Source organism: Haemaphysalis longicornis, unplaced genomic scaffold (genome assembly GCF_048455015.1).
Source record: "Haemaphysalis longicornis isolate Haplotype H1 unplaced genomic scaffold, Haemaphysalis longicornis Haplotype H1 scaffold_220, whole genome shotgun sequence".
Lineage (NCBI taxonomy): Eukaryota > Metazoa > Arthropoda > Arachnida > Ixodida > Ixodidae > Haemaphysalis > Haemaphysalis longicornis.
Window position 1 is genome coordinate 289,358 of NW_027526302.1, and position 72,089 is coordinate 361,446.

General features: G+C 45.9%; 1 protein-coding gene across 1 annotated transcript; it reads right to left on the minus strand.

Annotated features, from left to right (window-relative positions):
- Positions 1 to 387: 387 nt before the first annotated feature.
- On the minus strand, positions 388 to 35,345 carry LOC144172474 (uncharacterized). The gene is made up of 4 exons (XM_077701172.1): positions 35,170 to 35,345; positions 11,858 to 12,033; positions 1,393 to 1,419; positions 388 to 1,237 (listed from the first exon to the last, which is right to left on the minus strand). Exons 1-4 carry the CDS (start codon positions 35,287 to 35,289, stop codon positions 1,075 to 1,077), a joined length of 486 nt encoding a protein of 161 aa, XP_077557298.1. The 5' UTR covers positions 35,290 to 35,345; the 3' UTR covers positions 388 to 1,074.
- Positions 35,346 to 72,089: the final 36,744 nt, after the last annotated feature.

Below are 72,089 nucleotides of genomic sequence, written 5' to 3' on the forward strand. Positions count from 1 at the left end.
CATCATGCCGCGTTGCGCCATTGCCGGGGGTGAAAGAGTCTGGCGGCATGTCCTGCCACCGGCGGTTGCGAGTTGAGCGTCCACCATGGCTGTGGAAGGCACCATGTGCATTCGTGTGCCTTGGTGGCGCCGGGCACCTACCGGTAAAATAGGTACAAGCGACTCGCCGTCCTGTCAGTCGGCCCTTGTGTGGGACTACAACGCTTGGGAAGTTCACCCGGCTTGCACGGGAAATCGCCCTTATGGAAAGGGGTAGCTGCAAAAATGCAGCACCTTTTTTTTCACGAAAAACAGCAAAATCGACGTAGGGTTAAACTAACGAAATACCATTTAGGGCCACTAATCTTCTAGATCTACCCGCACACTGGGCGCCACCTAAGCATCTGCCTGCCTATAGGGCGTCCGGTAACTTCTGCCAAATTTCATCCCCAGGTCTAGATTAGGAAACAGTGTCAACACATTGCGGTGGGGGTGACATTTTATAACTTGAAAGTGCGCACAGAAAACTCATGCACCATTGTCTAGACCTACGCGGCTACGCAAGGGGCGATGCATGCCGTCCCGCTTAGCCTAGCGCCGCATTTGTTTCTTGGGGGAGGCCTGGGCAAATAAGAGGGCTCCGCGGCCATATTATATACGCAGACTCATAACTCAGCCCTTCAGCAGCAAGGTGGTTAGATCACAAGTGTGCGCTTTTCCCATAAGAGGATGTTCGTCAACAATGCCATCAGACCTTTACTTCTAACAAGATGCTCACTATCGATTCCACCAAACTGCGGCAGCTTCCCCGTGTACAATTGACACACGTCAACCCATTTTTAATAGTTTTGAAGGCGGCGGTGGCTCAATTCCCCGTTACGGAATGGCTGATACTTTTACTTAGAGGGGATGAATGGCTCAGTTATTTCCCTGAGAAATTTAGTGCATCTGCTAAAGAGGCCATCACTCTTCTAGGCAGACCAACTATACAATCTCATACCAAAACGTAGGAGTACGATATCTCTGCACATGTGACTCATGAGAAAATTTATCTGTTGAATACACAAAATTTAGTAAGGCATGCACGATTTCGTCTTAATAACCCTGACCTTGGTAGTTGTATTCGCGGCACCCTATTGACGTATGCATTTTAGAACACAAAACTATTCTCTTGCCTTTTGTATCGTTTAGAACTGTGGTGTTAACTTCGGTAAACTTTTCCACCTGCCGAAATACTTCATACTTCAACAGGAAGCGCCTGAAAATGTTCGCAATGTTAAAAGAAGCCATACATTAAAAAGAGTAGCAGAAAGGACTTCTAAACAAAGCTCCAGAAAAACAGACTTGGCACGTCAGGCCAAACGATTGTACATAGGGAATTGGTAGAACTTCAGGAATGTTTGTCACATATACCCGAGTTGTCTCGCTCGATGGTCTTCTCTGAAGGCAAAAAGAAAAGAACGAATATTAAAATATACCAATGATATTGCTTCACTGTAAACTGTTACAACCAACGCGGAGTTCGGAATACATTTATTTTAACCATTCAGGCCATGCAATGGTGTCGCGTAACAAAAACACTGAGGCAATGCAAGAATTGTAAATTAAGACAGAGAAATGTGGATGAAATTTAGTTTTTACTGATAGACCCCAACAGCCAATTTTCTCTTGCGCTGAAAAAAAAAAAGAATTCGTCGTTTTCATTTAAACAAAATATTACCAATGCGGCCAGCTCGCTCACTTAAATCTTACCTAATGTTTTGCCGCGCCAAAACAACTTCATAAATTGCGCGCACTATCCCCATGCGTTGCCTCCACAGTGTCTGAAAGGCAATATACCCGAGTCCAGCCTTCTAAGGTATGAAAGTAGGCAGTTTCCATCCCATTGCTCCAGGTCGCTGGTGGCTGCTGTTGTGGGGAACGCTCGCTTTGCGATATCTTTGGTTGAACTCGGGATGCATATGCCTTGGGATAGGGCGACTTTGTTGGTGGCCCAAATGGGGGTGGTACTGGTTGTAACGCTTAATACGTGTCTGCTAACGACATAATTCTTCAGGAGCGCTGCCTGCAGGGGTGCCGCCTGCTTCTTTGAGCTTCTATGAGTTCGGAGAGCGAATTAAGCAAACCGATTTGAGGAAGTTAAATGGGGGGAGTAAACGCCGGTAGTCCTGGGGCTATCCTGTAGGCCTGAGGATGAGAGCATCTAATTTTGAGTGTTCTTACGGTGGGAGTTAAACGTAAGGAGCACCATACGTTAGACTGCTGTGTAGTGCTGCTACTGTACTTCGATACTTCGATACGTTTCCTGTTCTTTAGGAGGATGTTTGGGTACGCAGATACGGCGGATGCGGTGAGCAATTTCGATATGCTGGAGTGTATTTGGGCAGGATTTCTTTGACTGATTGACTGTGGGGTTTAACGCGCCGACGCAACGAAGGCGATGAGGCGCGCCGTAGTGGAGGGCTCCGGATTAATTTTGGCCACCTGGGGATCTTTAACGTGCGCCGAAATCTCGTACACACGGGCGTTTTTGCTTTTTGCCTCCATCAGAAAAGCGGCCGCCGCGGCCGGGAATCGAACCCGCGACCTCGTGCTCAGCAGCGCAACGCCTTAGCCACTGAGCCACCGCGGCGGGTGGGCAGGATTTCTGCTCCAGATCTTTCTGTGTAGAATGTAACTCCCAGGATTCGCGGGATCTTCACTTCTGCAATGAGTTTCTACACACAGAACATAGAACAGAAATAAGCCTAAATGGGAGTAAATGGCTTGTCGTAAAACTCAATCCCAAGTCGAAGTACACTATACTCCTTCCAGTGGGTCTAGCACCTTAGTCCCAGTATTACCAGAGTTTATTTAGCCTGATATAGGAGTAAAGGTTTACTCCCACTAAAATGGCAGTTGTTAAGGGGAGCACGGGGAGTATATTTTCGCCCAGTAGGAGTTTTCAGGAGGAGCGTTCGGAATACTGTTGAGCTTCATTGGGAGTATTTTGGTGTTTTTATGTATTTGATAAAAGAGCTGTAGAAGAATTTATGACTGTATTTGGGCTTAGCTATTCTGCTCGTAGCCCGTATTTTCTTTTAGTAGTGCCGAGGAACTGCATTGGGCACAATTTCTAGTGTTTTCCGAACATTTCAATAAAATACGTGAAAGGTTTGTTTCATGCACACAGACAATTTGTGGTATAGCGATTCCATTCGTACAAAATTAATTCTGATCCCGCAAATACCAACAGAATATAAAAATACGCTTAATTTACAAAACACGTACATTGAGAATGCAAGGTATCTTGGTAAGAACTTTATCTACAACAAATCTCTTCAACCAAAAGTGTAGTCCTAGACAGTTACCCTCAGTAAATATGGACAAAAGAAGAAATTAAGGGAAAAGCCAGACGAAGTTCTCTGTTCAGCTAAAGACCCAGTTTATTGCATTGATTTTTTGCGCTATTCGCATAGACTGCCAAAAGTTCCCCCTTGCTAGCCCATCGCGGCGTGGCACGCTGGCTACTGGCATGTCTAGGAGCTCACATGGTGATTTGGCCAGGTGAGCGGTAAGTGCATGACCCTGTGTCCTGCTACAGAGGTTTCAAGAAGAGCGGGAGGTACAACTTTCCGAGCTTGCCGCTACGTTGCACACTGCATTCCCGCGGAAGCCTCTCCCCAAAAAAGAACAGAAAGCAAATGAAGCGATGAAAGAGCCTCGCATATAATGTAGAAATAACGAATTCGTTGATAAGTATAGCCAGGCTTCCAGCTGCAAAACATATAAGCATTCTTTATAGTGCCCCGAGAAACATTTGAACTTAATGCGGGTTGCAACCGAAATGCATGACGCTTCCTTGCACGGCCTACCGGCCTCATGAACACCCTAAACTCGCATTCCGTGCTCCTTCGCTTACCGCTGTCGGAATTATGAGGTTTCTGGCTTTGTGTTTTCCGTTAATTTGCTCCCAGTTTTCAGTTATTTTTTTCTGGTGTGGCTTGTTCTTTCACGTGCTATATTCCCCCTGATAAAGACTGCTATTTTGATACCTACCGCTTTTTGTTTCGTCGGAGTTATTGCGATTGTCGCCGATGGTCTATACATTTTTTCTTTTCCTTTTATGTCTCTTTTCGGTAATTGCTTACCGTGTAGATAAAGCTCGCCTACATGTAAGTTTGTATGTTTATTGCCGTGACCCATTTCTTGTTCGGTACTTGTTCTAGTGGTTGTTATCAGCATGCATTTACTCGAACGCAACTGGTGTCCGCGACGCCTGTTTCTAACTGACGAGTTAACGATGGAAGCACAACCGATTAGTCGAAAAGAGTGGCATAGCAGGGCTTGAAAATATGACACTGTTGAGATTGAACTACAGTTGTCTGGTACTTCGTCATAAATGTAGCACGGGCATGCAATTGGTATTAGCACTAATACCTGCCAAATAAGGTGATAATGGAAGCACTAGAGAATACGCATGCTGAACTCAGGGACGAATAACCAGATTCACAGCTGAGATAACCAGAAGGAAGAACGCATGGGGCGTTCTCTATTCAAGACAGCTAAGCGGGCAACAACACCAACAAGGGCGAAGAATCTGTTGAACACCATTCACTGTTTTGCTCCCCTGTGATGGGGGCACGGGGATACTCAATACAACAAGCAACAGCATGAGCCGGATAATGGCTAATCCAAATAAAGCTAGCCAGAAAGAACGTTGCCGAAGGCACGGTGGTCCGTAATAGAACTGTGCATCGTTCTAAAGTGAAAATACAGCCTGCATAGGTGCGAACGAAATGAGGGTTACTTGCCAGCTTCTTTTAAGCGTTTTTTCTGAAAAGGACAATGACGTTCATTTTTTTCTAGATATCCGCAGACTACGACGAGTGGTGCTAGCAAAGCCTGCCTTGAACACTCGCAAAGCGAGGAGGTTGTTTTCAAACACCGGTTATGTTTTCGAGCTAAGGTGGTTATCACAAGAATGGGATTCTATAGCCTCGAAATCTAAATCGAGACTCCTCGAACATAAGCCCCGATCCTTACAGCTCTATGGTCCGGATAGGTAATTTCTTATGCGCCCTTTCAAGGAATGCCTACGAGAACGGAGTTAACCCTCGCAGATAAACATGGCAGTACACAACCATATCGGGAACATTGCGAAAAGAAAGCAAGAAGATTTCCTGTACCAATCCGTGCGTGCACAAACTCAACGTGTGAGCGACAATTCTGTAGGCTATTGGTCCATAAAGGATATGTCTTGAGCGCAAATTCGTCAAATTGGGGTTTAACTCACCGGTACTTTCAGTCAAAACGCCTCAAGGCTGAAACATGCCCTTTCTTGGTCTCTTTATGTCAAATAGGTGTTCAGAACGCTAGGAACATGCGACCGATAAGGCGACCTGCTGAGTAGAGCATCCTTGCCACCAATTGCCTGTTCCTATCTGGCAACCCCATTACTGGGGTTGTCACATAAGAACATAGGAACAAAAATTACTGGGAAATGCTTTCGAAGTTGCTGAGCAATTGCGCAAAGCCCGATGTATGCGTTTTCAACGCAATTAAAGTGTAATGAAGTCACGTGATGACCTGCTACTGGTTGAGCGTTGTTTATAAGGGCGTCGTATCAATTTCAACTTGATATGCAGAAGAGAAAGAATTTCGGCTTTATGCTGCAGGTTTTTATCTCGCTCCCTTATGTTTTAATGTTAATTTCTATTTTTATGAAATTACAACTTTATTGTTAAGACTAGTGATAGCTCCTTGTTCTTCGGACCATAACTAGGAGGGGTGGTTGTGTATGCTCGTGTATATATGTGTGTGTACTTTTAGATGCAAAGCATCTCTTAGTCGACCCTCCGTCGTCCGGCGTCCGCACCTCTCCTCCTCGTCCTCCTCTCCACGCCAGCTGTGATAACGCCGCTCTCCTCCTCGCCGCTCGGATCGTCTCGTGCCGGCTCAGGAAGACACCGGCAACACTGTTGCTCCAGGATCCCTAACCAGCTGTGATAACGCCGCTCTTCTCCTCGCCGCTCCTCCTCGCCGCTAGGCTCGTCTCGTGCCTCCGAAGACAACGCTGCACAGAGGAGAGCTCGCGACGCCGAACGTAAACGGCAGCGTCGAGCAGCGGATTCCTCGCTTCAAGAACGAGAAGCCGCTTTGATACGCCAGCGGCGAGTAGCTGATCCAGATGGCGTTCGGCAACGTGACAACGCTTCGAAACGCCAGCGTCGAACAGCGGATTCCTCGCTTGGAGAACGAGAAGCCGCAAAACGTTCTTCACTACTCGAGAAATAAAGAAGACATTTAATACGCTACTACACGTGTCTTTACTCTAACAACCAATTAACAGGCTACTACTCCACGGCTTTGCATCGCCTCAGGGTTCCCACGTGGGAAGATGCTGTAATTTTTTCTCATGGAGTAATTCTTGTTAGTGTGTTCAACATTCCCTAAGTTTCCCTACTGGGGAGAGTTGTGATTAGGTAGCAGGAAAGTAGACTTAGAATGGAGGTGACGATGAAGTAGAAGAATTAAATGCACAGTTTTGGCTGTTTTTTCCTAAGCAGCTACTCGCGACAGGCAAAATGGGAAACAGTGTGAAGATATTTGGTTGCCTGTGCATCCAGTTCATGCAATTGGTTGTCTGCAGCAGTCGCCTAAACGTCAACATGAACCACTGGGCTAGCCCGACGGCCCGTCAATTGGTGCACGTTGGCTTCTACTGTATTGGGGATATTTGGTCAGGTGGGAAACATATCCACAGCCCATCGTCCCTCTTCGGTGGTCATTAGGAAATCTGCAGAAACAACCTCACAGACCCGATGCTACGTTGCCCAGTACAAAGCGGCGGACGCATGGGCGCATGCAATAGAGTCTGTGGCCGGTCGATATGTCCTGCGTGGCCCTGGTTCTTCGTAGGTCAATAGGCTGCCAGGGGAGCGACCTAGCTCAACGCATTCCCCGAATAATATTGCAATAATCATGTACGCTCAATGAAGAAGCCTCCAAATGGAATCTAGCAGGAATCTGTTCAGTCAGCACGCTGGGTGAGCCTCCAAGAACTCGTTTGGGCCACACGTCCTGCTAGTTCGCACTGAATTCTTGAGACTACGTTCCCTGGCTACAGCTAGTTGACTTTCTCTTTTGACCTTTTTATTTTGTGCTCATGCAGTATTTGATATCCGACCTGCTATTCTTCTGGTGATATTGGGCCTGCTATTCTGCAAGGTATTAATTACTTTCTTTTCGTTAAGTTCGTGCTTTACTTCATACCCTTTTAATGGATTTTTTTGTTTTCTTATGTCTCTTCAAATATTTCTTATTGTATTCATCAAGACTGCCAAATTATCAGTTTTTTATGCTTTGTTGGCACGGCTAACCTTTTCGTTCCCTTTTTGCTCGTAGTCATTCTCAACCTGAATTTACTGCATCATGCTTGATTTATTCTTAGCAGAAACCTAGAAGAAAGCGCCAGTTGACCCTGACCAAGCCCTGTTTGTGAGACCGACCCAGATGTATTCTCGCAACTGCAACCAATTTCTTCAAATAAACATACTACTGAAATTTTGTACCCCTCAACATATATCTATATAGACAACAATAGATTTGTAGAAACCAAAACCGGAATTGCGGCAATCCTTTCATGGGCGCAGTTTGATTCGATTTAGTAACCGCCGCGGCGTCTTAGTGGCTATGGAGTTGTGCTGCTGAGCCCAATGACGCACGCAGGTTTCGATTCCCGGCCGCGGCGGCCGCTTTTCTGGTGGAGGCAAAAGGCAAAAACGCCCATATGTTCGAGATTTCGGTGGTAAAATTTAATCCGGAGCTCTCCACTACAGAACGCTTCACTGCCTCTGTAGCGTCTGCGCGTTAAAGCTCCACAATCAATCAAATGAATCCTGCGTTTAGTGCACGAGCTTGAGTAGAGGATGGTAAGACCCTCCTTCATGAAAAGTACGGGTTTTGCATAGTATTGCCGCGCACAATCGCTTCGGGAAACAAGCACAGTGGCATAACGAGGCTTTCTGTCTGTTTCAATACTTGCAATTAGACAGTTGATTGTATCTACATATTTGGTACATCAACGCCAATGTGTGCCTTTTCTCCGCAAACAATGAACAATAAATTAGAACAATCCTGTAACGTTTTGCTTCCTCTCATGCCTGCGGAGACAACCTGGTAATGCGGGATCTATAATTAGCAAGGCAACGTCATACTTCCTGGAAAGGAAAATGCACCAAAATAAAGACTGAGAAGAACCATAAAATCATGGGATTGGGACGTCTATTGAGTCGGAATTCGTTATTATGCGTAAAATTTTTGTCTTAGGCTTGTCCGCCGTGCAATCGTAACCTGCTGGAAGCAGTGCTCTCACGGCTCCAACGTTATATTCGCCACTTAGGAATACAACAATAATAAATGTGACCATGCTTTTTTTAAAGTAAAGCTTTCTAGCTCTACCAGCCAACGGTTCTTTCATGTCGTGCGGGACAACAAACTCCCAACGCGGCGGAGGCGGCGGCGGGAAGGAGTGGGGTCGGAGGGTTTCAGTCACGGAGCACACTGTAGATGGCGCGGCGACTTTACCCAGTGTTCGCCGCGCAGAAGTGCCCCTCGCCGGCGGTGGCGTCGGCGGTACGGCTTCGTCGTCTGCTTTAGCGGCGGTTGTTTTGGGCCTGTTTTGGTGCAGCATCGCATCCATTGCGCGCTGCTTTCGCACGGCTTGATTAATTTGTTCTACCGCATCTCTAGCGTAACCCGCATCCGACGGAATTAGGTGGTCGTACCGCAAACGTACGTTAATGATTAATTTGCAGGGCGGCAAAACAAAATGTACAAACCACATGCAGACATTTGGGCGCTAGAGAAACGCTACCTTTTGCACACTGCTTGCCAGGAATGATACTCCGTGGTCTAAATTGAATACCAATTCGTTTGAGTTTTAAGAGGTATACAAAAGGCGCAAGTACCAACTGGTTCTCATTAACAGCGATTGTAAAGGTTCCCTCAGCTTTCTCGCAATTCTCAAACTTACGAAACTATTTTAAATCGGTATAAAGGGGAATCACTAAGCTCACATGCCGAGTTGTTTCGGTGTCTGCGCTTGTGTCGCGCGGTGGTGTAGCCCCAAGCTAGCACATCAGGATGGCTAGGTTCCGCTGTCTCACCCTTGGAAAGTCGCTCCCCTCTGCTTCCGTTCTCCCGACGTATTGCCGGGCTACAGCGGCGGCGTCCGCCGCTCCAGCCAAGCCGTAGCCGACGCTGCTGCGGCGTTCGGGACGCCGCCCCCGCGAATTCCAGGTAACAGCTGGATGAATCTTTGGTTTCACTCTTTCTAGAGCAAAGTCTGTGCATTCAAGTGACGTCGCGTGGGGAGTTGTTGCGCGTGTTGCTTAACGCTTTGCTTTCCAACCACCTTCACAGCGTGGATAGGAGCCAATTTTCTTAATATATGCTTGGAGATGGCGGTTGAAAAGTATATTCTCCCATCCCAGCGGCAGTGCTGAAAATGATTCAGCTGAGGCTCCAATGCACTATATTTAAAACATATCCCTAAATGTTTAGGGAGTCAGAAAACGTACGAAGTGTTTGTTTTGTGCACTATAGGTGCGCGGCCATGGCTTTTTTTCCCGTGAAATTCGAACAGCGCGTTTCTACGTATGTGCTTACCGCATGCAGCTGCCTTTTTCACAGCACCTATTGGACAAGGGGAGGCTGTACACTGAAGTGACGCGGGGCGGAAGAATACATATTTATTTATTTTATTTTATTTATTTAGTACCTAAGGGGCCGTGATGGGCATTACATAGGGGGGGGGGGGGGGGGCGTTAACAACAAACGCAATACTATGCCACAGTTGAACGAGTAGTAGCACATAAAGTACATCGATTATTTATCCTTCCTCCTCGTGTCTTTGTTGTTTAACAGGGCATGTATCAACGCAAAAAGTTAGTACATTAGGGTTACGTATAAGGTGCTAACAAAAACAACAGGTAGCGTCAAACACATCCGTAGGCACATTGCAAAGCACACATACAATAAAACAAAACAATTGCAAACTTTGTGCACACTACAAGATTACACTGGAAAAGTGAAACTGCAAACAAAAATGCACATTTTGCAACACTTTCTTCAAAAAAGCACTTACTAAGGCTTACTGCTCAGTATTTTGGGTAATAAATGAGTGCAACGCTGTCGGAAAGGAAGCTGATTCTGTTAGATGGACGATATTTGCCGGGAGCAAGTTCAATTCCTGCATCGATAAAGCAAATTCTGATACTTTCTGATTCTAGCAAAAATCCGTCGTACTTTGTGCGCATGATCAGTTCGGGAGGAAATGTGATGAGCCGGCAAAATATTGGATGACTTGAAAGATGACGCAGAGTAGTAAAGGGAGGGAAAAAACGACATGCGAGAAAATTTCCTTCGAGTATCCAGATTAGGCAGAACAACAGAACGTTTCAGAGCAGATACGCTTTATCAGAAGAGTATGAGCGCAACATAAATCGTGCAGCTTTAATCTGCACAGCTTCGAGGGAGTTAATAAAGGTCGTTTGGTGTGGATGCCAGATAACAGAAGCATATTCTAATGCGGATCTTACTAAGGAAATGTACCCATGCAGTTTGGAATGGCTGTTAACTTGAAAGAGGCGGCGTTTAAGAAATCCAAGTTTTTAGATGCGAAGCATCTCATGCTCGGGGCTGTGTCCCTCCCTCTCTTGTTGTTGTCTGCCGTCCGTACTCTACTGCACATGCGCGTCTCTTCAGCCCCGTCAGCGTTTGTGGTGACATCAGCGCAGTCCACTATAAAAAGAAATAGGCGGCGCCCGGATTCGATCCCACGACTTTCTGGCCGCAACACGTGGCACTCTTCCCACCGCGCTACAAACCGAGACGGGAGCATGGGCTACGAATGCGCATTATGTCCTTGTTTTTTTTTCTTTATTGCGCGCCTTATGTCCTTGACTTATTCAAACTAAATCAAGAAGCTACTGATACGAAAACTTTAGAGGAGGGTGTTGAATTTCCTGCGGGAAAGCTGTGGCGGGAAGCGCCACGTGCCTTGCAGCTCAACCAGAGAAGAGGACGAAGGTGGCGGGCAGCGGGGTAGGAGCGTGAGCACGCAATAAAGAAAGACGAGAACCAGGAGGTGTTCGATTAGGTAACGCGGGTGACGGTCTCTTCCTGTCTCTACATTTTTCTGTGTCTACATGAGAGTTCACACTAGGTTCCCATTCGTGCTCCGATAAGTGAAACAACATAACGGCAAGGCAATGGAACCTACACCAAACCCCCATGGTGCTTCGCATCCTCCTCATGGTTCCCCACGGGAAGATGGTGTAATTTTTTGAGGGCCTTGTTTGTAATGTATTCAATGTGAAGGCTCCAACTGAGATCGGAAATAAAGAATACACCCAAAATAAGCCCAAGTTGCCGCGTGGGATCCTGGTGCCAGAGGACAGTGTTTGAATGCTCGGTGAAAACCGGATATCTGGCTGTTTTTGCGCGTGCTGGACGGGTAGATAGCTAGTTTCAAACATGTTGAATTTAAGAAGGAGGATCAGTACCAGCGTTTTCTTTCCCGGTATTGCGCACAAAGTTCCGTGAGTCGAGGCGCGGCGCTAAGAGTGACGGCTGCACGCCTGCTGTAATGCCAGTGAAAGAGACGGCATTCACCATTTGTTGCCGTGTGTGTTTTTGGTTCCTTCAGACTACCTTTGACTTGTGTAGGCTTAGCGAGACACCCACGGAAACCAGGTGAAAGATAGTCTGTCCTTCTAATGTGTCCTTGGCTCACGCAGCCGGAAAGCAGCCCAGGCAACCTGCTCGTGTAGTTTCGTTACCACTAAATGTAGACAACGCACAAGCAAATTTTGTCTGAATGGCGTGAACTCACCTGCTCTCAGGAGCTTCTTTTTTATTTCGAGGCACAGAGTACTCAAGAGACCTATAATATGTACCATTGCTTACGCCGCTGCCAATAAACTTAGACACCAAGCACTCCCAGTAGTCCTCCCTCCAGGTGTGTTGTGATACCCTTAGCAGAACAAGGTCCGTTGCACCACCAAGTAGCTGGAATGGCAAAGAAGGGAGATCAAAAGCAGCAAGGGCGACATCTGGTCTCAGAAAAACTTACAATAGGTTACCTAAAACTGAGCAGGGCATCAGGATTTGCCACTTAAAATAACCCTTCTAATGCTTAGCATAAATGCTAAAGCCCAAAATGATACAATTCTTCCGAGTATCCAGCTTTTCGAGATAACACGCGTGGCCTTCAAAATTAAACTGCTGCAGACCTCTCTTCAAGCATAAAAATAACCAACCGTTTCTTGTCAGTTTTGGCGCAAACTGTGTGACAACTTCAATGATTGTTTTGCAGAAATAAAGTGCATAGACTACCTCGGTGCAATAGTTAATAAACGTGAATAGCATACATAGTTTAAATTTTCCCATATAAACTGGCTGAACCCAGTCTTTACTGGATTGAAGGCGACTACATTGGAGTGACCAACGGCTATCCCCGTCCTCTGTTACACCTGCTGGTCTATTATCTGAGCGCTTTTCCTAGAGTATCCTGTCAATAATGTTGCCTTCTTTGACTCCGACGTCGGTCTTCGTAGGGCCGGAGCTCTTCAGGAGTTCTAGCTATACGTAGCCTTCCCATAGCGTCAGTAGAACACAAATAGAATACCCTGCATGCCTGAAACTTCATGGCGTCAGTAGTTTGCAAACACAAGGCCCTCGGGTCGTGGTTGTTTTTTTTTCAGACACAACAAATACTGCCATACCCCGTATACACAGCTTCGCGGTAAAACCATTAGTCCTTTCCTGGGAAGAGGATCAGGACACCAACTGAACGTATTTTTATGCCTTAATAGACACTGAAGTGATTTGTAAACACTGCGGGAGTAGTAGCGCAAATTGTAGTCCGGAGTCCATAGGACATGTTTCGGTCACTCTGAGTGTGTGAACGCATTTATTTAGCAGAAAAATTAATTCTAAAATGCTGTCCTCCTCTCTGCATCCTCGCCCATTTTCTGTGGCGTTTTTGTGTGACGTCAGGAGGAAATGGATTGGCTTGACTGCGCTACTGCATGGCTCGCCCATGTTCCGACAGAGCCGGTTCCTTCCGTGGCCGCGTGGTCTGGAGCGCTAGGTATGTTATTCTGCAAGTCGCAAGTTCGAGACCTCGAGGGTACATTCTTTTTTTCTTTTTTTGTAAGTTGATTGTTTCGTTTTCGGCCCAGCGGTTAGTCCGCCGGCCGACGGGTCGTCGCAATGCGTTCGCTCAGTTGGAACTAAGCCACGACACGTTTGTGAATGGAACAATGTACCTTTCGTTATTTTGTTAGTCTGTACACTGTATCAAGCTCCAAGTCCAAGTCGCTCCACACATGCGCTGCACAAGTGCATATGCGACCCTTCCCTGACTGGTACGCTCGTAGGAAAATCTGAGGCCACTTGAACGCAGGAGAAGAGTCAGCGGAGTCAATATAAGTACTAAGAAATAAAATCAACTGAAACGTTTACCGTACATCGTAAAACTCGGGAGCGGAACGCACTTTTTTGCGCTGAGTGAAGAAGCACAGCGGTCAGCAGCACTACCACACATCTACGAACGCTTTTCCGTCTGAGAAATGCAATAGCTAGACGTGAGATATTGTGGAAATTTGGTGGACACTTACTGCACGAGCGCCATACAACAAATAGTCACCTGAGCTGCTTGAAATGCTAAAACTAAATAAAATCGTAAACTTGTTATACATTATATACCTTATAGCCGGCAGTGGCTGGTCCGTGGCCGACTGGTCTGGAGCGCTAGGTATGTTATTCTGCAAGTCGCAAGTTAGAATTCTGGAGGGTACATTCTTTTCGTAAGTTGACTTTTTCGTTTTCGGCCGATATTTTCTATACTGAGTTCAATGTTTTTGGGCCAAAACGTTCATTGCTCCACGAGCGAGTTCACAGAACGCGCGCAGACTGACACTGACGCGCTAGCAAGTTCTCATTGGCGTGCTGCTGCCATAAGCACGGACTGCTTCAGGGCAGTGGGCACAGGCCAGAATCAGCAGGCCCTTGGCCTGGTGTGAACAAGCTTTTTACGATACAGGTATCAGTGAGGCAAGCTCCAAATATGGGGGAAAACTGCATGGCATTTGAGCGTCTGCGATGACGCGGGGGGAGTTCATCCAGAGCGTAGGCCTCGGCTAGTGAGTGCTACGATTCTAAGCCGTCCTGGGAGGCTTACCTTAGGCATTTTACAGAAGAAAACATGGCAGAAGAGCGGTACGGCGATTATTGATATATCGAGAATGCCCATCCAACGATAACGTCAGATGTCAAGCATGTAGTTTTATAGAACCGAAACCGAAACTTGTTTGAATGTTAATCTTGGACATCGTCCACTCATGGTGCACATCCTGGCCACGTCACAGACTTTAGTTGGTGCGGCCGCCGTAGACCGCGCATGGTATTTTTTCTTCTTTCAGGCTTTATAAAATAACTACTGGCTTATCAGCCGAAAAAAGGATGAAAAGTGTGTTCATTTGGGCCTGTCTGCGCAATGCGAGCAAAAACGGGAGCTTTGACAAATTCCCTTCAGTGTCCCTTTAAAAATAAGGATGGCATTGTGATATCAAGGGCGGATATATCTGCATGGCACAACCCCTGTAATCAATGTTGGAGGCTCCAATGTGACCAATTCTAAACCTTGCAAGAAATGGTTCAATTTAGTTGTGCGGCAATAGTTTGTTTTGAATTACCTTACTAATTAAAGTGTCTGAGCTAGCCTTACAACAGTCGCGTATTCATATGTCTTCGGCTAAGAATTTCAAAGTGTAAGCAAACAATAGGGTGTATATAAGAGTGTTCACGAATATACCATCGCTGATATTACAATATTATTAAAATAAATACATGTACCCTTGTGTAGCCCTGTGATACGTAGTATAATAACAGTGTTTGTTATTCACTTTCAGAAGGGAGAACGTTTCCTGCATTCCCTATAATGACGCCGTATATAGTTAGAATGACTGACGTTTTTCTTGCGAACAAATTGGCGCAGTTTTGACTTGAGGTGCAAGGTTTGAGATACAGAATAGCTGGCGGCACTCTCCCTTTGTCCGAAACCCGGCTGTTGCATCATCACCATCAGCAGCAGCAGCCCACTAGGTCGAATGCAGGACGAAGGCCTCTCCCACTGATCTCCAACCGGTCCTGTCCCACGCCGCTCGAGTCCATTCTTTGCCTCTGAATTTCCTTATTTTCTCCCTGCAGCGAATAATTGGCCTTCCTCTCTCGGTGTCCCGGCTCTCAGGGTCCCCTCTGTCACCATTGTTGTCCATCGATTGTCATTTCCCCTAATTACGTAGCCAGCACATGTCTATTTCTTTTTCTTTATGTCAACTACTATATCTTCTACTCTAGGTTGTTATCTTATCCAGGAAGCTTGTTTCCTGCCTCTAAGTGCTACTGCGACCATAATTCTTTCCATGGCTCCCTCGATGAGGCGACTTAAGTTCGCTATCAAGTTGTAGAGTAAAGCGCCAAGTTTCTCCTTCATATATCATCCCCTCAAATTTATTTCTCAACTTGCCGCAGAAAGTTCGCCATAACTGGCAGGCCCGGATATTATTTTCCGCAGGCTTTCACATCTCTCCCAGGGTGGATTGCGTTATCACGCTCTAGAACCATCGGCCAAATCCAAAACCAACGCGCGCTCTACGGATCCACAGTATATACTGTGCACCCAGAATGCCATATAAACACCTCAAATCTTTGATGTCTCCTGTTCTTGTCGCCGTGTACAATCAAGCCTACAAAATTGAAGCGCTTCGTCTATTTTTTTCTACCTCTCGTACAATATTAATCCCAAAAGCTGACGACAAGCAAAAATTACGGGATGTTAAAGCATACCGACCACTATCGCTAACAAACGTTGATTACAAACTTTTATGATGGTTCTGGGAAAAAGGTTACAAATAGTAATCCAGCAAATTGTTGGTCCACATCACACGTGGGACATCAGGGGTCGTGATATATTTACGAATATCCACAAGGCGAGGTGCGTGCGGGAATGTTGCGATGCAGTGCAGTCAAGCATGGCGATTCTCGAGCTTGACCTGGAGAAAGCCTTAGTCTGCGTCTTTCACAAGATCCTGTTTTATATTTTAGAGCACATAAACCTTGGTTCTGTCATTAAACGGGGAGTGGCTTCTGGCGTACCGGAACTGCACTACACGATTGATAGTAAATAAAAAATTGGGGCTGTTCATCGAGGTGCAGCGTTCCGTGTGCCAGGGCTTCCCCCGCAGCCCCTTATTGTTTTGTATACATTGAAGCTTTCTCCCTGAGCATCATTCTTAATAGTAAAAAAATAAGGGAAATAAGGGTATTTAAACTGCAGGAGACAAAGGTCAAACTACTCGCGTATGCCGACGACAGTGCCGTTGTTTGTTCGAACAAAGAAAGTGTGATGTTCGCCGTAGAAACAGTGAGCTGTTTGGTGAAGTCACGGGGAGTCTGGTGAATCGGGAAAAATGCCTGAAGTTTTGGTACGGTGAATGGCTGTCAACTAGGGTCACCACCACAGTTGAGTACTTGTGAACCCCACTGGAATACTGTCGCGGAAGCGAGTCCTACCGGCGGGGACAGGTGCAAACACTGAGAGAGAAGGTGGAAAAAGAGAAAGCAACTGAGCTGTCAATGTTCGGGAGAGCCACGACTTTTTTTTCTTTGTGGCAAAGTTCTGGTTTGTGATGCAAGTACTGCATTTTTCACGTTTGAATGTCCGGAAGCCACATCGCGTATCTGCTGTTTTGGTAGGGGGGTCCACATGGAATGGGAGCAGTAGGACGAATTTGTTTCGGCGAATCCGTGACGGCGGTTTTGGGCTGACGCACCTGTTTGTACGCCAACGCGTTAGCCGACTTTTTTTGCGGAATGTACAGGAGCCTTTTCTGAGAACTGCAATTCAAGTTCAGTTAAAGGGTTCTTTTCCAGAATTTCTGCTTTCTTCAAGTTGCATACCAAGCGGTGTTTATGGATATTTTAAAGAAATTGTTTTGTCGTTTCCGGCAACCCGTTAGTCAATGCAATATCTGGCCAATGTTACCAGGAAAGAAAGTATATAAGGGTCATCACCATTTATTTAACCTTGCAGGCGGTGTCTAGCGCATTACATAAGGGGGGTAGAAACGAGGGTAACTGAGTGGAATACAGTGGAATAATGATAACTGAGAGAAAACATGACAGCAATAACGAAAATACATAAACATGACAACATCAACAACAAGATTACATTTATATGACAACTACAATAACAAAAAGATTGCACAAACGGAGGAAAGCGAAAAACATGACAGCGTATAAATATTCCCTGAAACAAAAGAATAACAAGACAGGAGAAAAAAACAAATGGAACTCCAAAGAGAAAAAAATCCGCCAACATGTAAAGCAGAAAAATGCGTTTTTGGGAGCGACAAGAAAGGACTCACCCCAGCACACGTTTGACCGCATGGGGTAACAAGGGCTTAAAAAGCGGAAGGATACATTACGGCAACTGATTATACATCATCAATAAACAGGTGAACCAGCAGTATGGAGGGTACACAAGCAATGTTGATGCACAGAATGGTTGTTGTGATCCCTGAAATAGTTTGAATGTATGTAATCACAAGAAAAAACCTGGAGGAAACATCACATGGGGCGGCAACAGGAGGTGGATGTGTCAACAAGTATACGATTAGCGCACGTGGTAAAAGCGAATAAAAAAAAGGCAAGGAGAACAAGAGATAAGATACATAGAAACTATACGGCAACATCTGGGTTTGGTTGTACTACACGCTGTTAGGTCATGGGGTCTGGTTGTACACGTTTACTGTTAATGACATGCTGAATTTATAATGGTCGCGTTCAGTTGCTATTTGTTCAGGCAAGTTATGCCACTCTTCGGTGGCAACAGGAAGAAGAGAGTTGTTGAATGCATTTGTGGAGCCATGCAGACGCTGCTTGCTCATTGAGTTATGTAGGCAGCGTGAGGTGCGGAATGGCGGTAGCAATAATCAGGTGTTTATGAAGGGAAATGTATAATATATTTTATGAAAAAGACAGAACCTTCCAATTTTCCGCCTATAAACAAGGGTGGGGAGACCGACGGACGATTTTATAGCTGCAATGCTGGAAGGTAAGCCGTATTTCCAAGAAAGAAAACGGGCAGCGCGATTTTGGATTGACTCAAGAGAAGTTATCAAATAAGTTTGATGGGTGTTCCAAATTGCTGAAGCGTAATCAAGCTTAGCGCATACAAAGGTTGTGTATACCAACTGGCGGACTCTAGCAGGTAAGCATGATAGTGATCTTATGAAGTACCCGAGGATTTTAGAGGCATTGGCTGCAAGATATTCGATGTGGTCAGACCAGATTAATTTGCTGTTTATAAGGACACCAAGGTACCGGTAACTCCACCCGTCATAAGTCGGTTGAGGTAACAGAGTGTGTAAAGCTAACGTGAGAGTGTTTCCGGGCAACGTACAGACATTTAAATTTCGAAACGTTTAGTTTCATCATCCATTGCGAGCACCAATTTTCTAAGTGGGTTAGAACATCTTGGAGTAGGAGCTGATCATTTTTACTAGAACTTTTTCTGTGGAGAACACAGTCGTATGTGAAAAGCCGAATGGAGAAGGAGATACCAGACGGTCGGTCAAAAACAAAAGAAGGCCAAGAACTGAGCTCTGCGCTACCCCTGACGTTACCGTTTTTGTGCGTGACTGAAGTCCGGCAATGGTGGTGAACTGGGAGCGAACTGTTAAAAAGCATCTAATGCACGATAATATCAGGGGTGCCGGCAAAGGCACGAGAGTTTACTAATCAGTCCTTTGTGAAGCACACGGTTGAATGCTTTGGAAAAGTCAATAAAGATGACATCCCTATGTGACAAAGTCTTCGCCGAGCAACTGTACAGAACTCTTTACAGTAATAATTCAGGACAACATGTGTTGAAACGAGTAAAGTGAATGGAAGTGTCTCCCGGGGAAAAGTCTTTTTTCTTTAAATTGCACACTGGCACATTTTCAGTCGCAACCTGGACGAAGGAAAGGGGTCTCTCAGTGTCATGGGGAACCGACTGTCCTATTTGTAAACAACCCTAAACTTCATTTTTGGGCCGCACTGTTCCTTTGGGATGTCCTCCAATGGAGACTTCCGAATGATTTTCAACTTAGCCCACACGCCATACGTTTTTTGTGCATTGATAGAGACGACGGTGTGCCATTTGACAGTGTCATGCTGTTTGGCCTGCACAGCATTTGGCATTCGCGCATGGCTTGGCTTCATTGTAATGTAGACGCGGGAACAGCGCGTCAGCATTTTCTGGAAAGTGTCTCACAGTTAGTTGAAGTTGGCAGAGCGAAGAACTCTCGACCAGAGTGGTTGTCAAAAATTGAAACCCTAACTGCAGTTAGGGAAATTTAAATGACAGCCCGGCCTTGTGTGTGTGTGTGTGTGGGGGGGGGGGAGGGGGGGGGGGGCGGGCATAGTGGCATTACTGTGATTTTTCCTTGTCATTTTACTGGGGGCTTATGTCACTTTCAGAGATTGGCAATACAGAAAAAGAAAGCGGTGATAGGTGAATCAGATAGACGCTCTTTTCCTGTTGTGCGGGGCCCAGGTTCGATTCCGGACACGGGAAGTTTTTTGTTTTAATTGGCTACACACGTTATTGTTCCCCACCGCGGCTAGCCCGTACCCTCGCAGCTTTGGGGTGGCCCATTTGTGATTTTGCCGGTTTCACAGCCTAAAGGTCCCGGGTGCGATTCTCAGGACCTCCCTGACCATATTTTTATCTTTGAGGCTTCGGGGGTTTTGGGTACGAAAGACGGATTTGCGTCGGCCTAAACGGCTTTGCTGTTAGAAATCTTGTGTTGGCACGCAGTGCGCCACAAACCTATAACAAAAGGTGCCAGATAGGAATTTTCGCAAGTATTATGGCCAAATGAATTAATTTGGAAGTGTAAAAAATTAATAAATCTAACAATCAATTTAGGCGCCCATGGTGTGAAAAAGCCATTCCATCTCGCCTTCCCAGGCCGCCTAAATACGAGATGGGAAGGCGAATGCTCACATAGGTTTGGGTATTCGAAAATAAGTGATGAAAGAACGCAAAAGGCGATACCCTAACCCATGACCCCGCCCCTCCCCATATTAAACCCAACAGAAACCAATTAAAGGACCGCCGCTTCATGAAACAAAAAGAGACGAACCAGGGTAAAAAACGCTTCCAGTGGTCGGAATCTAACCTCTATGCGATTGCGTTTGTGGTGTGATTTCTCGCGTGCTGTTCTCCTCATCAGTTCACGTGCGTTCACGGCGGAAGTGGGGAGCACAGACGCCGAGATCGCGCTCCGACGTGGAGTTGGCGAAGCAGCTTTCTGCAGTTTCTAGCGCGTGCTAACGCGGTCCACTTTGGGAGAGATGTGATAGCCTGTGGACAGAACTAATGGGACCTCCCAGTCATGGAGAACTTCCTTCAGCACGTTCGGAAATCCATGTGAGGTGCACCAGCCGGGTCAACAGCCGGGTCTTCGACGAAGGGAGAGGGGCCGCCAGCTCTGCTGCTTCTCCATCCTTCCACCAACTAGTGCAAGCTGCGCCAATTTTTATTGGCGATTTAAGTGCCAGCGAACGGGAAGCACATCAAGGGCAGCCCGAGCAAGATAGAAAGCCGCTCCTCGAGCAGTTCGAAAAGGCGTAAGGCCACCCCCAACCAATCTCCACCGAAAGAGGACCAATTCCCCGCGCTACCTGGCTCAGAGCAACAATTTGCGAAGTCGGTGGGTTCCAAAACTGATTATGCGATATTCGCATCCGCAGAGAACGCTCCCTCAAGCATGGACATCTTTAAAGGGGTCATGCGGACAAAACGCGTTTGGTTCATTTGAACGATTGCCTCGTTGAAATACACTGCCCCCACTTTTAACGTAAACTTCGCTCAAATAAGCCACATAATAATAAAAAAAGGGAATGGCCATCCCACCCACTCGCTCATTTCCCGCAACAGAACGTATGATGTTATATGTGCCAGCTCTGCGACTGGCTGAAACCAGCAAAAGCAAGCGCTAATTAGCAGAGCTAGCTTGCCGAACGAGATCTTTGCGCTTACATTTAGGGCACATTCTTTTTATAGTAAGAATGGTGGAGTAAACAGCGGCAATTACGAAAGTACACGCAAACACCTATGTAAGCAGAACAGAACGGAACGCGTAAAAGTACCCATAAGTACTGCTGTTGGTACTGCGCAAACTATGCTGTTTAAGCTGCACAGCATGGCGGTGCTTTGGGGTTGCCTCAGCCGGCACTTGCCGATCGGTGAAAGCGAGGTGTCTTACGCGACCATAGTTGTCGAGCGAACACTATGTTTCACGAAACGATTATTTTCTACCTTAAGAAAACCAAGACAGGTACAAATGCGATAAAAAACAAAGCAAAGGCAGAAAATGGCCCACCGTAGTATTATGGCACTATCTAGGTTGACTAACGGTAAACAAGGCTCCGCAGCACATATGCTGTCACAAAAACACACGATTTAAGGGCATAATCAATTATTCTAACTTAAATTGATTGATTGGTCAGTGAATAAAGCACGATTTGCTTCCGGAGAATCACTGGGGGTACTACAAAACGCGAAGTCTTTAGAATAAAACAAAGCTGTATGTTGTCTGCATGGCCTCTCTAATAACGGTCATGCGCCGTGTTAATATAGACAGTACAACAGAACACCTCGAGGTGCTTCTAAAACAGCACGCACTGTCATTGAAACAGCAGCAACTGGAAGACCAGAAGCATCAATTGGAAAGCCCGCTTCGGGACACTCAGGTGGAGAAAAAGCAACTGGCTACTAAAGACACCCAAGCGCAAGCAACCGAACGTCCAATGCAAAAGGCTCAACGCAAGAACCTCGTGCAAGAACAAAAGCAGCGTCCATTGCGAAGGCTTCATTCTACACCACCCACGATAGCACACCACAGCCAGAGACCAAACGAAACTGGACAGTCTGAACCTATGAGCGACAACACCGGCGCCAAATCCTCGAACACTACAGAAACTCTAAATGGTGCCGAAGCTGTCAATGCTGCTGTTTGCAATGCTCAAGCGCAGAAAAAGTAAATCGACATCTATAACGACCGACTCATCACATTAGAACGCATCCTCACCGAAGTGGTCGAACAGATAGATGATTTTGACAGCGTAATTCGTAAAAAGGAAAGAAGGAAGTTCTCAGCGTGAACACCACGATGAAATCGCCCCATAATAACCTTGTCCTACGGGCGCTTTCAATCCGTATTAGAGCGAAGCGCGATTGACTTTTTGAGCGCTCTCCACACAACGCCGCTGCTACACCGCACTTTTTAATCCCGACTGAGAAGTCGCACCGGTTTCTCTTATGTACGCCAGATGACGCCGAACATATATTTTGTGCAGCGTGTTGGGCTAGTCGGTAGTGCATTTCAGTGGTAGAAAAACTGCGCGTGAGAGACAAGACAAAAAGGAATGGACAGGACGGCCACACACTCACAACTAGCTTTATTGAAAAAACTAGCATGAATATATACCATCTATTGCACATGCGCACAAAGCAGCCGATGTTTTCCCTTTCCCTTTTCTTAATCAATGCACCATCCTGTTCAACAATTGAAACTCACTTCCGCAAAACATACCAGAAGGATCGCTCACACGATTTCTATGGTTTTTACGGATAAAAAAGGTTGCTATCAACTCGGGGCCCACTCGCTCCCGGCTTCTGCTCAGCACTGTCGTTTCGTTCAACAGTGGCTGACGTGGCTTGTCTTCACAGCCAATACAATGGTGTGGAAGATGAGAGCCTGTTTTGTTTTTCATTGGTAGCTGGGGTACCCTCAGACGGTCATTGACACAACGGCCAGTCTGGCCCACATAAATCTTCCCGCATGCGAGCGATATGGAGTACACAACCTCAGTAGCGCACTGCACAAACTGTGTATCATGCTTCTTTAGGCATGGTGTAACGTTGTTTGATCCTTTGAGGATCTTTGGGCACAATCTAGCCAACTTGCGAGGGGCAGAAAACACTACCGGCACTCCGTGCCGGTTGGCTACATTAGTCATGTTGTGCGCCACTCTGTGGACATATGGTGATACTGTTGGGTGTTTGCGCTTCGGGGCGTCACACTCACGGGTTCCGCTGCACTGGACCCTTTGCAACAACGACTAGGCCACCGCTATCAAGACCATCAAAGGAAGCCAGCCGACAACAGCCTCGACAACTGGGCGACGACACATTCATGAGCCTTGTGGTCGCAGTACTTCATAAGCGCTCCTTGAAGACAGGCCATGGCAACCGCTCTTTTGACAGTCTTTGTGTGCAAAGTCCTAGAGCAACAAACCTTTGCGTACCCTTGGCATGTAAAACCAAAAATGTCGTCTGATAAAAACGCAAGCTTAATATCTAAAAAATGCAGGCAATCATCGCTTGGCATATAATGGTTAAAGGAGACGCTTTTCCCCACTCGTCGAACACATCTAAAATCTCGTTAACAGTGACAATATGGTTTGAAACAACAGAAAAAAATAACAACGCTGAAGCTTTTAAAAAATGAAGAGGTCGTCCACATATTTAAAAACGTTCAGTACTTTCCCTTCCAGATCATGCTCCAAATATCGATCGATACGGGCCAAACATATTCCGTAGAGAACTGGTGCCATGCATGATCCGATACACACACCCCTGCGTTGGACATAGTGCAGGTAAACGTCTGGATCCCTTTGCGACAAAAAATTTGTTAGACGTGATTTTATATTTTAAAGGAGGGCCGCCTGTTGGTTTCACTTTTTCCGTTGATATTATTTATTGTATTCTATTCCGCACTACGACCTGTTCATTGCGGTTAAACAGTGTGTTGATAAAGGCGATGTTATATCGTTCGAGAACTCGTCCGGCATGACCTTAGATAACTTCATGATCCTGCTGGAATTTTATCTTGAGTCTACGTTTGTTTTGTTTTGTGATAAAGCGTATGTGCAACGTAGGGGTGTGTGTAGTGGATCATGCGTGCCACCAGTTCTTTGCGAAATGTTTTTGGCCCGCACCAATCGATATCGGGAGCATTATCTGGAAGGGAAAGTTTGATTGATTTTAGGGTTTAACGCGCCGACGCAACGCAGGCGATGAGGCGCGCCGTAGTGGAGGGTTCCGAATTAATTTTCACCACCTGGGGATCTTTAACGTGCGCCGACATCTCGTACACACGGGCGTTTTTGCTTTTCGCCTCCATCAGAAAAGCGGCCGCCGCGCCCGGGAATCGAACCCGCGACCTCGTGCTCAGCAGCGCAACGTCTTAGCCACTGAGCCACCGCGGCGGGTTCGAAGGGAAAGTGCTGAAAGCTTTTCGATATGTTGACGACTCCTTGATTTTTTTAAAAGCTCCATCGTTGTTACCTTCACCAGTTGTTTCTAACCCCATTGTCATTGTTAACGAGATTCTAGATGTGGTCAGGCGAATGGGGAAAGACCTCTCTTTTACCCGTGAAATCCCAAGCGATGATTGCCTGCAGTTTTTAGATATTATGCTTACGTTTTTACCAGGCCATGTTTGCTGGTTTTACATGCCAAGGGTACTCAAAGGTTTGTTCCTTTATGAGTCTGTACACTCAAAGATTTCAAAAGAGCGGTTGCAATGGCCTGTCTTCAAGGAGCGCTAATGAAGTCCTGCCACCACAATGTTTATAAAAGGTTTGTCGCCCAGTTGTCATGGTTAATGGCGGCTGCCTTCCATCTCATGGCCTTGATATTGGCGGCCGAGTTGTTGCAAAGGGTCACGTGCAGCGGAACCCGTGAGGGTGACGCCCCTAAGAGCAAAAACGCAGTGGTAATACTATATGTTCACAGGGTGGCGTACAACATGAAAATTGTAGCCAACAGGCCCGGAGTTCCGGTAGTGTTTTCTGCCCCTCACAAGTTGGCTAGCTTGTGCCCCAAGACCCTTAAAAGATCAAACAAAGCCACAGTATGCCTAAAGAAGCATGATACATAGTTTGTGCAATTCACCCGCCGCGTTGGCTCAGTGGCTAAGGCGTTGCGCTGCTGAGCACGAGGTCGCGGGTTCGATTCTCGGCCGCGGCGGCCGCTTTTCTGATGGAGGCGAAAAGCAAAAACGCCCGTGCGTACGAGATTTCGGCGTACGATAAAAATCCCCAGGTGCTCAAAATTAATCCGGAGCCCTCCACTACGCCGCGCCTCATCGCCTGCGTTGCGTCGGCGCGTTAAACCCTACAATCAATCAGTTTGTGCAATTCGCTGCTGAGGATTTATACTCTATACCACTCACATTCGGAAGGTATATGTGGGCCAGACTGGCCGTTGTGTCAATGACCGTTTGAGGGAACACCAGCAATCAATAAAAAACAAAACACGCTCTCATCTTGCACACCAGTGTATTACCTGTGAAGACAACCATGTCAGCCCCTGTTGAACGAAACGAGAAGCCGCGAAGGAGTCGGCCGGGAGTTGATAGAAACCTGTTTTATCTATAAAACGAATGAAATTGTGTGAGCGAACCTTCAGTTATGTTGTACGAAAGTGAGTTTGAATTTTTCAACAGGGTGATGCATTGATAAAGAAAAGCGAAAGGGAAAAAAATTGGCGCCAATCCACCCTGTGAATGGGGTTGGAAAGCAAAGGTGTAAAATGCACCCACAACGATTACCCATGCGACGTCACTTAAATGCCCTCACGTCGTTGACAAATAGTCAAACCAGGGAGAAGTGCAGTGCACTTTAACAGACCCTCTATTACTTCAAAGAGATATTCTTGGTAAGGTTAAATTATTGCATGATGCATGAACGGTGGTTGATTGAGTTGTATTGGTGTAGCACATGAGTGGAAACTCTTTAAATAAAGCTCGAACACGGTGTCAGAACATCTCACTTCTCCTTCTCTGCCGTCGTGTTTGGAGGCGATGAGATCGGAAGCAGATATGGAGGAAGAGCAGCAGGAGGAGAAGGAGGAAATAGAGACGGAGGAAATACTTCTATTCAGATTTCTCAACTGCCCAGAATGTGGCCCAGGGGAGTGGTTCCTTCTTTATTGTAGCCCATATTCAGTCCGAGCCACCTGTGGTCTGTCCACCAGCTGAAGCTGGGTAGGCAGAGAGGGGCTGTACAGCAGCATCTCCCATTGCTCTTGTTTGGTAGTTGACGGAAAGAGAGGAGGCTGCTCAGGGCTAAAGTCGCACACCCCGATTATGTGGCAGAGTGTTCCCACTTCTGCGTCGCTGTCCTCGTGCAGCTCCATAGCACGGGGGGAGGAATGTGCAGGCTTGGTGAGCGTATTCGTTGCCCTCCATGGAAGCGTGAGCGGGTTTCCAGATGAGCTGAATGGAACCATTTGGGGAGTGGTTCTTTAGCACACGCAGTGCAGGTCGGGACACCAAACGCGACTGGTAATTGCGGTAGGCTTGTTGGGAATCCGTGAGTACCTTACGAACCCCTGCTTGAGTGAGAGCCAAGGCGATGGCTGCCTCTTCTTCTGCCGTTATGTGTTCGGTCTTGAGTGAGGCACAAGCAAGGAGGTTGGTTCTGGAGGTATCCACGATGATGGCGTACTGCTGCCCTCGATGTTGGGAGGCGTCTGTGTAGATAACTGCATGGTCCCCACCTAGGGTGGTGTTGAGCGCTTGAGCCAGTGCTTGTCGGCGACTCTCGTCGTGTGAGGGGTTCATATTTCTAAGCAAAGGGAGCATCTTTAGTTCTTGTCACCAAAAGTCCAGGAATACATCAAGCGGAGTGACATTCTGTGCTGCCCTGCTAATCTGGTGAAGGATGCAGCGACCCTCCGCAGTTCTGCTCATTCGTAGTTTCTGGATAGAAAGATGGCCCTATATCAGCTGTTCCACCGTGTTGTAGTGCCCCGTGCTAAGCAGCCTCTCTGTGGACGCACTCATGGGAAAATTAATGGCTTGCTCAACCGCCTTTCTAATCATTACATACAGCAGCTTTATGTCCTCCTTGCCGAGAAGGAGACAGGGGGTTGACGTAAGTGACTCTCTTGTGGACAAAAGCTTCAACTAATTGAAAGGTATCGGATTCCTGGAGGCCTCGCTTTGGTGGCAACTCGCCTAATTATGTTCAGGATTTTATTTTTGCTTTGTTTTTTTTTTTATTTATTTTATTATTTTTGCTTTGTAGGCGCAGGATCTTGATGCTCGGGCTTCGACTGGTGGCCTGGTCATGAAGGAGTATTTGAATGTGTTCCTTGAGGTGTCGTTTGGCGTGAGGGCAGATGACAAGCAGCTGTGATTTTTTGCGTGAACACTGGAAGCCACAGGCTTTAGCAGATCGGGGTACTAGAAGTGAGATCTATGGGTTAGTGTGAGCTTCCTTTAATCACTATCGCGTGGCATTCAGCGAGAATTCATAGGTTAAACCCGTAGCTGTGCTTGGTGAGTGCACCACTTGTCTTCTGGGTCTCTGCGTGGGCTCGTAGCTAAATCGTAAGACAAAGGTCTCTGGCTTTTTTACCCTATTAGTTCCAGGTTCGAATCTTGGCGGTGCCAGTAAATTATTTTGTTTGTTCGCGGGAGTTTTCTGTTGAAACCAACTTTCGCAAAATAACCCTTGGGGTGTAGAGGTAAAAAGCTTTGCTTTAAAACTGGCTGCCTTGTGCGTGTGTGCAATACATGGTATTTATTCATGTTCGTTTTTTTTCAATAAAGCTAGTTGTGAGTCTGCACATGTCCTGTCCCTTCCTTTTTCTCCTATCTCTCACGCGCAGTTTTTCCAACATTGAAATATATTTCGCGGCCGGTGCCTGTTAACATTGCACGGTCGTAGTTATAGGTCACTATATAAATGTTAGGCCATGCCTGTTTGAGTGAAGGTATTTGATAAAATTTGTGGCGTTAGTGGACGTTGTCACTTTCTGTGCCATTAATCAGCGGGGGCGAGGGTATCACCTGTTTCGTCCAATCGCCCTTGGAAACCTCGATCCCGCTTGGAGAACCATGGTTCAGGTCTAGCGCGATCGGGATTGGTCGCGATTGAAGTGCCGCGTAGCAGCGCAGATTGAGTTCGATCCGGATCCGCTCAATCACTATTGAAAGCGCTCGTGTTACAGGGATATAAGGTCCTAAAGCGGAATTCCCGCAGCCTGCGCACCAATGCAGAGGAACTGGGAGAGCGACTTCGAATAATGAAAACCACGGCAGATGCCCTGTTTCTTCAAGAGAACCGATGAACAGCACCGGGAATTCCTGGATATAAAGTTGCTTTCAACCTACCATTCTTCATGGTAGAAACTATAAACCAATCGCTCAGACTGGCGTTTTCGTCCGGGAAAATATATGCCACTGTCTATTAGACACCAGGGCCTACTGTACCGAAACACAAGAAATTGTGGCTTTGCGGCTGGACTAGAACATTCCCCAGAAAGCGATCGCAGTGTTTGTATACTTACGGCCCTAAACAGGGCGTGCGCGAATGGAGATTTTACGTGGATACCGCAACTTCCCTCCCTCTTGCCAACTGACGGAATATTGATCACAGGTGACTTCAATGCAGCAAACACCCTTTGCGGTTACCGTCGCAACACGGCAAGAGGTACTGAACTAGAACGTCAAATAACTAGAAACGCACTACACGCCTCGTCCAAAGAATTTGAGCTGCTCGAAGAATTCCCAGCTCGCACAAACATTTTCTCGACTTGTTGCATATGCGCACCCGATTGCAGCAGCAGTTTTTGAGCAATGACAGCGCTTAGAAGGACCTGCCTAAGGTGCAACACAAGACGGCTAGTATAAGATGCCACGCAAAAGTGCTGATGCGCGAAATATGGAGAGAGCACTGTGCGTCCTTGAATCGTAAGAGTGCTTTGAACACTCTGTGGTACACCTTCAAGGCACTCCAAGGCAAGGTCAATACACCTCACTTAGTCCAACCGCTGTCCCTTACACAAAATATATCAATTGATGACATTGAAATATCAGCAGCAGCACAATGTTTTCCTCGCAGCCCACTGGAGCTCCACATGAATCGCTGTACTTGCCCCAACGAGACATTGACGAAGGGGATTCTACGGAAAGCCTCTTCAATTTAGCGGAACTAATCACAGCCTTTGACCAAATTTGAATCAAGAGTGCACTTCGTAAGTACGGCATTACGTTGACGGCCCTCCTAAACCTCCGCGAAAGTGGAAGGGGAGCTCTTCTTAGGACCATCAACGACGTTTGAGTCAGCGGCCTACATCCCTTCCAACTCAGGCAGGCCGAAGTAGCTCCGATACCGAAGCCTGACAAGCCCCCCGCTGACATGTCCAACCTACGATCCGTATCCTTAACGCCCACAATCAACAAGCTCAAGAAACGTATCTGCTTCAATCCACGCCATCATCATCATTATTATCACCAGCCTATCTACGGCCACTGCAGGGCAAAGCCCTCTCCCATTGATCTCCAATTATCCCGGTCCTGTGCTAACTGCGATAAATTTATCCCCACAAACTTCTTGATCTCATCTGCCCAACTAACTTTCTGCTGGCCCCTGCTACGCTTGCTTCTCTAGGGATCGACTCTGTTACCCTTAACGACAAACAGTTATCTTGCCTTCGCATTACATGCCCTGCCCACGTCCATTTCTTCTTAATTTGTACCAATATGGCCTTTACACGCGTTTGTTCCCTGACCCACTTTTTCTTCTTGTACCTTAAGGTTACACCTATTATCTTCCGCTCCATTTACCGCTGAGTCGTTCTCAATTTATGTTGAACCCTCTTAGTGAGCCTCCAAGTTTCTGCCCGGTAGGTGAGTACCGGTAAGATTCAGCTATCATACACTTTCGTCTTCAGGGACAATGGTAGGCTGCGAATCATTATCTGAGAATGTCTGCCGTATGCACTCCACCCCATCCTTATCCTTCTCATTACCTCTGCCTTGTGGTTTGGATCCGGGGTCACAACGTGGCCTAAGTAGATATATTCGCTTACCACTTCCACTGCCTCGCCGCCTATCTCAAACCGCTCTGCTGTCCCGAGGTTATTGATGATTACTTTAGTCTTCTGCATATTGATTTTGAGGCCCACTGTTATACTCTGTTTGTCCAGTGCGGTAGGCATGCATTACAATTTCTCCCCCGAGTTACTTAGCAAGGCGACGTCGTGAGCAAATATGAGCTTACTGAGGTATTCTCCATTAACCCTTACTCCCACCTGTGCCCAATCCAATGTTTCTAATACTTCTTGTAAAGATGCTGTGATTAACATTGGATAGATTTGTTTCATTGTCTGACGCCCTTCCTTGTAGGTATTTTAGTGCTCTCTCTGTGGATGATGATGGTAGCTGTGGACCCATTGTAAATGTTCTCTAGTATTCTTATATAAGGCTCGTCTACACTCTGGTTCCGTAATCGACGTAACCACTAGTTAAAATAATGCACCTCCTTTTTCCGTCCAGCCTAAACTGGACTCCGCCTAAGATGAGCACGCAGAACAGCCTCTTCCTGCTTACAAGGGTACTCAGCAAGCACAGGAAGGCACAACCTCACACCATGGTGGCGGCGGACCTAGAAAACGCTTTTCACTCGGCATCACACGAGGCTCTCATCAGCAGCATGAAAGACGTTGACCCTGGTAAAAGGACGGTCAACTTCATCGACACCTTCCTCCACCTTCGCACTTTCGAAGTGAGAACAGGCAGGTCTAATCCTCAAACCTACATAAACAATACAGGAGTACCCCATGGCTCGGCCATTTTGCCAGTACTATTTAACGTTCTCGTGCGTTCAGTAGTCACCGCGTTGGAGGAAGAGTCAATGGTCCACTTTACTTTTTCCGCAGATGACATTGCGATGTCGACCAAAGCAAATGCTTACGAAAGCACAGAAAGAGCTCTCAAGGAACGACATATGCGGTACTCCTTATTGAACGAAATATTGCCCATACGGGAATGCAAGTATCCGTCGAAAAGACGCACGTTTTTAAGAGTAGGTGGGTCCTCAATAGCTGCGGGCCTCCATGCATCCACACTAGCACCGACATTGCACCACCTTGAGGAACGTGCTGCCGGTTGGAAAATAATACTCGCTATTCCGATCAGCTCCAAAGGCGGCATGGATGTGTGGTTTCAGCAGTTGACGCCGACGTGGAAGACAACTCTCCTCCTTATAAAAAGAATCTCCAACGAATTCGGAGGAGCGATGCACGTGCGCATTTTGGTACAAACAAAACTGATTTCTGGAGCATGCTACGGGGGCACAAATTTGTACCTAACAGAGGCTCAAACTCAGAAGATGGAAAGCCTATACCTGCAAGCTTTTCGTGTAAGTTCCGGACTTTACAGATACAGCCCACTTCCTCGCTTAAATGACATCATTGAACAGAGAGCTCGCAACGAGAACGGCACGACGTCTTTTCACCGCACAAGGCCACCGTCTCCTTCAACACGACGACAGCACATTCAGACCGGCTCACTTCGAGATGACAATACGTCCGAGGGAAGACACGATCGCCACATCCCACCGGCATTTTCCGACAAAGGTAATCACCAAACCCCACGCGCTAGCAGCTACCCCGCTCCACACTTAAGGGCAAACCATCTTCGTGGATGGCTCCATGAGGGAGGATCGACGGTTAATAGAATGTCCGCCCCTGGCAAGCAGCGAACTGTATGCATTGAACGCTTCGCCACGACCGAGGCGATGTCTACAATCGAGCTTGAATTGCAAGCAAGCTTCCTTGGGATGAAGACGTCGATATCTCCAAAGACATCGAAGGCGCTAATACATTCAGAAAGCTTGGAAGCTCTAAAGACACTAAAATGCCGCCTTAAGAAAAACCAACACCTCATCATACAAAAAAGTGGAGCAAAACAATTCGCCACAGCCGCAATATTGAAGTTCAGAAAACGTGGGTTGCACAGTGGCAACACGGGTCATGAGGAGGCCCGAAGCTTCGCGAGGGAAGCCCTGTTCTCTCATCCTTCGCAGTCAGCGGCTCCTTGCCTTCAATACGAGCCACAGCCGGAACAAAAAACGAGTGACACTGAAACAAATCGGCAAGGAGGAGCTGAAAACTACCATTCCCAAATTTGAGCATACCGTAACGCGCAACATTCCGAGGGCGGCCCAAGCGCTCGTTACCAAAGCACGGACTGGCTACGCCATCACTGACGATATAGTGGCACGTAGGATGCAGTACAGGCAACACAAAAACTTCAAAATTCAGCCTGACAAGCTCCTTTGCCATCAATGTCACAGAGAACCGCCGACGATTAGCCATCTAATCTGGTCTTGCCTGGAACTGAAAAATATCAGATGCAAACATAAGCCTTCGGGAGTACGACGCCTCAACGAATGGCTCTACCCAAAGTACCAAGTGGAATCCACGCTGGTCACAATGTGAGCCTTCGCCAAAGAGGCACACCTCGTAAGAAAGACCAAAAAGTGTGAACTATCCTTCTTTTCTTCCACCACCCTTCTCCGTCTTTGGCGATGGCACCATCTTTGTGAAATAACTTTATTCAGTCATTCATTGCTGGTCTTCCACACCCATCTACCACATAAAAATATCCAACCCAGCATGTGGTACCGCCCACACCAACATAAAGCTACACGCCGTCACTCTGGCTTGGCTTTGTTATTTGACGATCACTTTAGTGTTGCCACGGCTCTACGAAATCCAACCACTATGATACTGGCTGCTGGACTCTCCCCCACAACGAACTGCGTTACACTTTTCCGAAGAAACTGACGCGCCGGTCGGGCATACACGTCGCCATGAAGCCACGCCATGCCCGCCCACCATATGCTGTGAATGCCCAGGAGAATTATTAAATCGTAGGGGACTCCCTCGTTATTGTCTGTGGATAAATAAATTATACCATGTAGGTTAAATAGAAAGTCTCTGTGTAGTGCTCGCCGCATAACACCCCACCGCTGAACCACCAGCCAACAGTGCATGAAAACGTATTGTATGTTCGCTGGTTGTTTACAAAGTGAGCATTCAGTGCCACACGGTATATACAACCCTTTTTCTTTTAACCAAGTTCACCCAGTAAATGTCCCCGATGGAAGTTTCAAGAAAAAAAAACTTCACCCTCGGTTGTACAGGCATACTCTTGAGTTTTTCTGTACGTCCTGCCCTAGGCCTCCACCGCACAGTTTTCTGTATCGCGGTACCGGGAACAGACTGCCACACACATCTTTAGATAATATTCTACGTGACACTGTATTCGAATAGTTCAGAGAAGCGACTTCACAGAAACCTGAATGACACGACACTTCTTCAAAATACCCCAAAATTTTAACCTGCATGTGCAAACTGAAACAACAAATTCCGGTAGTGTTTGAGACAGCCGCACCCGGCAAACTATTCGCAAAAAAGAATGGCTTGGATCCCGAAGAAAAGGGTACTTCTTCACCACTACCCGACAAAGAGGTCTGCCAGTCTAAGACCACCCTCTTTGACGGGTCAAAAAAGGTTATCTCTACTGCACCTTCCCCAAGTGGACGACCAGATAAGCACAGCGAATTCTCGGAGCATTTTTTGCACATTCACACGAGAGCAATGCGACACATACATCACGTACCAGACTTTGGCAACTTAAAGTAAATTACTCACAGTCTTTCTCGCAAAACTTTACAAAAAACCCCTTTCCACTTTTCTCCCCAGTCGCCTATGTCCTGCGTTCGGGCACGCCAATACCGTTCGCTGTCCAGGTAGCATTCCAGTGGCCTGCCTTAATCACGTTGGCATGACAACACACGTAACAGCGAGGACAACAACGATGAACACAAGCCAGAAGATTCAGATAAGATCCTCAATTTAAACTTTAGGAAGCCATCGCAGAGTTCGATATCCTTCGCTGGTACTTCGCTACGCATAGTGAAGCTGGAACTAATGTGCCGTTCCAGACGATGGAACGAGGCGTGGTGCTCTCCCGCGAGCGGGAAAAAGGGCATGCCTCCATCCTTTATATCTTTTAGGTTTGTAAGGCCACAATGTAGAAGTGGAGGGATTTAAGTCAAAATGGGCACTTTTTATTTTTATTTGACAAGTGTTCTTCACTGCTGTTCTTCCCTGGCTCACGTTCTCTTTATCCGGTCCGGTGAAAAACGTATGAAGGGCTTTTTAGTATATACTACTATAGTCAATGGAGAGGTAGTTGACTTTTCATTATATGGGAGTTCTGGCCGAATACACCCCGGCCAATACCTATCAGGCAGCGGATTTCTTTCTTGTGTTGGGATAAGCAGGCTAGAGTGTGCAGGGTATTTGTACGCTTCATAGGCTGAAGTGGATTTTCCATATGTGGGTTATATATTACGTTAGATATATACGTACTTATTTAGGGTTACGGCAAAGCTTTTTGACTGTAGTTTCTCAATCACTTTTGCAGCTGTTGTGCAGGCGCAGTGAAGAAGGCTATGTCGTTCGCAATATTCAGGTCGCTCAGGTGTTCCCCTACAATCCGTGACTCTTTCGTTCCCCTGCCAAGCTTTCTGCATTCAGTCGTACTGCGAAGACATTTTACCACATGATATCTAATTGTCTTACTCCTGTTTCTTATCAGGAACATTTCGCTTTTTTGTGGGGATTATGCTGCCCGTACATCTTTTATGGTGATGACTTATGCAGATAATCACGGTCACCAGCTGTGACGTATGATGATGAGTACGGACTGCCCGTATTATGATGATGACGGTTACAAGCCATGATCCCGTGGCTGAGCCTATGAATACAGTCTATCTAGGCTCGCTAATTGGAATTTCAGGTACAGCACGATTGAATCAAAATATGAGAAAGGTCGAATCGGGGAAAGCGGCAAAAAATTTAAAATATGCGGAAGGTACAATCATGGAAAGGCAGCAAATAGATTGATGCAGCAAATGACAGTCCAAATATTAATATAAAGAACGAAATTGTGCGTGGCAGTAGTTATAAATTCAACACATTTCCACAAAGCACAGAAGTATAAATAAAACAGGCTTGCATTCGTAAATTTCGCTCGAGATTAATCTTTCGTCCAGATTGCATGTGAGTGACATGACGTATTCATTTGCTGCATGCTGCTTTAAAATTCATTTGCTGCATGCTGATTTTTGCAAAAGAAAGAGCTTTTCCTTGTAAATGGTTACACACATCGTCAGGAGGAATCTAGGCCTCCTGCAAAAATGCCTCTGACTCACCTTCCACGCATCTCCATACTTCTGAATTTCTCGATGTCCAGAAAATTCATGTTCAGTCGGCGCGTACTGCACTGCTGCGGCCACAGAGATCCACACAAGGGAGAATATGCCTTTCGGCATTTTCGTCTCGTTCAATGCTTCTGTATTGCAGCCAAAAGTATGGCTAGGCAAGTGCCTGAGTGCTCCGGTATTTCAATCGCAACGGAACAAATAAACTCGATGACATTTAAATTCTGTGGAAGATGCTTTTTTTCTTCTTTTTTGGCCGCCTTCATCGCAACGCATCTGCTGGAATACTTCCTGCAAATGTTTCTTTTTTTTAAAGCCGCCAACACAAAATGGGACATTCATATAACAAGTTCTTCTTTTAACAATAACAAGGAACAAATGAATTAAAGCGAAAGGTTCCTTAGCGGAACCCATGGCTCTCTATAAAAAAACTAATGCATTCCCTCTTAGACAGGTTGGTTGACCGGAAAGCTCTGATGTGCACTCACTGCGCATGCGTGAAACCGCGCTTCCATTGCGTGAAACGGCTACTTAAAAATCGCGAAAAAGGAACGGTTCTAAATAAGACAATACACGCATCGATCATGGCGAAGGAGTAAAATCGTATGCCGTTATCTCATAAACCACATATCCATGTACATTGAGATCGTTCGTGGAAGCGTTTACTTAGTGCGCGAAAAATTGTCGCATGGGTTCGTTCTTCGTTCACAATTTGGGTCTTTGAAAGTTTGATGATCGATTGGACGCACTTTTAGAAAAGGTTACACGCCCTTTTAGCTTTCGCGCTTTTCTCAACTTTCTTTACGATGAGATGGTAACAGTAGCAACTTTACGATGGTAGTAGTAGTAACTTTTATTGTGCCCGTGGTGGGGTCAGAAAGCAAAGGGACGAAGAAACAGGTGGCGTGTTCTACTCATCTTCCTTTCCTCTTCCTCAGTCATCGGCCAGAAGTCCTTGGATTCTGGGGGCGGCATTGGCCATCCGGGCGATCCGGAGTTGCACTTCCGGGAACGGGCTGAGCAAAGCGATCTCCAATGGCTCCATATTGGTTGCAGTTAACGAGTTGCTCCTAGCATTCGCTGCGCCATTCTGATTCTGTCTGGCGGGGCATGACCACAACATGTGGTATAAAGTCCACCGGCCCGTGCATGGCTTACAATCTCCCGAGTATACATCGGGGTAGGACATACTTAGCCCTTCTGGGTTTAGAAACGTGTTCGTCTGTAACCACTTGCACGATACAGGGTCATTTTTAGTAAGGCTGCGGTGTGCATACTTTCGCGTTGCCCATCTGCAATGACCAATAATCAATAAGCAATGATCAATGATCAATGCAATAATCTGCAATGACCAATGTAGGCACAGACAGCATGAGAAATAGGACATTATAAATTAGTGCGTTATTTCTTTAACTCTAAATACTGTTTCAATCTGTTTCAATGTCTGTTAGGAATTAGAATCTGAGAATATTGAAACTTTTATGGCGTTCCAGGCGGTAATTGTGTTGGGAAAGAGATTATTTGGATACATTCAATCGACAGTTATATTCCCTGAGTTCGTATGTGACCTCGCCATGCGGACCTATAACTATGCTTCTGCAAACACAGTTTTTAATTTATTCCAGTTTTACTATTCCATGTACTATAAAGATATTAAAATCTTTGAGCTTTCAGGCCTGCTCAAGGGGGCATCGATCCCAAGGCCTGTGTAGTTTCTGATCTCCTTCTTCTAAAACATTACTTCTTAACCAAACATAAACACCAACAACCAAAGTCAGCACAGACATCATAGGAAATAGGACATGATAAATTAGTGGGTTATTTCTTCAACTCAAAATACTGTTTTAATAGCTGTTACGAATTATAATCTGAGAATATTGAAATTTTTATCACGTTCCCGTCCGTAATAGTGTTAGCGAGGGTATTTGAATACATACAATCGGCAGTTACATTCCTTCATTTTGTATAAGTGATCTTTTATTTCGGACCTATAACTAGGCGTCTGTAAACAGTTTGTGGTAAAATTACAACCGTGGCCCTGAAAATTAAAACTAAAGTAATGATCAATAACCTCGGGACAGCACAGCGGTTTGAGATAGTTGGCGAAGCCATGCAAGTAGGAAGCGAATATATCTACTTAGGCCAAGTTGTGACCCCGGATCCCAACCATGAGGCAGAGATATTTCGAAGGATAAGAATGGGGTGGAGTGCATTCGGCAAGCATTCGCAGATAATGAACGGCAGCCTACCATTGTCCCTTAAGGAGAAAGTGTATGACAGCTGCATCTTACCGGTACTCACCTACGGGGCAGAAACTTGGAGGCTCACTAAGTGGGTTAAACTTAAATTGAGGACGTCTCAGCGCGCAATGAACGAAAGATGATAGGTGTAACATGAAGGGACAAGAAGAGAGCGGAGTGGGTCAGGGAACAAACACGTGTTAAGGGCATATTAGTAGAAATTAAAAAGAGAAATGGATATGGGCATGGCATGTAATGTGAAGGCAAGATAACCGTTGGTCATTAAGGTTAACAGCAGGGATCCCTAGAGAGGGAAAGCGTGGCAGGGGGCGGCAGAAAGTTAGATGGGCAGATGAGATCAAGAAGTTTGAGGGGATAAATTGGTCGCAGTTAGCACAGAACCGGGATAACTGGAGATCTATGGGAGAGGCCTTTGCCCTGCAGTGGGCGTAGATAGGCTGGTGATGATGATGATGACCTGTTTTTTGCGAAATTTTCACTAACAATTCTGCCCGTTGATATATCCAATTCGGTTTTGTTTATACATGCTGCCTATAACGTTGTCCAAAACCGTTCTTGGGATTTTGCGGGATTTCTTAAACTGGTATTCTCTCGAAATGGAATTTAGTTAAATATTCCCTCGTTGTATAGCTGTCGCCATCTGTTGGGAATTTCTACAACCACATGCCTCCTGCAGGAGATCATGTTATATATATATACCTTTAAGGAGAAGTGCACGGCGACTGACTGACTGACTTACTGACTGACTGAATCAGTTACTCACACTCTCACTGACTCATTAACGCCCAGCCAACACTGCTAGACCTCCTTTCAACTGAACCAATGACGCAGCCAAACGCCCTCCCCACCAGTTTCTGTAAGTTTTCCCCCCCTCTCGTACACAGTGGTCGAAGCAAATAAAAATGTGCTACCGAAGCATGTTTTTCACAGCCCGGGAACGGATGCGATAGGTGCCGTTGTGGCAAGAAGAATTGTATCCCGCTGCAACTGCAATTAGCACTATTTGGTGTTCCAGGTATGCAGGAAGGGAACCCGTGAACAACGGCGCTTCGTTATCTCCAGTCGAAGTGCACTGGAAGACGTTGCTGAGGGGAACTGGGTTCCCTGAAATGACATTAAGGCAGTAAAGGCAAAAAGCCCGGGAGGAGAAGTTGACCGCGTGCGCGTGACGATGTCAACCTCGGCCTGCAGGCATGCGTCTTTCAACTCCCCAATTTCCTGCGTCGGCAGGAAAAAACACGTCAGCATCCTTACGATGGGGTTGAAAACCATACTGCTGGAATCGAAGCCAGAATGAGGGGATATATGCTGTATTTCTAGGCAGCGATTCGAACCACACTGCTTTCAATAGCTCAGCTTATTAGTTCTAGACCAGCTTGATCCAGTTACTAACTCTGAGTATAGAATATCGAGGAAGGATCTGGATTTGTTGTGGGGGGTTAAAATGCGATGCAGGCGACAAACGTTTTTCCTTCAGCCAAGACACGACAGTAGGGTGAGTGAGTCCTTACACAACTAACGAAAAATAAAACGCATAAAGAAAAAACGCCTGAAGGGATACCTTTGTTATCAAATGGAGTAGCCGACTATATCCAACTGTAATAGGATTCACCGCTTTTTGAGCAAAACTCATCTTGTTAACATATAAATTCCCAATGGGCACGCTCAGTTTAAATTTATTCCGTGCTATTTTTAAAGTGTGTTTCACATGTTGGGACTCAGGCAAATTGGGTATTGTTCTGCTTAGAAAAAAGCAGCTGGTTTTCACTTCAGGAATACAGAACTGGACATTTGCGTAAGAAGTATCCGAAAGTTGGAGGCACTTAGTTCAGTTACTGTAGCGCTGGTTATAGCCGGTTGAATGAAGGCCGCGACCTCCTTACGTTCCCTTCATGCCGGTAAGGAGAATTAAGTGTTATTGTACCTATTCTTTGCTTTATAGCTAACTGCTGAGTTCATTGTTGTAGGTACAAATCCAGCTTGGGCTGCACTATATCTTGCTCCGTGGGCTGCACTTTCTGCGTAATACTGAAAAACTGCGGTTGCTTCCTGCTTCATAGGAATCGATAAAGCACGAAAGTGAAATGTGCAGCGAAATCTGCAGCGAAAGGAGCATAATTTGCGGGATGGCGGTTGTCTTGTCGGTGTGCTTGGCGAGCGACGTCCTGCTAGCGGATTGCTTCAGGAAAAGTGCGACCACTTCGGCCCTGCTCCGTGGCGTGTGCGGCAGACAGTTGTGTTGCGACGATGTCAGCTTCTGGAACGCGAGAGGTAGAATTTGTAGCTTGAACCTTGAGCGCGCGAACGCGTTCTGCTTCCCGCTGGCGTTTCTCTTCGCATCAAATCAGTCGGCGTTCGCGCCATTCGACCAACGGCGCCGCTACTATGCAGTTTACGCCAACTGTCGGCGCTGGTTAGCGTCATGATGCACCACTTCGCTTCAACTCTCCTAGACGCAGCACCATCCGCGTCAACGCATACAGTTTCTCAATATTACCTGGTGAGAAACTCTATGCGTCAACGAGCCTTTTTCTGGCGTTCCCGCTGTTTTAGTTGCCCTGGCGTCATTTCCCTGATGGATATGACGTCATCGAAATCTTGCTGTGTCCGGGAATGCAACATTTTCGTGCTAAAAAGGGTGTCCTTTTGTAACCACACTCTGTGAATATCACTTCATATCGTCGCTGTTCAGCATTTGAATTTTTTCGAATATAGGATTTCAGCAGCCCCCCTTGGCGATGCAAGTCTTGCCGTAGCGATTATCTATACCTACAAGCTTAAGTGCCCGACTGGCTGTCTCTCTGAGTCAGTGACTCACTCACGGTCTCATCAACGCCCAGCCAAAACTTCCACACCCAGAGACTTCAAATTTCGGGATTACATTTGTGTGATGACGTGAGGGCACACCAAGGCGGGATTCTCAAAATTCTACCCATAACCAAGGAAAAGCGGGGAAATTGCGTTTTCGTAAATATTTGATTATCTCGCTCATCCTTTCACTAACGAAGTGCGTTTTTTTCCTGATATGAGTAGCCCTTATGAATATCAAACAAGTTGTTTTATTAGAGTTCCTCCCTAACCAAAACCTATTGGGTCAATTCTGCATTTCGGAAAAATTAGGTGTTATTAAAGATTCCACAAATAAATTGCTCAGTGATTGATTTATTCAATTGGTTTTTGCTATTCTATAGTGCTCATACAAACGCACAAAACCAATCTTGAATATTTTGCCCTGCGACGCCGCTAAGAGGGCGAAACGAATTTTTAATGTTTGCATCCATGACTACCCAAAATGCTTAGCATTTGTTGTCGACGCCAAGCCAAAGGGCTGGTTGTAGAAACTTAAAATCTGAAAAGCAAAATCCTATTATGGTGTAGGAGCTCAATATTGCGAAATTTTCGAAAATTACACTCCTGAGGGAGTGAGAAGCGCTAAAAACTGTTCCACAAGTTTTTATTTTTGTCCGAGGCCCGTTGAGATATCGAACAAGTTTTTGTTCATTTATGTAACCATGTTCATGTTCATGTAACCACTACACATGCGTGAAAACTGCTTTACAAAATTTCTCCGGTACAGCCATGTAATAAGGAGAATCGGGAATCCGGGTATGTTGGTGTTTTTATGATTTTTCCATACCTATTCAACCAGTTGATAAAACCGATTCGTTGTTATTTATACATGGTGCCCGTAATGTTTCTCAAAAACAAATTTCTTGACTTTGTGTAATGAAGCGTGTAAACAGGCAAGCGGGATTTCTTAAGTTACACTCCTGTCGAAGTGGCGTTTGGTTCAATCTTCCCGCGGAGCATAGCGGTCGCCATCTGTTGGGGATGTCTGCAACGACAGGCCTCCTGTTGGGGCCCTTGTTATCTATACCTATAACAAAAAGTGCCCGACTGAATGACTGTTTCATCAACGCCCAGCTAAAATTGCCGTACCTACGGACGCGAAATTTTGGGAGTTTATTTGTGGCATGGCGTAGGGGCTCACTAAGGCGGCATTTTTGTAAATTCTACTCCTAACCGAGGAAAAGGGGGAAATGTATTCTCGTAAATTCCAGATTATCTCGCTAACCCGTTCACATATCGGGGTAAGTAGTCGTTTCAGCGCACCATCTTGGTACAATACGTTTCGTTTGGGTAACGAATAAAACGCGAGTTCCAGAATTTTCCCTTGACCACACGTCTCGGATAGAGCCCATGTATTCAAAGAAGGCGGGAGTTCATAAATGTGCACACTTCCACTTTAAAGTAGCTAATTATGACACGTAAAAGATAACTCAACAATTGTTACACGCACTCGTGTAATTAGTATAATGGTCCAACAGGGAATGTCCGGGTACTACAGCTAGTATTCTAAATAAAAAGCTGGTGAATTGTTTAGTGAACATAGGTTCTGCAAGGCAGAACGATTGCTAACTCCGACGAGGGCAATTAGTGGCGCATGCCCATGCGGAGGCTGAGGACGAGGGGGAGGCGGATGGGCATTTACCTTTGTCGATGAATAAAAGAAGCGTACACTTCGGCAGTTACACATATTTAAAGACCATAGTGTTTCTTGGGCTCCTCAAACGCGAAACGTTCTGTCTGTCTGTCTGTATGTCCGTATGTTTGTCCCTCGATTCGGCCGTCCAGCCGAATTTGAATATTTGCAAAGTTGAACATTTGCAATTTAATAAACTTGAAAGGGGCTCCATGTTTGTCAATACTGGCAAGCAAAGAAATAATAGGCTGATACATGGAAGAATGTGCACACATAACAGATGTTTTTGGTGTTTTTTTAATTAAGGCTAGATGTGAGAACCGAGAAAAAACGCATGGAAAACAATGTTTTAACCAATAAACGCATTAAATGCTGGTGCCTGAGCTTCGCACTTGTGTCTCGAGCACTAAGCAACCACAGTTCCAAGCGACGGCGTGCCAACATTGCGTCCGGAGCAAAATTGAACTGCGCTAACCCACAATGGGTAGACTGCGATAGAACGGGAAAAGCGTGAGAGGGGGGAGGAAGACACGAGAGAGGAAGTTACATGGCAGGGGCTCCGGAAGATTATCTCATTTTTCGGCGACATTTGCAGCAATGCGAACAGATGCGCGTCCAATTGTTATTTATTTCATTTACCCGTTCAGTCTCTGCTCTCTATTTTCTCAACGCAGCATACCTTCTCCTCATGCTGCTTTTTCCTCTCTAGAGGAAATATCCAGGGCTAAATAGCAAATGACTGGTTTGTTTTCATTCCACAGTTACACAGGGGTAACACTACTTCCACATAGAAAGCTATGCCACTAGCCTGATCTCATTTTGATTGTGTATACTGGGCTCCGCTTAGTTCGGTCAGAAGAGCAATGACGTGCAACCAATAGTGAGGCTTCAGAAATTGAATCCCATTTAAAACGGGGCAATGAAATCCGGTGTTGCGGACACCTTCGAAAATTCGCTGCAATTTCCTGTCAGGGTGGTGGTAAGGGCTGATGCGGAACAAGGAAGCGACATGGTATGAACCTATGGATCTCCCGGCGTACTCGGGAGCATAAATGTATCCCTTTAATGCTTCCTAACACGCTGGCGATGCGCAGTTTGATGAGCTTCTTTATGCGCAGTAGAACAAAACAGGATCGGAATTTTCAGTTAGTGCCTGTGTATTACGTTTTTTATGTTTTCTGGAGTCTTATCATGGGGAAGTCAAAATACCACATTTACTTTAATTAGGAACATCCGGCATCCATCATAGTATGTGAGATTCAAAAAAGATTGAAAGCCAAGCAAACCTCCACCTCACCCAAATTTTATGATATTGGACGTATTCTATAAAGCCTTGTTGTGTAGAGGTGCAAGGGATTAAAAAACATTGAAAATGTGGGAAAAACTGAAACGTTTTTCTTTTGTCAACCAGGATATAATTGAAAAAAAAACACAAACAGACGCTCTCCACGGAATTCTATAATGAGGCAGCCCTCGCTGTACGCCTGGAAACTTCTATCTAACGTCGCAGGATTTACAGCCTGCAAGGAAATTTGGCCAAAGGAAGCAGTTTCTGAGCCTTTGAAGTACCCGGATATGTCCGCGTGGTGGCAAGGACTTGGACCCTTGAGTCTCCTGCACACCTAGCTTCGCCCTTAGCTAACAGGGGTTTGCGACCAAAAACCTGTGTGCGGGCAATCCAACGTCAATAAACGCAAGGCTTGGACCGCTGCACCGCTAAGCATTGACTGGTCAGGTGAAAATTCATTGGACACAGATTGATATAAATTCCAGTCTTGACGCTTCAAAGAAATGAATTTCTTGACGTGAAATCATGCCTTGACTCTGAAAGTGGAAGCTCTGAGGTTTCGTTTGTGATGCAGTTATGTCAGAATGATTTTCTTTCTAGTTTTTTACGAAATGAATGTGCTGGGTTTTTACAGCTCGTTGCGCAATCGCCTTTTTTCATTTTTTTTCTGATTTCCTGAAAGAAACACGAAAAAAACTGTTTTTACATGCCACCTGGAAATGCTGTTGATTGATTGTGGAGTTTAACACGCCGACGCTTCTCAGGCGATGAGGTGCCATAGTGGAGGGCTCCGGATTAATTTTGACCGCCTGGGGATCTTTAACGTGTGCCGAAATCTCGTACACACGGGCGTTTTCGCTTTTCTCCTCCATCAGAAAAGCGGCCGCCGCGGACGGGAATAGAACCCGTGTTCTCGTGTTCAGCAGCAGAACGCCTTAGCCACTGAGCCACCGCGGCGGGTAAACACGCCACCTGGAAATGTTATTTAAGTTCGCCGGAAGCGTTTTCTGATAGTCTCTCAGTTGATTCACGTGCGTCTTACTGCAAAGCGGTTGTGAGTGCCTTCGCAATTCAGACATTTTCATGACGTGCAATGGCAGGATGTTGGTTGGTCCACCTGTTAACTGGCTGCTAAATATATCAAAGTCATGGCGGTCGTTGAGGAACTGAGGTCAATGTGCGCTTCAGTTGCTCTTCCACCTGTATTCCGCCGACGAAAAAACTTGAGCTCTTTTTGTGACTGATAGCAACGTGGAACATTATTGCAACCTTCCTTCTCCCCGGAAATAATATGTCATACGACTAAAACTTAAGTTTGCTTAGAGTTCACGTGGGTTACTTCATTGGGAGCCATTTTCGGTCCACAAAATCTTGGGCTACGTGAATGCTTGAGGTACCTAAATTCTTTGGGAATCTACATCATTTGCCGTTTTACACAAAGCCATAAAACGGTTTAGTAGCCAAGTTTCACTGCCCGAAAAATTGGTGAGCATAACAACAACATTTCCTCTGTCGTGTTGCGAGGAGCAACAAAATTGCAGCTATTGGTTTGGCTTAACTGCAGCACCAGGGGACATAACATGCCCCTTCATTACAAAGAACCCAGCACGATGCATCAGTCAGTGCTTTCTCGGGCTCACTTGATCGACCACGACTAAAAAAGAAAAAAAGACAAATGAAGGCTTTATTTATAGCCGCCATGATCGAGTTAGAACTTCACTCGTTTTAGAGCATATATTTCCTTGCTGAGTAGTGAAATTTCTGCCCCATCTGGTGTAGGGCAATTTGCCCACCTGTAGAATTTCGGTAACTGCGGAATTCGGGTTTTGTTTTTGTCTACCCAAAAAGATTATTCACCCGCAGTACAGTCATCAGAAAGAAAGGGCCGTTGACCCACGCGCGATATTCAACAGATAACTCCGGTCGCCATGCTTGGACAATCTCGGCAGGCACTTAAAAGTGGTTGCTCACAATTTACAGCCTAAAGACGCTCCAGTTCGTAACTACGAAGAACTACATTACATCCTCTACTCCAAACTGTATGCAGCACTGGTCCTTGTCGTCTACCTTCGTCTCCTTTGCTGCGCTTAACGGTGTTCTAAATGCTGTCTCAACTAGCTCGTACCCTTACGTTGTATGAAGGCGTCTAGTAATCACGTCTTTTCTTAACAGTTTTTTAAAGCATGCACATGCAAATCTCGACTCAAACCATGATTTGATTGATTGAATAATTTATTGATTGATTGATTGACTGTAGGGTATAACGCACCGACGCGACGCAGGCGATAAGGCGTGGCGTAGTGGAGGGCTACGGATTAAATTTGACCATCTGGGGATCTTCAACGTGCACCGGAATCTCGTACACACGGGCGTTTTTGCTTGTCGCCTCCATCAGAAAAGCGGCCGCCACGACCGGGAATAGAACCCACGCCCTTGTGCTCAGCAGCACAGCGCCTTAGCCACAGAGCTACCGCGGCTAGTCTATTCAAGCCACTGTCCGTGGGCACTGACCCAGCTAAAAAGAAGTTTATTCTGGTGAAATGAATTTTTAGGGTTCATAAGAATTGCTTTTGCACTAAAATAACTTTTGGCATTAAGCAGATTTCTTCTTTGGCTAAACAATATTCTTTCAGACAGGAGCTCTTTCTTGTGACCATCAAAAATGATTTGTTGTCAAATTGTGCTGCACCAATCTTCTGTAAACCGGTTTTTCTAAACGTTCACGATCACATGTTTCATTCTGTAGGGTTTTTACCGAAAAGAGAATGTCGTCACACCCACCAAATCAGTGTCAAGTGGGGGTTGCCGATGCTTCTCACGAAAAATCATAAATATAAATAAAATATTTACATTTACATAGCCATCTTGTAGGCAGACGTTGCTGCCCGTGTTGGTATCAAGACGCTTGCAAGGAGCGCGTATACTCTTGCTTGAAGCTTGGGCGTTAATTTCTGTGAACAAATAGCTGTTCATCTTTTCCTCGCCACCTTCCGTGAAGGGACAAGATTGGATGACAAGCATTGTATCATCCACTACCATTTACTAAGCATTCTATCATCCACTATTGAGTGGATTCTATTACATCCACTCAGAAATGGCGCTATTTTTTCCGGTTTTAGTGGATTCGCGAGGCCGATCGTGGTGGAGGCAAACTCCGTACAGCGCGTCTGGCATTGCATCAGCTAACGCCGTCTGGCGCCATGTGAAGCAGGTGTGGGTGGCGCAGAAAATAACAGCAACCAGCGCTCACTCACAGATTGATCTGTGTTTTAAATACCCAGAAAGCAAGGAGCAAGATGTAAAGGCCCCTGGGCAAAGTGCATGGCATTGCCATCACTCTTGCCAACAGGTTTTGTATGGTGCGGGACAAGGTTGCACACGATAATATCTCACGCCTCCGTAGGCGTTTTTTATACTACTGGCGGTGCTACTGGTGCGCGCCACTTTATAGGCGAGATAAGTGGTGTGAATTTTATACGAAAAAAAAAAACAGAAGGCAAAAGAAAAAACAAAATAAGCACCGAACAAATGCACGGCAACTGAGATACGACTGTTCCTACGCTTCAATTCGGTCTTCGTAGGATTCTGAAAGCTGGTGATATAACCAGTGGTGCGCTTTACGTCTTGTTCCGTGCCCAAATTCTGTGTGCCTCATCATCGGGACGCTATCTTTTCCGAACATTGGCTCGACATATTTGTGGCCTGGATGTTTTCTTTGTGTTAACCACATTGCTATCTCTGCATTGCAGCAAAATGTCAATGAAAAAAGTCTTACCCGAGATAATCAACAGTGTACATCAACAGTAAGATCCACAACACTGTTTTGAAAGTTTCCAGTCATCGACACAAGCAAAAAACACAGCCACCGGTAGTACAGTGAAACACCTTCAACTCCTGCTCGGTTAAGTGGAAGCTTTTGTTCACTCAAAGTTTCTGAAAATTAAAGCTAGCTAATCGCTATTGTCGTCCAATAATAATCACGAACGTTTCTGGTGTGCACTGTGGAGAATTCGATATTTCGGCTGGGAAAGCTCGGAAAACCAACGGAATCCGATAACACAAATGAACTGATTCCCCTATGTGATGTCCTAAAGGAAGTGAACTGCCAGTTACGGAGGTCAAATTAGCAAAGCAACTGAAATTTATCGTACTTAAGAAAGATAAATTCCATGCTTTTTTCTCTAATTTTTTTTGTAATGTGGATGGCTAACGGACAGTGGGTAGGAGCACAGTAGCGCTAGCATGATGCTGAACCGCTTTCTGCTTTTTCCGCAGCTTCTTGACTACCTTGCCGTTCCCGTGCCTGAGCCAGCCCGCATTCTTCGCCCTGATGCCAGTATGATTGTCAACCGTATTTCGACAACGCTTCCGCTCGTGCACAACTCGGCTTGGATGGTCCTGGACGACCCTATCTATTTCACTGTAGATAGCCCTGGCCTGTTCATCGCCCCGTCACCTGATGGTCGGCATGCCCCCATCTACGGTGACGTCACCGTCGGCCGTCCAATCATCGACGGCTTCGGCATGGTGATTAACCCAGCAGAGAATATAACAGCGTAGCAGACGGCTGCCTTCTTCAGTAGGCAGGAACACAGGAGCGCTAGCGTGACGCTAAACCGCTTTCTGCTTTTTTGCGCGGGTATGTTACCTAAGGAACTCCAAATGCATTTGTTCCGATAATCGTTTTTTCCTGCTGTTTTCTTGCCCATACGATTGCATATGTGCTCATCATTGTGTGAATTTATGATGTAACCTAATTAACTGCGTCAGGAGCCTTCTTTTGTGATGCGATATAGAACTTAACCTATGGCCTCCTAAGCAAAGCAAGGGAAAGGATGTTCCGGCGCTTGATACTCGTTTACGAAGCTCTTGCACGGCTGAGGAAACGGTGGCCACTGATTTCAACGTTGGTGACTTGTCGACCGTGCCTCAGATGCTTACCGGATTAATTAAGGGTCAGCAACGCATACCGGAGAGAGAGAGAGAGAGAGAGAGAGAGAGAGAGAGAAAACATTCATTGCACAGTCACCGACTAAAGTTCAAGTCAGCTAAACGATGGATCCTGAGGCGTCACTGTCTTCATAGCATACCGCAGGAAATAACATAAATCAAGAACTTCCATCAAATTATCAGAGCCAGGTGTCTCTACATTGGAATCGGTTCCCGCTTCCCTACCCTCTTCCGCGCTAAACGGCAAATTGTAAAGCGAGCTTCAGCAGCGTAAAACTAAAATCAACCAACTTTCCTTGCGCAACGAGGAGCTGGAAAATCGTTCCCGCCGTAATAACTTGCTGCTGCACGGCTTTCCTGATGCACCTAACGATACCCACGACCTTCCGCTGTCCAAAAGTACCGCGTGGTACAGGGAACAGCTTGCACATTAATGCCTGAATGTTGAAAGGTGCCACAGGATGGGCCGGAGACATATTGTTCGCTCGCGCCTGGTTATAATGAAACTTCTTGACATCCGCGGACAAATACCAACGTCCTTAAAAATACCCACAAAATAAAAATTCTCACTTCCGCATCACGGAAGGCTTTTCAGTCCGAAGAAGGATTTGGGAAGCAGCTAAGCCCTTCCGCGATAATGGCTCCATCGTTCACTTAAGCCTCGACCATCAGATTATTGATAATGTACAGTCGGGGACTTAATGTTGCAGACCACGCGAGCGCATGACAAAAGCCACCGATGCGCGCTCTGGAGGCCCGGCGCCTGTTGTCGAGACCGGCGCGGCGCGCATGCGCGTCCTGTTTTACTCGCAGGCACGCCGATTTTCTCGCTTCCTGCAGCGGTGCTGCAATGGTCGCTGAAGCACGGCATAGCGACGCCTTTGTAGCATTCCTTTCTTCCAGATGGCACATTTGGGGCCTAACGTGACGATTGCGAGGGCTTTGGCGCAAGTGCTGCTCGCGTCCTGATAAACACTTGCGCGTCATGTTTTGTTTGTTTGCTTTGTGCTTTATCGTTTACAGACGATGAGACTAGCGGCTTGCGAACGGCGTTCACGAATGAAGCTCGTACGAAGCACAGTCTCACGGTACCGCGCTACCGACGACGAAATGCCAGCTATATGAATAGCGAACCTTTATTCACCTTGCTTATTGTGTAATTTGGCCACTGAACATATATTCCAGCTAGCTCTCCGCTGCCCATAAAGTAGGTGATTTGCAATTTGATAAAAGAAATTATTTTGATGTTTTTGCTTCCTACTTCATTACTTAAAAATGATAGAAATACGTACCCACATAAATTGTCTGTTCGCTCTGCCCGTCGCATCTGTAAAAATGGCACCTCGGGCTCACATTGAATGCCGTACAATTACTCGCTACTTTTGAGAAGCTGTTTTTCCAAGGCACCTTTGCCGGCTTACTAATAGGCCAAGAGATGCTGTTAGCCGAGGAATTCATTCCTAAGGGGGTGAATTGCTTCAAGGCGGGAGCAATTCTTCAAGGTCGGCTTGCATTGATTGATTATGAGGTTTTAACGCTCCGATGCTACAAAGCCGATAAGGTGCATCGTAGTTGAAAGCTCCGGATTAATTTTGATTAGCTGGAATGTGTAACATGCGCCGAAATCCCGAACACACTTGAGCATTTTCTCTTTTCGCCTCCATCAGAAAAGAGCCACCTTGCAGATACCCAGCGGAGCGGAAGAACAAGGTCAGCAAGAAAACAGGAGGACAAGCTGATTGTTGATTGTTTTTCAGTGGTTAAACACCCGTTCATTAGCGACAAAACATTCCAAAGGCCCTAAGTAGCAATTAATATTACGGCGAAAAGTAGCGTCGACGGGAACCCGAGGTGCCGTTTTGAATAATGCCGACGCGCCGAACGAACAGACAATACATATGGGTATGTCTTACAATCATTTTTAAGTAAGGAAGTGGACATTAAAATAAAACAGAGGGTTTTTTTTTATCAAACATGCAAATCGCCTACTTTATGGGCAGCGGAGATCGAGCTGGAATATATGTTCAGAGGTCAAATTACACAATAAACAAGGTGAATAAAGGTTCGCTATTCATATAGCTGGCATTTCGTCGTCGGTAGCGCGGTACCGTGAGACTGTGCTTCGTGCGAGCTTCATTCGGGCCGCCGTTCGCAAGCCGCTAGTATCATCGTCTATAAACGATAAAGCACAAAACAAACAAATAAAACATCACACGCAAGTGTTTATCAGGACGCCAGCCGCACTTGCGCCAAAGCCCTCGCAATTGTCACGTCAGGCCCCATCTGGAAGAAAGGAATGCTACAAAGGCGTCGCTATGCGGTGCTTGAGTGACCGTTGCAGCACCCCTGCAGGAAGCGAGAAAATCGGCGTGCCTGCGAGTAAAACAGGACGCGCATGCGCGCCGCGCCGGTCTCGACAACAGGCGCCGGGCCTCCAGAGCGCGCATCGGTGGCTTTTGCCACGCGCTCGAGTGGTCTGCAAAATTAAGTCCCCGACTGTACGGTACAACTGGGACGATAATACTGACACTCTCGTCAGGGTTCCTTCTCGCCCTTCAACAGGCGCATCCAACACCGTGACTCCAACCCCCTGACGCCCAAGTAACATACATGGGCCTTTGCGCATCCTGAATTTGAATGCCAGAAGCCTAATTAAAAAAAAATTCTTAATTTACTTTCACTGGTTTCCACCCATTCACCACATATTGTTGGCGTAACTGAATCATGGTTACATGATAACATTTACGAACGCGAAATAACACCAACTTGCTCCACTATTCTCAGAATTGATCGGCAACGTGGAAGAGCAGGAGGGGTGGCGTTATTTTTGCGGTCTGACGTTCGATATTCAGTTCTTAGCCCTCGTGATACCGAATCCGTTTGATGCAAGGTCCGTTTAGGAATCATTTCTATTGTATTTGGCTTCGTCTACCGTCCACCGGCATCGAATATATCTCAGCTACTGACTTTACCTACATTCAAGCGTGAGCGTATCTTCCATCCTTCAAATTTGATCTGCATCGCTGATCTCAATGTTCCCGGTATCTTGTGGCCATCGCTATCGCTTACGGGTTATGATGTAGAGACGAGCAAAATGCTCTTAGATTTTTCACTATCTTTTCGTTTAAAACAGATCGTAGAAGCAAGTACAAGAGGTGCGGCCATTCCGGATTTAGCTTTTCTTAGTCCCCATTTATTAGATAACGGCTTTGAAGGCGAGGTTAGTGAGGGTATTTCAGATTAAAAAGGTTGTTGTTTCCATACCCGTTCCTGTTCGCAATATTTCTTTGGTTACTCTTCATTCCCTGATTTTTCACGCGCCGACGACTCGTCCATTATCGAATATTTAACCGATTCTTTTGATGATTTCGAACAGCTCAGTGTATCTAATGATGTGAATTCCTTGGTGGCTTCTTTCTAAAGTGTTGTTGCAGCCTGTGTCCAGCCCTTCGTCCCGCTGAAAACAAAAAAGAAAAATCCCCGCCTCTCTTGTTTCTCGCGTGACATACTTCATCTACGCGTCATGTCGCGATGTTAAGGCGTGTAAACAGAAGTGGTGATCCAAATAAAATTGCGGAATTTAATGATGCCAAGGAAGAGCTCCGCTTAAAAATGAATTAATCTGAAGACTTCTATTTTAGGGTGAAGTTACAAGATTTACTAAAAAGGTACCCTAGAAAATTTTGGAGTTCTATTTTGCCTTTTTCGGCCCCTACTAACACCGTTCTAATATACAATTACCCTTCAACCGACTCATTAGCTATCGCCACTGCCTTCAACGAGTGCTTTCAGTCAGTATTTATAACAGACAACTTCAACATTCCCGATTTTCCACACAAGGCCCGTTGATCAATTCGCGATATTACCGTATCTCGAGAGGGTCTGGAATATAATTTTGCACTTGAACAATAAGAAATAATGCGGTTTTGATAGAATTAACAGTGCTTTTCTGGTTAAATGTTGTGCTTGAACCTGCCGGTACTTGACCGTGATTTTTTAAAAATCCTCATCTACCACGACAGTTGCGTTAGTCGCAAAACTGGCAAACATATTTCCCATATTTAAATTCGGCAACAAGCAGTCACCATTGAATTATCGTCCGATTTCATTAACATCTCAATCATGTAAACTTCTTGAGCATAAATCTTTAGTCATATTAGGGAGTTTTTTGAAAGTAATAACATTTTGTGTAATGTACAGCATTGTTTCCGTAGCGGATTTGATTGATTGTAGGATTTAACGCGGCGACGCAACGCGAGGGATGAGGCGCGCCATAGTGGAGGGCTCCGGATTAATTTTGACGACCAGGCGATCTTTAACGTGGGCCGAAATCTCGTACACACGGAAGTTCTTGCTTTACGCCTCCATCAGAAAATCGGCCGCCGTGGCCGGGAATCGAACCCGCGACCTCGTGCTCAGCAGCACAACGCCTCAGCCACTAAGCCACCGCGGCGGGTTTCTGTCGCGGATTTAGCATAATCACTCAGCTTGTCGAATTTTCTTATGACATTGCCTATGCTCTTGATAAGGGAAACCAAATAGATGCAATTTTCATAGACTTATCTAAGGCGTTCGACGCTGTTACCCACTCAAAGCTTCTTTATAAACTTCGTGTCATACTCAATAACTGTGCCGTTGATGGTTGGATTGCTAGCTTTTTATGCGACCGCTCCCAGTATGTTTCATTTAATTCGTCTAACTCGTCTGTAGTGAATGTGTCGTCTGGTGTTCCCCAGGGTTTGGTCGTAGGGCCAATTTTGTTTCACTGTATATAAATTATCTGTCAAATTATGTATCCGCGAAAATCCGCCTCTATGCCGACGACTGTGTTATGTACAACGTAATTAACACCGATGATGACCATAATTCACTTAATGATTCGTTTGAATGATCACACCCACCTTGTCGTGGTCTAAGCACATTCAATATACACACGCAGCACAGCCCTAAAAACGTAGGCTACATAAATCGTACATTGCGTGAAGCTCCAGTTGAAACAGTATTGCTAACATATAAAACGCTCATCCGACCCGTCCTAGGATATGCCTGGACTATCTGGAACCCTTATAAAAGTATGCTTGCAGAAGTTCAAAGAAATCAATGCGCTTATTTTGCCGCCGTTTCGATTGGAACTTTTCAGGGTCATCCAACCTTGCCACACTAGAATTACAACCCCTGTCCAAACGCTATGATCGCGAATGTATTAAACTTTTGCATATTCTCGTGAACACCCAGCGCTATTTAATAAAGAACAACTATTTGTCTCTTGATTAACTCAAATTTACTAGAAATACCCTCAAGCTTAACCTTGCACTGGTTCAAACACATGCTATTCTTTAAAGTTTAGCTTCTTCCCCCTAACAATTGAAAAATGGAATTTACTACCAGGAGAAATTAGGGCATGGCCTTTAGAAAAATGTTCGTGTAATTTAAATTGTTTTTGTTGCGTAAATTTTTGTATAATTCAGTCCTTCCTGTATTTGTTGTTACCGGTTGCGTCTCAACTTTGGGGGAACATGCGCGAGTTTTATTTAGTTGTGAATTATGTCTGAATTTGTCTCTGCAAAATTGCACTCTATGGACATACCCACCCCTGCGATAGCCCAATTGGGCTCAAGTATGTAAAAAGTAATAAATAAAACTTGTTAAAGTTGATACTTGGGCGAGTGGGTGTTCCATAATCTTGAATTCAGTATCAAGGCAACAAAGAAATCGACACATAACATGTGAAAATAAAATATAACAATTCCGCCACGACATCACTACCGCCACGCGCTTACAAACCGTCTAGATAGTTTATTTCTTTTGATCATAGTGCGACAGAAGGGACGCTTACACACTTTTCTTCTGTTTTTGCTATCTTATGAGCCTCAATCATTTTCCTCGTCAGTTTATGCTTATTTCTACACACTATTGCGGTACTACTGAAGATAGGCTCGCACCCAGGACAGTCCCTACGATGTACTCCTAGATGGCCGCTTTTGCTTTTTTCGACGTTGTAACTGTGTTCCTTAATCCTATCATTAACGCATTTCCCCGTTTGCCCGATATATTCTCTGCCACACAATAATGGTATGCTGTATACCACGTTTGTGGCACATGGGATGAACTGTCGTTGGTGCTTCTTCCAACAAACCTCAGAACTTCGGGTATCGTTGTTCACGTGCCTACATAGTCGGGAAAGTTTATCTGGAGCTGAAAAAACAACACTTACATCGGCACGCTTGGCAATTCTTTTTAAATTATGCGACACCGTATGTATGTACGGCAGTACTGAAACCTTCCCTTTCTTTTTGTTATTCTGATCATTTTTTGTCTAGTCTTCATTTTCTTCAGCAAACCTTCGGCAACGGACGTTAATATATATGTAGGATAACCTGCATTAATTAGGCGATTAACCTGATCTATGAAACTAAAGCGCAGCATATGAACGCATGACTTAAAGGAGTACTGACACGAAATTTCTCGCTTTCAGTTTTTATGCTGTAAAGAATACCTATTGGCCTAGTATTACGAAAATCGAACCGAAAGCCGTCAGCCGCCAACACAGAATTAATTATAGCACGTTTATTGCAACCAATTTCAAATTTGGTCGCCGCGCGGGAAAATGGCCGTTCGAAGGCCAGCCTGCAAGTGGGAAACCTTACGTCACGGTCTCACCAGTGACGTCAGGGACGTTTTTCTTTCCTCCATGCGTTCGCCGCATCGTCTGCTACGATTGCACATGGCCCGCGACTCGCCCGCGCAGTGGACATGTCGTCTGAATCTTCAGACTCGGATGAGTCACTGCCACCCGACAGACAGAACAACTTTATTTGGCCAGGCGATTAGGCCGGCGATGTCTTTGCCGTCGTCCGTTTTTTAATATCACTGCGGCTCGAACCGGCGCAGACCGTGATAGCAACAGCTTGTCGCCACTCTTCTAATCAATCTGATCACGAAAAAGAAGCTCTACATGCGAGAAACTAGATGTTAGTGTGTTGAAAATTGTGCTAGGAGTTATTATCAGCGCTGAATTTAAAAGTGGCGTTCAGATATTTGCCGCAATGGTAAGCCTGCGCTGACCGGCAGCGGGGGTTCGGCGCTCCGACCCAGCACGGTCGGCACCACGGCGCGGCGAGCGGCCGAAAGATGGCGCCACCTGCGCGCTAGTATCAAAACAGGCCGCGGCAGATGTCTTGGTCACCGATCGCAGAAACGGAAATTATTGCCAAAATAAACCTTCGTATGCGAAAAAGGGGATGATAGTGTGGTCAAAAGTTGTGTAAGGGATGGTCATACGCAGTTGTACAGATACCAGCGATCAAACAGTCGCCACGATACTAAGTTCCCAACACCCAAGGTGACCCGTGCAACCCCGAGCCAGCTGGCTTGGGCGACAGTTCTTGCGGCCGCCGGCGTGCACGAACTCCACGAAGTCCACGTTTAGCGCTGCATGTCGTCGCGTGGAAAATAATGCATCTTGGCGTCGTCGTCGATTTGCTCGGGCAGGCTTCCACGAGCAGTACTTCGCATACCGCGAGCTTGCCATAGCACAACTTGGGCGAGCTCGGCGACGCGCACCGCCGCGTCGCCGCGGTGCCCGTCGACATCGCGCACCACGCCGTTTTGGGCACCAGTGCCGAACACCATGCGCCGGCAACGAACTGAAGAGCAAAGACGTCGAACACGCAACGTTTACAAGCATTGCTCACACAGCTACTCCCACGTCTCCTGCCCAAACGAATACCACCGACAACAGCAGCGCAGGATATCGTTTCCGGTTCTGAAAACGACTATATGACGTCACCCTGAACCGGCCAGGCACGTAGGCCAATGTTTCGTCACGCCGAAAGCGATTGCGCTAGTGCTGCCGATTTGTGGAAGCTCGCGGCCTGGACAATCAAAATCGATTTTAGATGTGATTCCGGCCTCGGATCGCTGCAAAAATTTCTGTGAGGCATCTGTACAAACTACTGAAGCCAATTATATCATTTTTTAGGTATCAAAATTTGGTGTCAGTACTCCTTTAACAAGTGAATTTTTCAGGCACAGATTCGCAATTCCCCTTTTAACAACTTCCGAATGCGTATTTATATGCTGTATTTATAGCCAGACATCACAGCAATAAACTTCAGTTGTTACTCAACGCCTGTGTGTCGTGCTCTCCCTATCGTCCTCGTTTCTTCTTTGCGCTCCCAATTCAAGAAAATAAATAAAATAAACAAGTGCACTGTAAAGAAGCAAACAGGGTCACAGTGGCTTGCCTGCCGCTTTTATGAACACTCATCGGCGCACTCGAAGCTGCACACCTATTCTTGAATAATGTAAAAGTAATGCACGCGCACCGCTGGGTTCTCGCTTGGCCTAGATCGGTGTGGCGTTGTAAGTGAAACGTCACCAACACAAAAGGCGTACATGACTCCCTTTCCGGCCAGGCACATCGCAATTGAACTTTCCAACTACTCTCATGGGGTTGTGTCATCGCAAATAACCCATGGTCCGAGCACACTTGGGAACTTCTCAATGGTTCTGAATGGGAAGGCATTAATGTCCAATCGAATGCTTGGAAAGCTTGGTATCACTGATTAGAAGTACGGGGAACGTTCACGCTGTATTTGGTTCTAGCTGCGACAATCCACTGCCACATGATAGTGCTAGTGCCTCAATACTGCTGGGAATTATACGTATTCATCTTGAGGCAGACAAGGGTTCTTAGTAAAAGTGGCTTGCGAAGGTTTTGCTCATGTACGGTTTTTTCAATCTTCGAAGGCTCTCTTCTCATTTCCCAAGTTGGGATGTAGTTTGGTGGCGAGATTTCATAGTTGGCTTAGACTGGGCATTTTCTGCCGCGAAAATGCTCAGAATCTACATGTGCATTTATTACTGTTATTTGTTAAGGGGGTGGGTTAACATTCCCTCCACCTCGTTCATATTGCCCCATTGCGGGCTGAAGTTGGCTTCCTGTACGATAGAGGTTTGGGGGGTACTAGTTGGGGCAAAAGAGTGTAAAGTGTTAGGGCTACCAGCCGTGAGTGCTCTGAACGGGCTGGTTTCTTTATTAGGGCCGGAACATTTCAGGTTAGGGGAGATGAATCGTTAGAAGATTGGAGAGAGAGTTGCGAAAGGTGCCACAAAGTAAAATAATTTTGCGTTTGAGAAGCGCATTTTTCTTCCATTTCTCGTACCTCTTTGCGTCATTCATCCTGAGCTTTGGAAGCAGCAACCTCCGCCGAGCTCACCTTGGGTTGTGGCCGTTTTCTAGTGGAGTCTAAGACAATGGTCGGTTGCTCCGTACCGAGAGGAGTTTACACGTGTGCCTCTCACCTGGAAATTTCTTGGCTTGACGTCGAGTCATGTTGAAAAGGCAGGCCACCCACCTAGGGCCTGTCGAAAAGGGTTTGAGGTGGAGGGACCACGAAGATGGGACAGTGGTTTTGGCCCCACATACAGTCAGCAGGAAAGGCTTGGGGAAAAGCTTCGCAGCTCTGGGATGCGCGCGCCTCCACAGAGGGCACAGCGGTTGTTGCAATTGTTGAGCATCCGGTGAAGGATAACCTCCACCGGATACTCATCAATTCAGCAGGGCTTGCAATTTAGATCCAACGAAGGTGTTCTAGCAGACGGACCAATGCTGGCATGTCGGTGAGCGTAGGTGTAGCACCTGGTCAGTACTGGGCGAAGGTAGATGTGGTGGGTCACGCTTCTTACTTTAGGAGCTTGAGCATACCAATGAGAATCGTGAGGACCTCGTACATAATGGCCTTGATCACAGCCTGGATGTCCACGGCGGAGCAGTCAGTTCCAATATTGTTTTAGATAAGACCTCAGCAGCAGTGGGGAGCAATGAGTTAAATTTTGTCTTCCTGGGCGATCCCGTCAACTGAAACCTTGAAGCTTCTCGGAATCCCTTGAACGGCCCCTGCTAAAATACCCTCGAGGAGAGGAGAATATTTTGGTCTGCTCCGAAGCAAACTTTCGAAAGAACGGGGGTCGTTGGGAGTTCGGATTCACTGGCGATACGCGAGGAGAGGGGAATCGGACCAATTCGAGAAAGATGAAAAGTATTTCGACGAGGGACGATCATCTTGAACCTGTCTTCACGCAGATGGGGTTGCTTCGGCTGCCGTATCGCTGGGACACGGATAAGAGGAGGATTGAATGGTTGCGGCAAAATTGGGTTACTTAGTGAGAAACAGCGTCAAGACCAATAAGGAACATCGGTTAAAGTGCTCGAAATGTGCATGCCCCGCGTCTTTGGGGTGGAGGTTACTTCCTAGTGATAAGAGTCCAATCAGTCTTCAAAAGGCAGCTGTATCACCTCGGCATGCACTTCGAGCGACAGAAGGTTATGAAGCTAAATACATAATGGCAGTTCCCTTCATGGCAGAGAGGCACTGGTAGACTTCTAAAATCTTTGTGTCGAGCAAAGTTCGGTCTTGTCGACGCAAATGTTTCGAAGGCGTGCAGGGACATACACGGGCTTACTGTGCTATGTATTAAAGAGATGGGAATTGTCATCTTCAGTCTTCCGGCCGGAACACGCAAAGAAGGCTGCTCAACAAGCTCGGTGTTATTTTTTTCTGGGTAAAACGTGTTCATGGAAGTACACGTGTGGACTGCCGCGGTACACTTCATGGCTATGGCGATAGCGGCAGGCGCCATAGCTTGGGTGTTCTTCTGCCAGAGGTCAAATTCTTTAAGGTCAAGCACGGCTCCCACCAACCCGCCTAGAGGGCAACCAAATTTTGCAGGTACGCGTCCAGAAGTTTTTGTAACTTGTGTAGTTCAAAATGTTTTATCATAAATGGGCATTCATTTCTCCGGTAAACGTATGGTCTATGCACTAGCAGTTCTCAGTAGGAGCACTTATGATCAAAAATGTACACAGAACTTGTGCAGTTTCACATGTTTTTGGCTACACTTTTAGTTTGCAGCATTGACCTTCCTGAATATGTTTGGTTGGCTTTTTCACTGTGCCTCTCTCTCTCAAGGCCAAAATTCCTTCATTGTCACTGGTGAAGTTGTTCTACTGTTTTAAACAGTATCTCTACATCCCTGCTGGGGCAGTTTATCAAAGTTTTATTATACTTTGCAGTATGATTGCAGGAGGTTTGCACAACTCTGGATTCTTCTTTAATCATCGAGCAAAACAAAAGAATACAGACAGGCCGGAGTGCAACATGGAAAGCAGAAAGGCGACTTAGGTTGACCTCATCCAACTTCGGTGTGGCAGCAGCCAGGCAGCATTGGACCTTGACGGGTCTCCAAAACATCACAGGCAGCAAGGACATCTCTCCCATTGCCACCATAAAGTATGTAAATGCCATGAATGCTTAGCAATTTTTTAAAACCATTTACATGTAAGGAAGCGCTTCTGTTATGTGTTAGCAGCAGATACTTCATGTACTTTAAATTCATCCCTACACAAGCATCACATAGAGCTTGATATATTTTTATAGAAATTCATTATTAGTAATCTTGCGGCGTGTAGACGCCAGTGCCATGAAGCACATGTGTCCACATAACAGGGCCAATGGGACATAACACAAGAAAAAATTGAACAAATGGCGCAGAACACAGGTTGTTCGAATGTATGTAACCAGAACAGGAAGCTATTGGTTCGCGAATGCCATAACCTTGCTACACATGCGACCTGGGGTGAGTGGATCAAGAAGCCACTTCAGTAAAACAAAGGCAGTAAATTGCGGTTCATTTGTCATTACTGCGTATTTTCAGTACCCAGGCTTGGTTTCAAACCCCAAAGTGCCTGTTGCACAATACAATCGTCACAGTGAATTAGTTAATGAGTTTGGCTTCACCAAGTCCTATACATTTAAGGATTTCCAAAGTGCTTCATTAGGATTTTTTTCTTTTGTGCAGGCACAGAATTGCGATGGAGCCCCTGGCTGCCAGGCGAAACGAGGAGGTGATGCAAGCAATGGGCCACGACGTCCCCGTCAGCAAGTGTGGCCTGCTGGTTAACCCGGCATTTCCTTGGCTGGGCGCATCCCCCGACAGGATTGTTTACGGCCCAGTGGAGTCATCATACGGGGTTGTAGAAATTAAGTGCCTAAGCTCGCTGCGTAATAAGAAAAGCATGGACTCAGTGAGGCCACTTTTTGTTCTGAGATGAGCGACAGCGGCCCCAGGCTAGAACCCGACCACTTTATTACGCCCAGTGTGTTGCTCAGATGGGTGTGTCGGGGCTTAGTGGGGGAGACTGTCATTTTTGCCGAAAATTTGCTACTCATTGAGAGACTAAGGTTGAACCTACCAGAATGGCAAGCCGTGATAGGAAAGCTGGATTAATTTTACTTCAACACTTTGTTGCCTTACCTAGAAAGTACTCAGTAGGCAGTCTTAGCCCTGATCCAGCGTTCATAGAAAAAACCAGGCAGTTGTAATCGTAAAGTTCACTTGAAACATCGTCTGAACTATTGAACAGCTGCTTGAAGCAGTGGTGTAAGCATGATTTAGTTTCAAAAGGTGCCCCCCCCCCCCAACGGAAACAAAAAAACAAACAAGTGGAAATGAAGTAAAACAAACAAATGTTTAAAAAAATAGAGACAATCCAATCTTTGACTGTGGTTGGAAAGCAAAGCTGTAAACGGCACCCACAACGGTTACCCATGCGACGTCATTTAAATTCACTCACGTCGCTCTGGAAATCGTGAAACCAGAGAGATGTAAAATGCACTTAACCACACCCTCTATTACTTCAAAGAGGTATTCTTGGTAAGGTTAAATTGATGCATGATGCATGAACGGTGGTTTTTAGAGTTGTATTGGAGTAGCACGTGAGTGGAAAATGGTTTTTTATAAAATTAAAGCTCAAACCAGGTGTTAGACGATCTCACTTCTCCGTCTCTGCCGTCGCGGACGAGGGCGACGAGATCGGCGGCAGAGAGGGTGGAGCAGGAGGAGGAGAAAGCGGAGGAGGGGAATGAAAAGGAAATACTTCAATTCAGATTTCAGAACGACTCAGAGTGCGGCCCATGGGGGTGGTTCCTTCTTCATTGTAGCCCATATTCAGTCCGCGTCGCCTGCGCTCTGTCCACCAGCTGAAGCTGGGGTAGGCAGAGAGGGGCTGGACTGCAGTATCTCCCATTAGTCTTGTTAGGTAGTTACTGGAAAGAGAGGAAAGTCCCCAGGGCTAAAGTCGCACACCCCTATTATTTGACGGAGTGTTCCTACTTCTCAGCGAAATTTAAATTCAGCGTCGTAGCGATGCGGGTGCGTTAAGTGAAGAGGTGTCGGGTGTGGGAAGGAGCCGGAGTGTATGAGCCGTAGGATAGTTTGTCGGTCTATGGAAAGGTCAAGGTCTGTCTCAGAAGGCGATAATGCTGGGTTATGTCCTTGAACGAGACAAGCGGGTGACAAGCGGGTCCTCATGCAGCTCCATAGCACGGGGTGTAAAAGTGCAGGCTTGGTGGGCGTATCTTCTGCCCTCCATGGAAACCTGAGCGGGTCTCCAGATGAGCTGAATGTACCCATTTGGGGAGTGGTTTTTTAGGACACGTTGTGCAGGTCGGGACACCAAACGCGACTGGTAATTCCTGTAAGCTTGTTGGGAATCGGTGACTACCTAATGAACCCCTGGTTGAGTGAGAACCAAGGCGATGGCGGCCTCTTCTCCGCCGTCATGTCTTCGGTCTTGCGTGAGACACAAGCAAGGAGGCTGATTGTGGAGGTAGCCGCGATGATGGCGTAGTGCTGCCCTCCATGTTGGGAGGCGTGTGTTTAGATAACTGCATGGTGGTGTTCAGCGCTTGAGCTCGTGCTGGTCGGCGACCCTCGTCATGTGAGGAGTTCATATTTCTAAGCAAAGGCAGCATCTTTAGTTCTTGTCGCGAAAAGTCCAGGATTACATCATGAGGAGTGACATTCTGTGCTGCCCAGCCAATCTGGTGAAGGATGCGCCGACCAGACGCAGTTCTGCTCATTCGGAGCTTCTGGATAGAAAGATGGCCCTCTATCAGCTCTTCTACCGTGTTGTGGAGCTCCATGATTAGCACCCTCCCCGTGGACGCACTCATGGGAAGACCAATGGCCTGCTCAACCGCCTTTCTAATCATTGCATAAAGCATCTTTATGTCCCCCTTGCCGAGAAGAAAACAGGGGGTTGACGTAAGTGATTCTCGAGAGGACAAAAATTTGAACTAATCGAAAGGTATCGGATTTCTTGAGGCCTCGCTTCTTGGTGGCAACTCGCCTGATTATGTGAATATTTTTATTTATGCTGTGCTTGAGGCGCTGCAAGGATACGTCACTCTTGGTGTTGGCCTGAAGATGTAGTCCCAAGACCTTGATGCTGGGGCTTGGAGTGATGGTCTGGCCATTAAAGAGTATTTTAATGTGTTCCTTGAGGTGTCGTTTGGCGTGAGAGTGGACGACAAGGAGCTGAGATTTTTTACGTGAACACTGGAAGCCACAGGCTGTAGCGCATTGGCGTACTAGAACTGAGATGTCATGGGTTGGTGCGCCATCGCCATCGCGTGGCATTCAGCGAGAATGCAAGGGTTAAACCCGTAGATGTGCGTGGTGAGTGCACCAATTGTCTTTCCTGTCTCCGCGTGGGCTTGTAGCTAGATCGGTAAGACAACGGGCTCTAACTTTGTTACTCTATTAGTTCCAGGTTCGATTTCTGGCGGTGCCAGTAAATTGTTTTATTTGTTCGCGGGAGTTTTCTGTTGACACCATCGGTCGCGAAAGAACCCTTGGGGGTAGAGGTAAAAATCTGCTTTAAAAGGAACATTGAGGCGCAGTAAGTGCCTTTACGATTACGTTTTTTGTTTGTATGGACATTTCCAATCACGCGAAATGTCACCTTTCAAGTTTGTGCACTTGTCTAAAGTACTGCTGGGCTAAAAATATAACTAGTGTAGTTAGTTATTAGCGTATTTTATCGCAACTAAAAGCCTGGTAGATCTTCAGTGTGGATTTGTCTTCGCACTTGCCGGCGATGCGGTTGTGTCTTCCTGTGTTGTTCTGTTGCTTGCCTGACCAAGCCAGAGATGTTCTTGGGGAGCCACTTCTCGTCCAGTGATCGGCCCTGTAAAGCTCCAGCACGGTGTCGTAGAGCCCAGGCCTGGAGTCGAGCGTCTGCTGAGCACTTCACTTCGAAAGAATCCCTCCGGACAACGGTTGAAGACCCTTATCCATCGGGATCTCGGACCCCCAGCGGAGAAGCTGTTACGAATCGGCCAACGCCACGTGTTTTCCCGCATCTGCCGCTACGTGTTTTCCCGCATCAGCTTCCACGTGCGAAGCCACGACGTGCGGCACACCCATCAGGCACCAGCGTGGCGGTGAGTCACGCCTCGACATACCCGGCTCAGACGTTTCGCTATCGGCGCGATCAACATTCGATAGCGCGACCCCGGCACCTTTCAAGGACACTCTCTCCCCTCTCTCGGACGCAACGTGCGGCGAGGCTATGAATGACTCACAAACTGTGGAAAGAGCGTTGTGTGTGTCTGTGATGTTCGTGGCGTGTTACTACTTGGGGGCGTTTGACCTTTGTTGATTTTGGGTATAAATAGAAGCAGCCCAAACGCTGATATTCATTCCTGTCTGAGCAGCGAATCCAGGCGATCGCTCTGCTCGAGTCTTGTATTGTAACCTCGCCCGTCGGGGCATTGTATGTTTTTTTGGCTTCGGCTCACCTCTCGCTATGAAGTAAACAGTTACGTTATCCTACTGCTCTGGACTTCTTTACGGCTGCAACAGCGGCTGGCCGCTCGCATCATACACGCTACCACTCGTATGTCGGAGGCCACGGAGAACGGATCGGGTGCCCCCGCCCGGTCGCAACACCGGTAATAGCCCAGATGACCAGGAGGACAGACAAAACGGCAGCTAAAGTCATCTGAAGGAGGAAGACGAGGATTACTGGAAGCCGTGCACATTCGTTGCTACCTAAGTAAATACAATTATTCCTTCTTACTGTGGACTCAGATTTCTTTTTTCATCACTGGTACGTCCATTCCGCTGGCGCAGGCAAGGGGCCTGTTTTGAGGCTCTTGGCACCTTTCCTGCCTTACCATATTCATATCAATATAACCATGTTCCTATTTTAGATAACAGGAACAATGCAGACAACATACAACTTCCCTCTAACCGAAAAATTGCCTCGCCACAATAAGTCATGTCTAGTTTTAGTGCAACCTTTGATCAAACAAGTTAGACATTGAAGCAAACGAGAAAAGGCTGGCGACTCAAAGGCTGTCTACACTTCACTAATGATGCTATAAAACCAAAATGAATTCGACGCAAATGTTATGAGTGGCTTTATGAGCTTTTATAAATGCTGTTCCATGTTTTAAGTGCCTCTCACAGTGGTGTGGTGGCTCTTAAAGTTGAAAAAATAGCACAAAGGTTTTTGGACACTGTTTTATCACCAGCCAGTGGAACTTTGTGTCAGATAATGTTGTACTTTCATCACCAAAAGCAAGAACAACTGGGAAATAGTTGAAATGAAATTGCACAAAGCAAGAACGAGGTAATAATACACGGAAGATTCCTACAAGGTTTTTCGACTACGTTATACGTTCAGCGTGTTCACGACGCCATATAGTATTATTGACTGCCAGCTATTGGCTACTCCACCAAGTGTGCCGGAAGTTCTTTGCCATGTCATATATCGCACAGTAAGCAGGTAACTTGGCAGTCACAGCAGCAATGTTTCCCTTTGAACAAACTTTTTATTGTAATTCATTGTGTGAAGGAAGCTCGTCTGGTCGGGATTCATGTTAAAGAATAAAAATCCAATAACGCCGACCCCAAAGTTAGTACGTTTAAAAGATTAACATTTTGGCTTTCCCACGGTAGCCATGCGGCGACAAACATCTGGAGCAAGTGCACTGCTTGAACAGGATAAAATGACTGAACACTGGTAATAAAACTTAGACAAAAGTACTTCCAAGGCATAGTTTGTGGCAATGTTTACGTATGATGAGGTACTGTCAAATACCGAGAAGCACCAAGAAATTTTGCAAAAATTCCAAATTTTGCACTGCACGATGTCAGTGGTGACATAATTGAGAGAATCTTAACAACAATCTCTATGTTGACTCTGGAAGGCAGATGAGAGAAGAAAAAAGAAGAGGTAAAAGGAGCTAGCATTTAGCTTTGAGTGAGTGACATAGCAGTCCAGGAGGCCTCAAAAATGAGGATATTCATTCCTAAATATCTTCAGCCTCAGCGACGCTTCTGTCGTGCACAAGTCGCAATTTACTCGGCACGATGAGACTGCGAGTACGGCAAAAAAGCAGGAAACTATGATATTTTAAGCTAACACTAGGTCGCAGTGTGTGGCTAAGGCGTTGTGCAGCTGAGCCCAAGGACGTGGGTTCAATTCCTGGCCGCGGAGGCCGCTTTACTGATGGAGGCAACTAGCGAAAACGCCCTTGTGTTCGAGATTTCAGCTCACGTTAAAGATCCCCAGGTGGTCAAAATTAATCTGGAGCCGTCCACTGCGGTCCGCCTCATCGCCTGTGTAGCGTTGGCTCGTTAAACCCCATAATCACAGTGGGTCTGTCGTAATGCAGCAAAAGTTGTTTTCGAATAAAGTTGCCTAGATTACATAACGCGTCACTGTATTTTGGTTTCGTCAGAAGTAAATTTTTTACTTGACCTTTCATTGAACGTAAGTTCCACTTCCATTTACTTAGTTATATATTTGCTTGCAACACTGCTAGTCCTTGCACGTTAAAGGGAAGGTGAAGCGGTTTTAGAATTAAAAGAAAAGTTGACTAGCAGCAAGTACACATTGAATAGTTCATGTGTACGAAATATTTTCGCAATACATGCAATAGAAGCGGCGCAATGAGCAAACAAAAGTGGCCCGATGCCCCGCCCCCATCTCGCCGCGCGATGCCGGAAGACCGAAGAGCGCGGGCGAAAACCGGCTGAAAAACGTCATACCTGGACTTCCGGCCGGATCGGTCGCCTCGGCCATGCTCTTTTCGCCGTGTTTCGTTGTGAATGATACTTGTTGTTGTGGTTGACAGCACTCATTTGTACAATTTTCGTGTTCAAAAAGTATGCGCGAACGCCAAACGAGGCATACGTTATCATGCCGTATTCCTAAGCAGAATAATGCCACGCCGGGATGCTTGATAACATACGGAAGCGACAGTCGAGGTGGCTGTACTTGATGACAGAGAACATACTACACTACGTTAAATACTTTGTAAACCGCTCCAATGCGTTTTTTTTTTATGCGACGGACGCGAATGTTCACATTAGATGCTAGATTTAGGAAGGATGGGGAATAATGCTGTACTTTGGCCGGGGATGTTTCGTTCCATTCCAGAAACCAAGTCACATTTGTTCAGGAAATACTTGTTTCGTTAAACGCGTCGGTTTTCTTTCCCTATGGGCTCAGGGCAGTGTTCAAAAAAACAATTTTTTGGCGAAACTAAAACAAGGGGCCAATCCTGATAGAAGTTCTCTCCCGGCTAAGAGGTAAACAGTATTCCTACAAAGTAAAAGAACCAAGACAACCAGATTACTTATTTTGCAAGTATACATGTCACGATAAGGTGATGTTTGTCTGGAATTAAAAAAAAAACACCCCTCCGAACCACCACCCTGCCATAATTTGTGTTGACTGCGGGGGCCTAATTTTTTGCCCAAGATTCCGTGTGGCTGCATATTATAACCTGGCAAGCACTTGTTGTCACTGAACCTCAAGTGTGCTCCAGTGATAGTCGGTGATATATATAATGATGATACTAAAAAAATTAGGAGCGAAGAGCTCTGTCCGACTAGCGCGGTAAATGCTTAAATCTAGAAATTCTGAAACAGGCCAACGATTCATTATCACAAACGTTTGGTGATTGTTACCTAAAGTAACGTAACTACAACGTAGCTGCCTTGTCCAACTGGTCTGCTAATTATAACGAGGTGGCCGTAATATTGTAGCAGAATACGCAACGCACAAGCGAAAATCAAGCCCTACTACAGCCAATAATCCTGAGCAGGCACTAGTATGCTGCAGTGTTTTCAGAATAAATGCAGTAAGACGCCACTCATCGAAGTGCAGCTAGCAATCGCGGAGGCGCCGTAGCGCCGCTGCCGAAATGGCGCGCGCGTGTGGGTCTGTGTACGGGGATGAGTAACGGGGCTGGGGTGGGCGACAACGAACAAAGGAAATGCGGAAGCAGAGTCTGCTTGTTGGTTTATGCGTGTACCGGCAAGATGTGTCTCGCATATACGTTTAGAGTGCATGAACGCTATTTTTTCGCGCAGTGCACGCACGTGCTTTTCGCTGGTAGATTGTTTATAAAACGCCCATTAATCTTCGGCATAAATGGTTTTGTGTATAATAAGAAACAGTGAAGGCAGTACCTAATATTAACATAAGGTATAAAATCCCCCTATGCTGGTTGCCTAATTCAAAAAATATTTTGATGGAACCCACTAGTCGACGTCACAGTGACTGCTTTGGGGTTCTCTGTCGTGTAAAGCAAATTTAAGCTCCAAGATAATTGAACCAACAGCACGGGAAATTATAAAACAAACTTCCAGTCATGTGGGAAAATTAAACTGCAAGCTAAATTGCCGCAAAGGCAACCGTGCGATCGTTCGCAATGCTTCCGACAACCCGCGCGGCCGAAGGGTGTCCTACTTTGACGTCATGACGGGCGCAACCAATCAGGGGCGTCAAAAGAAGAAAAGCGCGCGTCTTTCAAACGGGGCCGCGCTTTTTGCAAGATAAATGCCACTTGGACTCATGTACGATAAATTTCAATGTGATATTCGTAATCAGCGCGCAAGAAACTATATAACTGTTAATCTAACTCAATTTTTTTGGAAAGCGCTTCAGCTTCCCTTTAAAGCAGGGGTAAAGGCTGAATAATACACGATGTTCACATAAACAAATATAGCTGTCCTTCAAAGGTTTCAGAGGATTTGCATCTTGTGAACACCTCGGGAGACAGAGAATTTCTGTCCTGAATTTATTGTACAAAAACAAAATTTTTAATGATACTTAGAGAATATGACTGAAGAAAAAATGGGTTCAATTTTGGGTTCTGTGAGACGGGAGCAATTTTTTACTGTGGATTACATCGGACATCACTTTAACGTAAATTTCAGGTTACATCAGATGCAACTTGAAGCATATAGATAAGGTTACATCAGACATAACTTTAATCATACGAAAAAGACAGACACACTAAAGGTATCTATATTTATAGGCAACTTTAGCAATAACACACTGTTTATCAATACGGCAAGGGTATATATATTAATTGAGTTGGTAAATACATGAAAAATATATAGCGGTTATTCAGCAATATCATGGTTTGGCTTGACGGGATGCATTGTTGATGATCAAAACCTCAGGCTAGCATTCGAATTAAGTGACACTCACCTCTTACCCAGGTTGAATGAGAGCTTTTTACTTTTACTTTTTTGATAGTTTTATAGTTAATTTCAGTGCCTGTTAACATCCTCGAGGCCTGCAGGACAGCACCACTTCTTGTAAATGAGGGTGGCTTAACGCATTTGAAAGAAGTAATTTATCCAATTTTTTGTAATAAAAAATGAAGTGAAAGAGGTAAAAAAACTGAAAGATGTCATGCAGGAACATCAAAATGTAGGCGTTCAGTCGTGTCAGTGAGACATGTGGAAGATTATGTAAGCAGTGTGCATACGCCAATAAAAGAGTAGTACACAGCCAATGCAGGCTGCCGGTTATGAGATATAGGGCAGAAGCATGGCGGTTTACTTTAATAACCGGAAAGAAAATTAATGTTGGCTCAATATGCCATGAAATGAAGAACATTGGGAGTAACGCTTAGGTCCAGGAAAATAGCTGGTTTGGATTAGGAAACAAACTTGAGTGTAAGATAGTATAGTTAAAGTTACCTAAGCAAAAGTAGTAGACTAGGGCTGGCAATGTAATAAGACGTAATGGCAACCAGTATTACCAAGGCAACTCGATGGAGAGACGAAGGTAATTTGGGAGCAAAGGATGGACTCAGGTGGCTCAGTACAGGAGCTGTTGGAGGTCAAAAGGAGAGGCCTTCCCCCCGCACTGGACTTAAATAGGCTATTGGGGATTGATGCTGAGTATGTGTGCACTTGCGTGTTTTCCTAGATGGGATGTACTAGAAACGTAGCGTCAAGAACTGGCCACAGTCGCAAATGCAGAGCAAAACATGACGTAAAAATTTCCAGTCCTGCACAACCTTCCCGTCGCAAGGCAGAAGGTAGATTTGTAGCTGCAGAAAAATTGGAACCAATGCGTTTGAACAGTGAAAATGAACCTACACTACACTCTTTCAGGGGCATTACTTTTAGACAGGTCCTCCTAATTTGATAGGATAGACTAAACGTAAAATTGTCTTGGTTGGGCCCATTAACGGCTGGCTGTCTGTTTTAGTGCCTACTGTTACACCTAAAGTTTCTTTTTATTCTGAAAAGTTTGCTTGGCAAGTGTAAAATGTTTGATCTTGCCCAGAGCTTGTCATTATCATTTTTGCAAAGAAAGCAACATCTCTGATAAAAATATTTACCGCAAGGCTGAATTTTTCCCGCCGACTTTCTTTAGAGGGACATTAAAGGCTAAATATTTTACTTGAACTGCTAGAACTGAAGTTTTATTCTGCTTTGTGACCGATGACGTTTGTTTGTAGTTAATAAAAAAATGTATCACTTCTTTCATTTCCCTCCATTTTGCATGATGTAGCAGAATCTGTATGAAGTGCCCCATAGTTCTTGAGCAGGTTTGGTCCCTTTTACAGAAACTGTGTGAATGACTACAGGGAAAGGCAAAGCTGATACCTAACTAAGTTGCCTATTTGCTGGTGGTAGTACTTCACAGTAATGAATAAAAGATGTTTCATTAGCTATACTTAGTCGTTATGTTTTAAGGCACTCACAAAGTCAAGGCACTTGTATACAGCCATTTTGAGTGCATCTGTCGGCACTTCACCTCCCCAGAAACGTACATTCCAATCCGTTCTTCCACCGATGCATGGCTGTAAGCATTATTACTCTTTTTTGCGGTAATATTTGGCACGCGAAACACAGTAAGTATTTCACACCCTGCAAGTTCTGCAACCGAGAAAATAGAGCAAATCTAACTTCTGTATCCACCAGTTAAGAAATGCTGTACATAATGGCTCTGGTGATTGTCGTGATTAAGGCAGAGAATAGGACATAACATTGAGAAAAATAGGTTACACTTTATTGAAGCTGCAGTTTAAAAAATCCCGGCGTCATATTTATGGGACATGTAAAAATTCTAGTTTGCAGACAGGCGGATGTTCACAGCATGTTGCGTTTGTAAGCTCCATTTGCGTTTCATTTCATCTAGCTGCAAAAAATAAAAGCACTGCACCTTCACTGCGTAAATATAGGGATGTAGAGAACAAAAACACGATTTTTCGTCACCGAAACATTGACCCCACTGCACTAGCTTTGTGGTCACAAAGCATTGCCCAACTGCAAGCTACGAGCAAGAACTGTATGGAACCCATCCAAGAGAAGGCTTGGAGCACACATTTTTTTGTGCAAGCAGGAGCCAGTGCTGCCATGAATTTTGTGGGGAGATCTACAGCTTTAGTATTGTATTGCTGCCTGAAATGCAGTGCCACACAATCATTCTTTACTGGTCACACTTGCCCACTTTCTTATAGTTATGAAATCAAGGGGGAACCATGCTCAAAAATTGCACGTATTCAAGCGCATTCCTTGGATATAAACAAAACAATGTAACACTGCTGGTTAGTAACACCAGGGGAGTTAAAAATTTACATGCAACGTAAACAATATTGAAACAACAGAAAATTTCTGTTATAAACAGCACAAAAACCATTGCTAGAAACTAATGCTACAGTACAAACTTATCCAAAGGTGCACTCGCCTTTCTAGTACTGCTTGAAAGATTTAAGTGGGCAGCTCTATAATGCATTTTTTTTCCACTCGCGCAAACAAACTTCGGTTACACATTCAACCCGTTGAGCAAGTGGAATTGTATCGCCATAATAGCTAGAAGTACGCAAGCTGAGTACAGCAAGCAGAAAAAGAATTACAATAACACAAAACTGAAACTGCAGACTGCGGCAACCTAGTCCGTTTGATTAGCCTGAGATTAAAAGCCTTGTTTCATTCTTTCAGCGCGCATACAAGAACTCAGTGCCGCTCCGCCTGGATCAGCAAAAAATACAAGATAAACGGCGATGGGTTTGGGCATACGAAATATGTTCGCACATCTTATTGCGTACATCGAAAGAAAAAAACGGACACATCACGTCACGTAGAAAATTTGCTGCTACGACACCGGCAATCGCAGGCTTCACAAAGTTTGGCTGATGATCTCGCACCGCCTGTCAGCATCGAACAGTGGAAAGTCTTCTGAAGAACAATTCGCATTTTTTTTTAAATCACCACCACCCACCCAACGCTGCAGGTGGTTCTGGGGTTGGACACACAGAACCGGGAGGATTTGTTGCACAGCTGGAACACACCACGGCCGCTGTCACCAGCGGGCAAACTGCATTTCGGATCGGCTGAGCATGACTACGCAATGAATGCCGGCGTGGATTCAAAAATTTATCGGTGCTTAACAAAATCATCGCAAAAGCACATATATTCCCTCAGAACAGTTTACAAGTTCTAAGACGAATTAAAAAATGTATTTGGGACAGCTCCGTTGATGCTACTGCTGCTACAAATCGTGTAGCGGATGTGGCGGCTGCGCGGCCTCGACGTAACGGACGTCAGAGGCCCCAAGGACACGCCCATGTTAGAAAGTAGACAAAACGTAATATCGCCTCCCGGAGATCGACGGGGCTATGCGGGGTTCTCTTCCACCACTAGTGCTTTTAATATTCCAAAAAGACCAGGAATTTTAAAGTGATATAGCAAGACGGGCGCATACGCTTGCGCCTCTTGTGCTCACAATCGCACAGGCTTGAAAGCCGTATTCACT

Excerpts from the sequence above, each read along its gene's own strand:
- LOC144172474 (XM_077701172.1), bottom strand. The coding sequence starts at position 35,289 with ATGCCGAAAGGCATATTCTCCCTTGTGTGGATCTCTGTGGCCGCAGCA. Across the intron at positions 12,034-35,169 it reads AGTATGGAGATGCGTGGAAG|CTACTTGGTGGTGCAACGGA; the intron begins GTGAGTCAGAGG and ends TTGCCATTCCAG. Across the intron at positions 1,420-11,857 it reads AAAGAAGCTCCTGAGAGCAG|AGAAGACCATCGAGCGAGAC; the intron begins GTGAGTTCACGC and ends TTTTGCCTTCAG.